This window comes from Aplidium turbinatum, chromosome 2 (genome assembly GCF_918807975.1).
Source record: "Aplidium turbinatum chromosome 2, kaAplTurb1.1, whole genome shotgun sequence".
In the NCBI taxonomy this organism is placed as follows: Eukaryota; Metazoa; Chordata; class Ascidiacea; order Aplousobranchia; family Polyclinidae; genus Aplidium; species Aplidium turbinatum.
Genome location: NC_137473.1, coordinates 49,884,320 through 49,956,408, shown reverse-complemented (window position 1 = coordinate 49,956,408; position 72,089 = coordinate 49,884,320). Strand labels below are relative to the sequence as shown.

The window sequence follows — 72,089 nt, the reverse complement described above, 5'->3', positions numbered from 1 at the left end:
ATGAATGACAGAACATATTGAACGTTTATAGGAAGGATATCCCAGTGAAAAACTCTGTAAACAATAATATTTTTTGCGAAAATAACTGTAAAGCCGCATGTCTTTTGAGAAAGTATTGGCATGTTGAGCCATACTTTACCCCACCCATAGAGCTTTCTGAGAAAGCTATGATAGTCAACAATGCCTTTTATGTTCAAACTGTATGTAATATCATTGTTGAATAGGATTTCGTTGAACAGATATTGTAATCAGATAAGGCTTTGAAATCCAACAGTTGATTCGGATGTTAGCCACGCAAAAACACAGCTTTTCTGGTTATTACTTTAACTTTATAATGACTTTATACTGTTCAGTTTCTGGCAGTTCCACTTTCAAATTTCACTTCTTCGCACTGCTTGCCTGATACGCTGAAAAGAACACATTTTTTTAATATTTTACTGACGTTTCGAGCACCATGACTAGGATTATCCTCAGAGTGAAGATAGTCCCACTCAAAACGGCGTGGATACTTTAAAACACTTTGTAGTTATCGGCGTACTTTCCGTTTGATTGTATTCAGATAGCTAGAAAATTATATATTAATATTAATAACTAAAATTCATATTATTTTAAGACCTGGTAAATTTACTCTTAGAAGAAAGCTCATTTATCTAACGACAATTCAGTGTGCTTTACCTTTAACCAGAGTAAGTTTAGTAGTGGTAGTGATTGAGTTCGCCAACTTCTTTACGACCACCACCCTCTGAAAGCGAGAGTGTTGATTAATGAACCTACAGAGCAGTTGCTTACTAACAACCCGGTGGGTTTTCGTGAGACTGATTTATCTCGTTTCGTTGGTACAACGTTTTCGCAAGTAAAAAATAAATTGTATTTTTTTCAGAGTGAGATGTCATGAACTTTAATAACTTTTGAAGAGATTGGCGGTTGCATTAGAACACATTAAAGTATTGGCTTACCCAAAGTTAACACTTTAACAGCAGTGGTGTTGACAGAACCATGTTACAGTTATATTATGATAAACATTGGTATACGTCCGCAAGGCGAAACGTTTGTATTTTTAGCTTTCATCATGAAACTACTGCCACGGTTGTCATCAGCTTTAGTTGAAGTTTTCTTGGTCTCTTGTGGATCTGACCAACACGTCAGGCCAATCTGCTTCCACAAAGCTGAAAACAAAATGCAATTTCTTTCAAAAATCAATTTGTACGTTTGAAAGCAAGAAGACGCATTGAAAAGTCTGACACTCGCCCTTTTCAACTCTTGTCCCAATGGACAATTTAAGCCCGACTTCTTCGCTGGCGGCGTTTGATCAAAGGCCGTAATGTTCAACAAGACGTCGGCATGTAGATAACTTGTACCCATTTGTCCAAGGTATAATATTATTAAATCGATTTATTTGATTGACTGCGGACGTTGCTGAAAAGGTCATGACACCAGCGCCTTGTGTAAAACAGAGGAGTTGTCATTTCGTGTTTATTTCAATGGACTTTGATGTTGTTTCAACAAATGCACAGCAGTGACTGTACTTGGTGAATCATTCAAAGGCCAAATGAAGTCGGGTAGAATTTCAACCAACCTGTGTAGAAGAAACCAACCCTACCAGTCCACAGTGTCTTTAAACCGTTGTAATATATTTCACTTAGCCGACAATTGATCTAATGTAATTTATCATTCCTCAGTGACCGAATTCGTCATTTTTTCTAAAACTGTAAAACTTTAAAAAGCATGAGAAAAAGCATGGAATGATTAGCTAATGAATGAATCAAATTCAATGACAATCAACTCGTTATCTGATTAGATTACACAAAGATCACTCATGACTAACTAACTTTCATCCGACGTTGAATTCCCCCTACAGCATGTTCCAAATTTGCAGTATTTTCAATCAATCAAGGCATAAGTTGCGTGCTTAAAAATCCCTTTCGAATCCTGTGCCAAGTATGCACTTCAGATTTAATAAAAAATGGCGGCAAGTTTAGCATAAGCGATTTATTTTGCTTTAAAAACAAATATATTTCTGAGAAATATTTGACCATTGTGTCTCCAGATAACTCAAGCGTCCATTGGATAGCTCCACACAACTGCTCATTATTTCGACACAATTATCAGACAACATTGAAAAATATCTGGGGTCAAAGATATAATCCATCGTCACACAGCCATGATTAAAAGGACAATTTTAATTGATGTGTCATACGATGCAAGGTTTTTGGTAATTAAGTGTCATAATAAAGACTTTAGATTTAAGCCTGAAAAAAATACAGCCTGCTTGACAACGTTAAGCCGTCAACAACACAAAAATTTATCTTGCCACGTTTGTAGCAGAGCCTATATATTGAAAAACTAGTTATTATTTTGAAAGCATTTGTGAACTGATCTTACATTGTAAATTATCACTTGAATGCAACATCAAACTCCTGATAATGCTCATAATTTACTTGAAAGTAGTCAATATCAAAATCAATCATACATTGGACAATATGATTTGAGTGAAATTAATGCCACAGTCAGCTCTGATTATTAAATAAGTTACTGACTTAATATCAAAATTAGGTTTAAAAGTTTAATCTTAGCAGAATGTGTTGGTGAGATTTGACTGCTGTGTTTGACTTTGCTTACGTGAACCGTAACCAGTGGAAATCGCCTTTGCCATGCGAAGCCAGCCTAGTTTGATAGACAAATTTCCAATGTGCAAGATTTAACATCATTTTTGTTGTCAAGATCAATTTTTTGAAAAAAATTTAAAAAGCAGATCATTTTTTTCTGCATAGTTAGAGCAATAAATTCAAAGTAATTAATTTATATTTTAATCATGGGAGGAAACTTGAAATGGACTTGATTAAATCGTCAAGAATATTTTAACCAAGGCGCATCGTTGCTATGCTTTCGAATGTTTCTTGTAAAATGTGTTTGAAATCTCCAGCAGCGTACTCAGATGTTCTATCCGTTATGTCGTGAAGTGATATCAGCAATACCAAATATAACAGCCATGTAAGATCTTAATTAAATTACTTAGGGAAAGCAGAAGACAATAGCCCGAAGAGAAAGCGGCTTAGGCCTTCAGCAACTGCTCAATCTTTGCGAAAATGTAAACGCTTTTCTCATTTCGTTCAAAGCAAACTGTGTATCAAGCTCACGGTAACTTGTTTCGACAACATATTAGAAAATGAATATCAATCAGGCAATTAGCTTGACACAAATGATTACTTAATTAATATGCATTACAAAAGTGCTTAACATTTTTTACCGAGGGCAATCGGAGGGCAACTGCATGATCTGCGTGAAGATTGCGACGGGTAAAGAAACGTTTGTGGGAAATTAATAACCTAGCCAGTGGCATTGAGAATTCGGTGTTTTTTTCATCGCAAACAAAAAAACTTGTATTTCATTGTTTAGTATCTCATTTATAATTGTGGTATACAATAATGCTAGGCAGGAATTTCTAAAATGCCCTAATTTTTGGCTAGAAGGTATTTATGAAAATGTAGGCTATTGGCCTCATTGAGATTTTCTTTTTAACAAAGGAAAATAACTATCTCACTTTGTCCTCGAGTTTATACACAGCTTTTGCTGTGTTGTGACAAGATTATGCAGTGTGTATGCCCAGCAGGGCTCTCACAAATGAAAACCAGAAAATCCCTAAAGCTATGTCAAAAAGTCCCTAGATGGCATGAAAAATCCCTAAACAAAAATAGCGCGTTATATTGGATTTCAAATGAAATGTAGCCCACTGCTCTTCCTTTTGTTCAATCGTTTCAACACTATTTTCAATTCGGCATGCATATGATGCACACATATGACAAATGTATCATATGATAGCTACATTTCACTGTCACAACATCAGGATAGTCTTTCTTTAACAAAGCAACTACACTGTTGCTGCCAAACATTACTTAGTCGGCTGCATAGCCGAGTGGTGAGAGCCCTGGAAAGACGTTTGAAAGAGCGCCGGTTCGACACGCTTAAGAGCATGCGGCTGTGTCTTTGGCAAGACATTTGAAGGCATGCCTGAAGGTGGACACGCATATTGGCTTCCTTGCCTTCCCGTCCACTTAATCTACGGTATATCTTCAACCACCAGGTGTAAGCCTGAATACGACAAACAAACAAATTACTTAGTAGTGTCAGATGAGTATCCGACAATGTTGCACATTGGTATGTCTTTGTGATTCAGTGACTGCTTGATTGCACTATATATGCCTTTTGCTGTGCTGTTATTAACTTCTACAAGGTCAAGGAACTGGGTTTAACACGTATCACACACATTGTTCGCCCCGTTAGCTCAGTGGTTATGCGCAAGGCTCAAGATCACCTGGTGCCTGTTCGACTTTCAGGGTGTGCGCTTGAGCAACGCATTTCGGGACTGCCCTCCATTCAGCGGCACCTAGTGAATGGAATAATTCCCTGGCAACAACACTTCAACAATCGGAAAACTTCACTCTGCCAATCTCGGTAACCGACCCTGCGTCAAGAGCCTCCACAAGTAGGCCTTCCAGTATGCGAAACTACCAGGAATAACCAATCATGGCTTTGTCAGTCCGAGGATAAAGATTCAAAACCAACATACCTTCGACATCACAAAAGACTACAACGATGCCCAGTTGTTTTGCGGATGAAACATCCGTAGTTTCATCCGGCAGGATGCTGAATTTTGTCTTTATTAATGTACATATCAGTTTCTTAGCGAAAAATAAACCAGTTTCTTGCCTCACAATATTGGTGCACTTTGTGGCATTAAGGTTCACTGGCGATAAGGCAACTTAATAAACGCCTGGTATAGTGGTGCTGCTGGTCAACCCTGGGCCACTGGTCTAAAAGCAAACCTTACCGTATCTGGTGTAGTGGCAAAAAAGGAAACAAACAGGCCACTGATCACTTGCCACAAGGAAATTACAAGTGACGATGACGTGATTTCAAAAATCAACTTCATATCACATGAAATGAAACAAACCAGAATTTACTGATTAGCAAATTATACAATACGATTTGCAAGAAATTGCGAAAAATCCCCAAAAAATCCCTAGATCATCAAAATCCCTAGATTGCCCAGTAGCGTAGCCAGGAATTTTGAAAGGGGGGACTTGACGACCCAGCGGCGGAGGGTCTGGGGGGCCTCCCCCAGAAAAATTTGAAAAGTTACTTTGAATTTGGTGCATTCTGAGAGCATTTTCAACAAAAATGTGGTTACGAATATTCCTGTAAAATGGTGCTGTCTGGTGGCATGGCAAAAGGATAAGATCATGTTTTCTTGGGCATTTTGCGGAAATAAAGCTAAGTTTCTATGTTTTCTTGTTGCCAATTCCTGGCTGAGATGTTTGGTATTGGCAAAACTTGCTGTTTTAATGCAATTTTGTTTAAAATTAGGCAATTTTTTTTTAGACTGAAAGCATCATTCTCAATATCGTGACGTCACACGCGTGCCAAAGGGGGGGGTTGTAAAGCCCCCTTGGCTACGCCACTGTGTATGCCTATTTGGAATGTGACTACAACATTGTGCAATTGTTTTATCTATTTTGTTTGAAAGTACAATAGACAAAGTGCTTGGTTTAGTTTGATATTGAATCTTTATCCTCGGACTGACAAAAGCCTTGATAGGTTATTCCTGGTAGTTTCGCATACTTATAGTTTATAGAGGCTCTTTACGTAGGGCCGGTTACCGAGATTGACAGAGTGAAGTTTTCGATTGTTGAAGTGTTGTTGTCGGGAAATTATTCCATCCATTAGGTGTCGCTGAATGGAGAGCATTCCTTGGAATGCGTTGCTCAAGCGCACACCCTGAGAGTCGAACTTAGGCCGAGTGATCTTGAAGCTTCTTCGTTCACGAAGTTACGCGCTAACCAACTGAGCTATCGGGGGGGGGGGGACTATGTGGATGAAATATGTAGCCTACTAAATCCTTCCCTGTCGTTTACCACACTGGGTAACCAGACTAGATTTTTTTACTAATATGTCCAATAGTCGTCCCTTTTAGAATGTGCTTACCTGCAGATTTAGGTAATCAGGGAGATTTATTATTCTGCAACTTTAGGTCTCGTTCTTGCCCACGTGTTCAGCCAAGCTGTTGTTGCTCGTTCGCGTCAATGCCAAAAATCTTCCAAACATAACGTTTTACTGCTACCTACCGGTGGGTGTTAAAACTTTTTAATGGAAAAAGGTAGTTGTAACAAAAATATCGGTATGCTCGCTCTAGAAATAGCTACTTCCTTGCGATCTCGGCTCGGCACAGTGTGGCGAAAAAATAGCACTCAGCAATTACTGTGATTAGCTGCGAGAAAAGCCTTTTAAAGACAAAAATCTACGAAAAACATTATAATGATATTAATTCATATTCATTATTGTTAATGTTAAGTATTGTCACAAGTGATAATTGTATATTGTCTGACGTTCGGGTAAAAGTTCGTTTGGGCAATCATGCAAGCCAAGAACCAGAACCATGTTTGAAAATACGTATGTTTCAATGGCAATGAATTAAAAAATTAACCATGGATTTCTTCAACTTCGTTTCTTCAACTTCAACTTCATTTTTCTTGTTATGCAAATACAACTCTTTGTGATCTGAATTGCCTTATTTTCAAAAAATAAAAAAAATGTTTAATTTATAGACATTCATCATCAAAGTATCAATTGTACTTTTACATGTCATCAACAGTAGATAAATTATAGCGTAGGCTAGCGTGGTCCAACTGCTTTTGACTAACGGGCCACTTTACAAAAATGTGACAACTTGCGGTTGACTTGCTTCATTCTAGAAAATGTACTCTCACACATGTATGTGCTTCCAAACATTGAGTGTATTTTTAATGCAAAATTTTTCAGTTTGGGAAATCTATCCTTGCTGACTAATTTCCAGAAGCCCTCTGAGGTTTAATTTTTTCTTGACAGCAAGAATTGGTTGCACTGAAGCTCGCAGAGTTAGAGCTGAAGTTCTGGTAGCTGTGTTTCCACATTAACATCCATAGGATTGTTATACAAATGGAGATTAGGTTTTAATCTGTCAAAATCTTTAAATCTATTCTCAAATTCACAAGATAAATCCTTAATATCTTTCACAAAACGGGAGCATTCCATATTTAGCACACAAAACGCAACAACCATATTTTTTATGTTTTATATCGTTCTCGTGTGACATAACGAGTTATAACATCACCAGGAAAAGAAAAAGAAGCCTAATTATAAAAATTTCAGTTAGACTTTTAGTCACTTGAATAAAAGAAAGATTTTTTCTGGGATGCCAAATCACCTCAGCCGAGGACCTTTTTCCTTTACACTTTTTGCTGTAGCATAACAAACGAGCTTGAGGCTTTGCTTTGACAAAAATCTATCTTTTTTCAGTTTAGTTTGAAAGTTTACTCCAAAGTAAATACACGGCCATGAAAAAATATACAAAAAAAAACATAATCTATGAGAAAAAGGGATAGCATTTTTTTCAAGATAGCCTATTTCCTCGTGCCAGTTTTAATCACCTCTTTCACGAATGGCACTGCACAGCACTATTATTTAATAACTGAGTGTATTCGGTAAGGATTGAGTGACATAGTTTTTAAAAACTACAGCAGTCTGTTATTTTTGTATCTCAAAAGTAAACAGATCGTTTCAGAATAACATCAAACACAAGTGGGCAATCATTGTTGATTTACGAAAACTATTCATTCCTGGAAAAAGAAGGGTTTTTATTTCAAGTGTCTTCACCTAATGTATATTACTTGACATCAAAAAGAAAATCTTTTTAGATTTACTATCGATATAAAGGCTAATAATGTATATAATTTTATATAATCCATGTGTTATGCTTTAACAGAGTAGGCCTATAATAACATCGATAGAATTCATGGAAATGTTTTCTTGCTGCTTTCTTGGATGTGTTGTTTCTGGATAGCTTTTTAGCGATGTTATTTTTTCATTACTTGGGCCTTCTGTAAATACAGGCTTTTGAGTGCTTTTTATGAACTAATTACATACTGCTTGCAATTAGTGCCTGACATGGTGACGAAGTTGAGTGCATAATGGCGTTCAAAAGTGGGAGTTTTGAAGTAATGGTTGTTATTTCATGTTGATTGTTGATCGTCCATTAGCTTTGTTTGATAGACATATGCAATTTTAGCACGCTGCAACTCTTTACCGTCACAATGTAATTCATCCACCCAATGCACAAAAAGTGCCTGTCGCCAATCTATTGTCTTCGTTTTATGAACATATCTAATGGAAATTAAAGAATTTGGCTTCACTGGATTAATCGGAAGGTGAAAAAAAATTAAAGCAAGCTATGTTTCTTCAGAAGGCTTTACACTTGAAAGATATAGCCTACCGTAATTTTGTAAGTTAAAGTATGATAAGCACTGACAGGTGCAAAAGATAAACTCTTTCATTACTGTAATTAATCTTTATTAATTTTTATTATAGGATATGTCATAACTCGGTCTTGTTTTGCCGCAAAATCTGAGAATACGATAATGAGTTTTTAAATATCTGTTTCTTAATCTTCAAGTATGTTTCTTTACAAGAAAAAAATCTAAACATTTCCAGCTTTTTCATCAAGTAAAATTGGATGCTATTTGTCAATGTCACTATATGACAAGTGACAAAAACTGAATAAATATTTATTCCAATAGGTTGCTTTCTATAGGCCTATTTTCTACAATAACAAATATTTTAGATAAAAAAAGTCCAAAAGTATCTGTAACTTATGAATTGGAAACAGTGTTCCACTGTTCCCTCTAAGATGCGTTACGGCACAGCTGTGCAATAGCCAGACGTTTGCGCAGTGTGATTTAACTTATGCGCACTTGCAACGCTTTAAATTTAAATCAAAGCTTTCAAGTTTTACTTCCACAGAATGTATAGGCCTACCTCTGATCTGTTGAATTATACTTAAACACAAGTAATGTGCGTATTTTAACCAAAATGCAATATCAGTCAAAAAACGACCAAAATAAGTTAAAACAAAAATTTGTCAGAATTTTTTCGGGCAAGCCCTCAGATCTTAGCCTATTTTCTTATAGCCTAGATCTATAGGCCAGGGTACTATCCATTCTTTCTGACAAGATTTTTTTTTGAGTGTTCTTGGTTGGCTGATGTATTTCAGGATTTCAGTATGTTCTTGGATGTATTTCAGGGAGCTAACGGGACGGAGCCTCCACGTGTGTGATCGATTTTCCATTACCGGCGCTTCCGCATAGAGAGGAGATCTTGCTGACGGCGTCTCCTCTTGAATTAATATTGTCTCCTGGGGAAGGATACATAGGACAATAGGACACCCACCCCAGTATTCGGCCTTGTTAACTATGATGAAATCAAATCAATATAATTATTAAAAAACTGCTTGCTTCAAAAAGTTTGACCTCATCTTTAACTTGTGATTGGATTGTGATAGTTACTAGCCTACTGTAAATTGCCAATCGCCTTATTTTAGACCTCTGCTATGTTTGACAAGCCTAGCTATATTGTTTTTCGTTGTGATGGTCAAAAATACAAGAAAACTAAACCGAACTGACTAGAACATGTTGCAGTAGCCTATGCCTATACCAGAGCCACTATCATAAATTATGTATCGTAGCCTACTATTGAACTGCTTTGCTCTGTGCGTACCAACTAGACGAAATTTACGTCCTTTATCCCAGAAATTTGTCCTGCGGTGTTAAGTTTTTTTTAGTGCGTTGTGCATACGTGTTGCGCTATCCCTTTATAACATTCCGTATAGCTGTCATGTGTCTTGAAATACAATTCGTGAAGAGGCTTCAGAGTTCAGAAGTGTGTTTCGCTCGGTGTCATCGGCATCGCATACAGAAAGGATTCCGGAATTTTATCTTACAACTTTCCCATGGAGACATTATGGTTTTCCGCTGTGACCACGTAGGCCTAGCCTACTTAAACACATTTGTAATGGTAGAGGTGAAGTTCTTTCCTAAAGGTGGTCACATTGAGGTGGTTAAGAGGCTAAGCACTTGACTCAAGAGTCAAGATCAAGCTGCGCTGGTTGGGCTCTCGGGGTGTGGCTTGAGCTACCTATTTCAGTAAGCTCTATTTAGCGGCACCTGGTGGATGGAATAGCTCACAGACAACAACATTTCAACAACCAGCTGAAACTTCACTCTGCCAACCTCGGTGACCGGTCCTACGTCAGTGGTTCAAAGCCTTTACAAATAGCCTACGCGAAATAGCCAGAAATAAGCTATGAAAGGCTTTATCACCCCAAGAACAAAGATTCAAAATCAGACAAACAATAATGATTAAAATATTGTAATTAAACAAACAATAAATTAGCCTACTCGCTTTCTTCAAACAATGTGACTTGCTTATTTTGTGGATTTTCTGGGAGGTAAGAATAAAGAAGTAAGAATAGATTTTGCTCCCATAACCCTCGTGGTTACGTCCCTAAACACGCGTCGACTGGCCGGTTTATTTCTCACGGTCACCTTCAAGAAAATGTGGCCTATTTACTCAATGTATTGCACCCTTTAGGTTGGCTACCGAATGATTTTCACAGCATGTGAGGTCATACTCATAAATACGGTATCCCAAGAAAGCTGTTTGAGAACAGGGGCGCCGCAACGGTTTTTGACTGCGGGGGGCAGCAGTGGCGTAGCTAGGGAATGTGCCGCCCGGGGCGAATTCAGATTTTGCCGCCCCTTCAAGAAAAAGCATGTGAAAATGAAATTTTTTTAATTGACTTAAAGGGGAATTATTGTAGGCTATGTTTTGAACCAGCAGCGTAGCCAGTAATTTTGAAAGGGGGGGAGGCGTCCTCGCCAAAAACGACACCCAGCGGCGGGGGGTCTGGGGGGCCTCCCCCAGAAAATTTTGAAAAATTACTTTGGATTTGGTGCATTCTGAGAGCATTTTCAACAAAAATGTGGGTATAAATCCCCTAGTATAAATATTCCTGTAAAATGGTGCTGTCCGGTGGCATAGCAAAAGGATAAGATCATGTTTTCTTGGGAATTTTTTGGTTACTTAATAAAGCTAAGTCTCTATGTTTTCTTGTTGCTAATTCCTGGCTGAGATATTTGAATGTTTGGTATTGGCAAAACTCACTCTTTTAATGGAGTTTCGTTTAAAATTAGGCAAACTTTGTTTTAGAGACATGAAGACTGAAAGCATCATTCTCAATATCGTGATGTCACATGCGTGCCAAAGAGGGGGTTGTAACCCCCAAACCCAGTGCCGGATTAAGGGGGGGGGGGGGCGGACTGGGCTGAAGCCCAGGGCCCCCACTTCAAAGAAAAAAATCTACTAATTTTTTTAGTTGCACAACTGGAGATTACTGCTTAAATGTGTATCTCAAACAAGGAAGGGCGGCTCACCCATATGTGCTGCTGTGCTGCAGCACCTCTGCCAAACCCCAGTTATACAATTTTTCTTCGTTTTTTTAACAAAAAAACATATTTATTTGATACTTTCATATCCGAAAATGGTACGGATTACGGGTCAAAGTTATGATAATGCTGCCAATATGAGTGGCAAGTATAACGGTCTTCAAGCTCTTCTGCGCGAGAAATGTAGTGTAGCTCATTATGTCCCTTGCACAGCACATTCACTTAATTTAATCGGTAGCCTAAATGTCCAGTAGAAACATGCCGTTTTGCCGCTGAGCTTTTTGAATTGTTGCAAAGCCTTCACTCATGGCTCGTCTTGTCTACTCATCGTTGGCAAGTCCATCTAAAATTCCTAGATGGTTTGCCTGTTTTGAAGACATTATCTGATACAAGATGGTCAGTTAGATATGAATAATGCTGCAGTTCTTCTTCTACCGAGTCTTCTAAAGTTCGTTGATACACCACAGATTGACACATTCTTCCGCAACGGAGTTATACACTGACAGGTCCCACCTACTGCACCGGGTGGCAAGCCGAGGGCAAACAAGAAGGTGATCCGTTGTATAGGCGTAGCCAGGAAGGCGAAAGAGGCCATGCCCCTCCCCAAATTTTCAAAGTTTGGATTCTAAAGTTGAGCACTTTGTTGAAAATATAATAAAGTTTGTAGAAATTTATATCGTTTTCCAAGACATCTGGCTATTAACACCCCCAAGGACTTGTTTTAGAGTTTAGACACACAGAAAGACACCAATAAATTTTACAAATCGTAAATCGCGCAAAATTTACGCGATTTACGTTTCTTTGAACTAATTTGTGGAAGCAATTTCAGAATGGCTTACTCTGTTGGGTTTTTGTGTAGTTATTGAGTTTTTGTGTAGCTGAGTTTTAGTGTTTTCTAATTTTAGCCGCAGTTTTTGCCCATTCGTGTGTAAGAGCTATCTTTAATAAGTTAATAGCTGTTTATCTGCTAATAAATTTCATACAAATATTACCCTAAAAGTGTTTTCAGAAAGCGCTATAATCCATTATTTGAGTGTAATTTTTCAAAAATTTTCCGGGGGAGCATGCCCCCGGACCCCCCTAGAATACGCGTGCCTTCGGCACGCTCTAACCCCCCTACCACTTTTATTGCTTCAACCCACCAGGATACGCCACTGCACATCAAGTGGCGATGGCTTTAAATCAAACACTTTGTTGTTCTTTTCAAATCATCAAATATTTGGCCCCCCCAAATTTTTTTTGGGCTGCGCTACTGGTCCGCTGTTCGGGGCTCGGTGCCACAGATACATGCAACTGGGCCCGTGTCGTAGCCCCACTCCACCATTAACTTTTAGCGAAAAATGTCACTTGATAAGGGCCCAGCCTTGACCCAGCTTGAGCAGATCGTACAAGGGCGGATCCAACAAGTAGCTTTAAGGGGAAAGGTTTTAAAAAAAAAAACATAGGCTACTGATGTGTAAATCTACATTCTACAATAATCCGACCTTGCAAATACACTGTGAAAAAAGTTACTTTTCTGTGTGTTAGAGAGGGCGATCGTCCCAATTGTTCAGACTGGATCCGCAATTGAGATCATCGCGTGACTTCTGGAACGAAGAAGCTTCAAAATCAAGCGGCGCTGGTTCGACTCTCGGGGTGTGCGCTTGAGCAACGCACGTTATGGACTGCTCTCTATTCAGCGACATCTAATGGATGGAATAGTTCCCCGGCAACAAGACTTCAACAATCGGAGACTTCACTCTGTCACCGGGCCTGCGTCAGTGATTCAAAGCCTCTACAAGTATGCGAAACTGCCAGGATTAAGCTCTGCAAGAAGGTTTCCCAGTCTGAGGATAAAAATTCAATCAATCAATCAATCAACTGTGACGAGTCAGACGAAATAATAACAATCTTGTAAAGTTGAGTTTATCCAAGAATGAAGAACAAAAATGAATTGAATGTAACTTACTAACTTATACCATCATCTGGTGGGCCAGACTAGAGTACTCAGTGCAACAATTTGGATTTGTCCGGCGTGCAGTAGTTTGTTCATTTCTAGTTTAAAGTTACTGCACCAATTCAGCTGTTTGGTTTGGATTGCAAATTATCTGGATGGCAACTCTGCTTGCAAAACTCACGTTTGTTTTCACTTTTCAACTTTAACTTTCAAAAATTCAAAGTTTTAACTTTCAATCAAAATGAACTTGTCTGGCTTGGTAGGGCACAACGTGACATTCAAATCAAAATTGAATAAGAGTAGCCTATTAGCATAGTTGTTGTGTTTAGGGTAGTTCTGAAGTACAGATATCAGGTTACAACCTTAAAAAAGTGAATTTTGACTTGATAGTATTTGTGGTTGAGTTGTTTCTCCACATTGTATAACAGGCTAGGTCTGGTTTTAAAAGCTTGTTATGATAAAACTAGACTAGGCCAAGTCTTCTGTCGAAGCAGCAACGTTAACACGGACTGACATACTTAGCTGGTCTAAAACATGGATTAAAATATATATATACGTAGGCTATCATTAACTGAGTTGTAAGAGTAAGTGTATTTAGCTGTCATCTGAATCTTATCTAGATTCTGAGTAACCCTTAGCTGTAGCCTGTAGTAAAAAATTCAATGTAATATAGCCTATAGGTATAGAACTCACCTTTTTGAACATGCATTAGCAGGTTAGCATGAATGGCATTAGGCCTACACTTTTTAAATGTATATTCTGCACTCAGTTTAAAAGCCTGACAGACAGAAAAGCTTGGTTATTGAAACCAAAACTTTGTAGTTGTTTAAAAATTGATGTAGCCAAACATAGGGTAACTAAAGTATTGACCTACAAAGCTTGCATGAAAAGAGATGTTTCAACTTTATGTATAAGTAGCCTGTAGAATGTTGTTTTTCCTCAATCTTTAAGGACTGACTACTGTGAAAGTGCTATCCAATGAGCTAGGCCAATGGTTCTCAATTTGTGTGTTACTGGAATTTCTAAAGGCATCTCATTATAATATAATAATAATAATAATAACATATGCGATGTTGCAAAGCAGAGTGCTTATTTATCTTTTAATTACATGCACTAAACAAACTAACATATTGAACTTAACAGTGGTATCAACACTCAACAGTGATACACAATTTAAGTCTAAGCCTAAACATCTATGGAATATCAGTGTGAGTAAGTAAAAGGACACAAAAAAACAATACCAAAATTTTTGTTATTTGGACTAAAGTAATATTGGTAGGCCTACTGGTCTATGCATCAATTAGGTAGTGACTGCTGGTATGCCCAATCTTAACAGTGTAATTGAGCACTAGTGTTGGAGTGTTGGTGCAGTAACAATAACAGTAGGCTACACCACAACAGCAATAAATAGTACACTCTTAGATATTAGCAATCAATAAACAGTATATATATATATATAATATATAAAAACAATGAAAACTATCAATACTACAAAAAAGTGCGGTGCTGGTTTAGGATCGGCCGCCTTGGTTAGTGACGTCACAAAAATCTGTGACGTCATGCAAAAAAACGCAACTACTTGTAGGAAGGGTGCAAAAACGCGGAATAGAAGTAAAAGCGGAAAGCCTATTGATTTTTAAATATTTGTAGGCATTATTATTGATCTAGCGCTAACTTAAACTGTTACTATTTTGTACCAATTTTTACAATAAAAATACTTGCTTTATTAACGTAACAACTTTCATCGTGGTTCAGTATAAGCCGCCCACAGTTTGCTGTGATCGATGAACACTGCCTCCACCAAATATGCTGTAGCTTTCTCATTTCTGCTTGGATTCTAACAATTTTACTATCGTTGGATGGCATTATGATTCATCTACTCGAATGGATTAATTGCCAGTCTAAAGTAGGCATTACATTTATGTAGCGCTAACTTAAACTTTACTATTTTGTACCAATTCTCAGCAATTCATTTTTTACAATAAAAATACCAAACCAACACAAATTAAAAGAGTATGTCTTGGTTTATTCATATGTTAACTTTCACATTTATATCTAATCCACAAAACGAGCAATCGTTGTTCAAACGTAACCGCTCGACGAAGCTTTTTACCAAAACAATGCAAACACAAAGCGATCAGTTTCGAGTGTTCATTACAAGCCGCCCACAGTTTGCTGTGATCGGTGAATAGTGCCTCCACCAAATATCCTGTAGCTTTCTCATTTCTGCTCGGATTTTAACAATTTTACTATCGTTGGAAAGCACGATACTGCATCTATCCGAATTAATTGGTTGCAAGTTTAAAGTAGGCATTATATTGATCTAGCGCTAACTTAAACTTTACTATTTTGTACCAATTCTAAGCAATTCAATTTTTTACAATAAAAATACCAAACCAACACAAATTAAAAGAGTATGTCTTGGTTTATTCATATGTTAACTTTCACATTTATATCTAATCAACAAAACGAGCAATCGTTGTTCAAACGTAACCGCTCGACGAAGCTTTTTTCCAATGCATTTTTCAAGGCGATTCGATCGTGGTTCAGTATAAGCCGCCACAGTTTGCTGTGATCGATGAATACTGCCTCCACCAAATATGCTGTAGCTTTCTCATTTCTGCTCGGATTCTAACAATTTTACTATCGTTGGATGGCATTATGCTTCATCTACCCGAATGGATTAATTGCCAATCTAAAGTATGCATTGTATTTATGTAGCATTAACTTAAACTTTACTATTTTGTACCAATTCTCCGCAATTTATTTTTTACAATAAAAATACCAAACCAACACAAATTAAAAGAGTATGTCTTGGTTTATTAACCTAACAACTTTCACGTTTATATTATATCTAAAAAACGAGAAATCGTTGTTCAAACGTAACCGCTCGACGAAGCTTCTTTCCAATTCATTTTTCAAGGCGATTCGATTGTGGTTCAATATAAGCCGCCCACAGTTTGCTGTGATCGATGAATACTGCCTCCACCAAATATGCTGTAGCTTTCTTATTTCTGCTCGGATTTTAATAATTTTACTATCGTTGGATGGCATTATGCTTCATCTACCCGAATGGATTAATTGCCAGTCTAAAGTAGGCATTACATTTATGTAGCGTTAACTTAAACTTTACTATTTTGTACCAATTCTTAGCAATTCATTTTTTACAATAAAAGTACCAAACCAACACAAATTAAAAGAGTATGTCTTGGTTTATTCATATGTTAACTTTCACATTTATACCTAATCCACAAAACGAGCAATCGTTTTTCAAACGTAACCGCTCGACGAAGCTTTTTTCCAATGCATTTTTCAAATCGATTCGATCGTGGTTCAGTATGAGCCGCCCACGGTTTGCTGTGATCGATGAATACTGCCTCCACCAAATATGCTGTAGCTTTCTCATTTCTGCTCGGATTCTAACAATTTTACCATCGTTGGAAAGCACGATACTGCATCTATCCGAATTAATTGGTTGCAAGTTTAAAGTAGGCATTATATTGATCTAGCGCTAACTTAAACTTTACTATTTTGTACCAATTCTAAGCAATTCAATTTTTTACAATAAAAATACCAAACCAACACAAATTAAAAGAGTATGTCTTGGTTTATTCATATGTTAACTTTCACATTTATATCTAATCAACAAAACGAGCAATCGTTGTTCAAACGTAACCGCTCGACGAAGCTTCTTTCCAATTCATTTTTCAAGGCGATTCGATTGTGGTTCAATATAAGCCGCCCACAGTTTGCTGTGATCGATGAATACTGCCTCCACCAAATATGCTGTAGCTTTCTTATTTCTGCTCGGATTTTAATAATTTTACTATCGTTGGATGGCATTATGCTTCATCTACCCGAATGGATTAATTGCCAGTCTAAAGTAGGCATTACATTTATGTAGCGTTAACTTAAACTTTACTATTTTGTACCAATTCTTAGCAATTCATTTTTTACAATAAAAGTACCAAACCAACACAAATTAAAAGAGTATGTCTTGGTTTATTCATATGTTAACTTTCACATTTATATCTAATCAACAAAACGAGCAATCGTTGTTCAAACGTAACCGCTCGACGAAGCTTTTTTCCAATGCATTTTTCAAGGCGATTCGATCGTGGTTCAGTATAAGCCGCCACAGTTTGCTGTGATCGATGAATACTGCCTCCACCAAATATGCTGTAGCTTTCTCATTTCTGCTCGGATTCTAACAATTTTACTATCGTTGGATGGCATTATGCTTCATCTACCCGAATGGATTAATTGCCAATCTAAAGTATGCATTGTATTTATGTAGCATTAACTTAAACTTTACTATTTTGTACCAATTCTCCGCAATTTATTTTTTACAATAAAAATACCAAACCAACACAAATTAAAAGAGTATGTCTTGGTTTATTAACCTAACAACTTTCACGTTTATATTATATCTAAAAAACGAGAAATCGTTGTTCAAACGTAGCCGCTCGACGAAGCTTTTTTGACAATTTTACCATCGTTGAAAAGCACGATACTGCATCTACCCGAATCAATTGGTTGCATGTCCAAGGTATACAGTAGCCTACATTTATCTAACGCTAATTTAAACTTTACTATTAAAACATCGATTACTCCAAAAGTGATAGGCCTATGACATTTGGACAACACCATGAACTCCAAACAGACTTAAGCTATGATATCCATAAGCAGACAATAGGCAAAAAGTGTTTACTAATTCCCTTTAATTGAATCTTGCTTGAACATTTTTAATTATTCCAGACTTGTTGGATGAATGTGCTTGGCCTACGCAGTTTTTGAAGTCAAGATTCAGTTGGTCAAGCAAAAATAGTAGGCTACACATTTAGCCAAACGCAGCAGCACCACTTTTCAAGATTGAACAATAGAAACCCTTTAATGATGCAGAAATCAGTAGTCTTAACAGCATCAAATTTTACGTCTTGAAGCAGTTTAACATCGCCTATCTTAATACGAGAAGTAGAATGGGGTGACTTTGGTCCAGTTATGAGACACCGCTTACTTTAATTTTACAATGGTTCTGGGAGAAAACTTTAGTTTACCCATATTGAGGGCTATCAAGAGCCCTTACATGTTACCAAGTTTGAAGTCATTTGGTCCATGCGTAGAGTTTAAAAAAAAAAAAAAACTATTAGTGGTTTTCACTCCAGTGTTTTAAAAAAACTATAAGCAGTAATCTTTTTTCAAGACATGCTCATTGCCAACCCCAAAAAGGGGTGTCACTGGCCTCTTTCAGAGTTTTTAAAATACTTTGGTTTGGTATTTTTATTGTAAAAAATGAATTGCGGAGAATTGGTACAAAATAGTAAAGTTTAAGTTAACGCTACATACATATAATGCCTACTTTGGATTGGCAATTAATCCATTCGGGTAGATGAAGCATAATACCATCCAACGATAGTAAAATTGTTAGAATCCGAGCAGAAATGAGAAAGCTACAGCATATTTGGTGGAGGCAGTATTCATCGATCACAGCAAACTGTGGGCGGCTCATACTGAACCACGATCGAATCGATTTGAAAAATGCATTGGAAAAAAGCTTCGTCGAGCGGTTACGTTTGAAAAACGATTGCTCGTTTTGTGGATTAGGTATAAATGTGAAAGTTAACATATGAATAAACCAAGACATACTCTTTTAATTTGTGTTGGTTTGGTATTTTTATTGTAAAAAATTGAATTGCTTAGAATTGGTACAAAATAGTAAAGTTTAAGTTAGCGCTAGATCAATATAATGCCTACTTTAAACTTGCAACCAATTAATTCGGATAGATGCAGTATCGTGCTTTCCAACGATGGTAAAACTGTTAAAGTCCGAGCAGAAATGAGAAAGCTACAGCATATTTGGTGGAGGCAGTATTCATCGATCACAGCAAACTGTGGGCGGCTCATACTGAACCACGATCGAATCGATTTGAAAAATGCATTGGAAAAAAGCTTCGTCGAGCGGTTACGTTTGAAAAACGATTGCTCGTTTTGTGGATTAGGTATAAATGTGAAAGTTAACATATGAATAAACCAAGACATACTCTTTTAATTTGTGTTGGTTTGGTACTTTTATTGTAAAAAATGAATTGCTAAGAATTGGTACAAAATAGTAAAGTTTAAGTTAACGCTACATAAATGTAATGCCTACTTTAGACTGGCAATTAATCCATTCGGGTAGATGAAGCATAATGCCATCCAACGATAGTAAAATTATTAAAATCCGAGCAGAAATAAGAAAGCTACAGCATATTTGGTGGAGGCAGTATTCATCGATCACAGCAAACTGTGGGCGGCTTATATTGAACCACAATCGAATCGCCTTGAAAAATGAATTGGAAAGAAGCTTCGTCGAGCGGTTACGTTTGAACAACGATTGCTCGTTTTGTTGATTAGATATAAATGTGAAAGTTAACATATGAATAAACCAAGACATACTCTTTTAATTTGTGTTGGTTTGGTATTTTTATTGTAAAAAATTGAATTGCTTAGAATTGGTACAAAATAGTAAAGTTTAAGTTAGCGCTAGATCAATATAATGCCTACTTTAAACTTGCAACCAATTAATTCGGATAGATGCAGTATCGTGCTTTCCAACGATGGTAAAACTGTTAAAGTCCGAGCAGAAATGAGAAAGCTACAGCATATTTGGTGGAGGCAGTATTCATCGATCACAGCAAACTGTGGGCGGCTCATACTGAACCACGATCGAATCGATTTGAAAAATGCATTGGAAAGAAGCTTCGTCGAGCGGTTACGTTTGAACAACGATTGCTCGTTTTGTGGATTAGATATAAATGTGAAAGTTAACATATGAATAAACCAAGACATACTCTTTTAATTTGTGTTGGTTTGGTATTTTTATTGTAAAAAATGAATTGCGGAGAGTTGGTACAAAATAGTAAAGTTTAAGTTAACGCTACATACATATAATGCCTACTTTGGATTGGCAATTAATCCATTCGGGTAGATGAAGCATAATACCATCCAACGATAGTAAAATTGTTAGAATCCGAGCAGAAATGAGAAAGCTACAGCATATTTGGTGGAGGCAGTATTCATCGATCACAGCAAACTGTGGGCGGCTCATACTGAACCACGATCGAATCGATTTGAAAAATGCATTGGAAAAAAGCTTCGTCGAGCGGTTACGTTCTAACAACGATTGCTCGTTTTGTTGATTAGATATAAATGTGAAAGTTAACATATGAATAAACCAAGACATACTCTTTTAATTTGTGTTGGTTTGGTACTTTTATTGTAAAAAATGAATTGCTAAGAATTGGTACAAAATAGTAAAGTTTAAGTTAGCGCTAGGTCAATGTAATGCCTACTTTAAACTTGCAACCAATTTAATCGGATAGATGCAGTATCGTGCTTTCCAACGATGGTAAAACTGTTAAAGTCCGAGCAGAAATGAGAAAGCTACAACACATTTGGTGGAGGCAGTATTCATCGATCACTGCAAACAGTGGGCGGCTTATAGGCTACTGAACCACGATCGAATCGCCTTGAAAAATGCATTGGAAAAAAGCTTCGTCGAGCGGTTACGTTTGAACAACGATTGCTCGTTTTGTGGATTAGATATAAATGTGAAAGTTAACATATGAATAAACCAAGACATAATCTTTTAATTTGTGTTGGTTTGGTATTTTTATTGTAAAAAATGAATTGCGGAGAATTGGTACAAAATAGTAAAGTTTAAGTTAACGCTACATAAATGTAATGCCTACTTTAGACTGGCAATTAATCCATTCGGGTAGATGAGGCATTATGCTTTCCAACGATAGGAAAATTGTTAAAGTCCGAGCAGAAATGAGAAAGCTAGGAGGCACTATTCACTACAAATATTAAAAAATCAATAGCCTTTCCGCTTTTACTTCTGTTCCGCGTTTTTGCACCCTTTTTAAAAGTAGTTGCGTTTTTTTGCATGACGTCACACATTTTAATGACGTCACTGACCAAGGCGGCCGATGCTAAACCAGCACCAAAAGTGCTCAATGCTAAGCAAAAAAGCAAAGCAGAGCAAACCTTCTGATGATCCGTTAGGTGAAACAATTTGTAAAGGCTTCAGATAGTAATAACTATATTTGATTTATATAATATATATACATAAAAATAATGTTAAAAATTATGATCTAAATTTTATTATGATATATATAATTTATTATCCAAATTGATGTATGCTTCAAAAGGTTTTATAGTTTTTTGTTCTGTGTAGTTGCTATTAGATCTTAATTTAAAGAAAAAGTGAAATTATTCTCCCATGTATGTTATGTTTTATTGTTTCAAAACAGCAGGTTGTAAAATCACTTTTAATGACACGAACGAACACCTGTTATAAAATGTGTGTTGTCATGGTAAAGCATTAAAATTATGTGTTTTATTGTATGTGAGGTGAATTACTCTTAAAAAAATCTGGTCTAAAATAATATCATGTTTTTGTTACAAAAACGTTTTTGATTGCTTATCTAATGGCTTAGGCCTAACGAAAATCAACTTGTATCTCTTTTCCTTGTTTTTCTCAAAATTCAATAAACTGCATCTTGCTGTAGTTAAGATAAAAGTCTACTTAACAAATTGTATAAAATTGCAGTGATCTCATTTGTCATTGCAAAGTTGTTTTTGTGACATAAAATTTAAAGTTTTTTTTTCTCTTTTTGACTAGTTTACTCATAAGAAAATTCACACTACTGGTAGTGGTACATGAGAATTTGCAAAGTTTGTGCATTTAGCATTTATCTAGTGTTATTTTTTGAAGCAGCTTTCTCATGAGAAAAATTTAAAGAATCCTTTTTGCGAAATTGATGACATTGGTAAGATTACATGATGCAAAACTTAATTAAGTTTATTCTTTTCTTGCTAAGCAACTTGGACTTTGAGGTAATATGTAAAAGTGATTTAATTGAAACTACTTATATTTCTGATATAATAGGAGAGATCCAATCAAGATGTACATGCAATGTTTGAAAGCAATCACAGAAACTGTTGAACAATTCAAACTGCATAAAAAACATTAATTGTGAAGTTTAGCAGCATACAAGACCCTTTATATTTTGATCTTTTGGTGGCATAATCAATCACTTACAAAGTTGTTTCTTGAGCTCTGGTCCCAGTGTGGTGTACAATGGACTCAGAAAACAATTTGCAGCTAGAGATCTCCAATGGATTTGTCACAGATGGAGAATACATGAAGGAACATAAGAATGGTCTTCCAGTTTGGTCTACAAAGAAATTGTCTTTTCATCAAGGATCTGAGACAAACCTGCAGTCTGGTAATCACAATGGGCTTTGTAGTAATGAAGTCATGAGTGGTGATGATTCGGCGACAGACATAGATGATATCAACAGTAGCAAGGGATCAACAGATGCCAGTGAAGATGTTTCTAGTGAGGAAGAATGCCATGCGATTGAAAGTGCTGTTTACAGAGATGATACTTCTTTGACAGAAGTAAATGCTTCTTTTGAAGACAACACCATACACACCACTGAAAACTTCCATAAAGAAAATAATTTTGAGAAGTTCAATGCAGTTTGTGTTGCAGTTCAGAAAGAAGATAATACTGACAATGATTTGCATTCTTCGGTGCAGGAGAATATGGCTGATGATGAAAAGAAAATAGATTTGTTTTGTCAACATGTCAATGATGGTATGTATACATATTTTTGGCTATTCCAGATTAGTTTGAACAATGTAGAATTTGTTCAGCATTATGTTGTTGTTTTTTTCAGGAAATCTGCTTCACAAAAAACTGCATCTACATGAGATCTTGGAGTGGTTTGATAATCAGCATCAGGAAGACACAATCCACAGATTGAACGTCTTCCGCAAGAGCAAACAATTTTGTGATCTTGTGCTGTTGGTGAGTTGAGCCTTTCAGTGTTACCTTAAAACGGTTCTTTTACAGCAGGCATGTCTCTGTCTCATTTGTCTTTTCCATTTAAAGTGGCTCTTAATAGATGACAAAAATACGGAAAATTTTCTTTCTCTTGCTAATTAATTAATTATTCGTTTGACCACTATGTTATTCATTACTGTACAGTTGACATTGATATTTGTGCTTTGCAAAAGCACATGCCACATTTCTTGGTAGTTTTATTTGTCAATGTAACAGAAACAGTGAGATGGGAAAGTTTTAAGTACGGTAGTTTGTGAAAGTTCTGTTTAATTGGCAAAAAATTCAAAGATTATTTCACTTTGGTCTTTTTGTTCAAATTCCGAATGCCTATTAAGCATTTTAATGAAAACTTAACCTCCATTGTCAAGTTTCTTGAATAGGGATTAGAGCACTTAAGTCTTGTACAGTATAGAAAATGTATTTTTAACTTAGTTGAAGGACACTTGATTGATTGATGACTTCTTTTGTATTGGCTGCTTTCGTTTTCAAATACAATGTCAATAGTTCAATGGCATTTTTGCGGAATGGCTTTGTCTTGATTTGAGACAACCTTTGTGCAGCGTCAGACATCTAACCCAGATTACTGGATGCTTTGATTCAAAATGTTACCTTTCTAACAATATTTATATAGAGGATCATAAGTGAATGTAATTACTATTACAACTCAATGAATTTAACTGAATTAAGTCACGTAAACGGCTTGGGGGAAAATGTGAGAAAATATCGTTTATTCTGGCTTTTGTATCAAAATCAAAGCAATAAAGATATTTCATGTCAAGTCTAATTGCAACTTTTTAACGACAAAATTTAATGTTTTTGCTTGTAATTTGTGTTCAATAAAGCTGGTGGCAGTATTGTTGCCGATACTGTTAATTGCATGCGGTAATCCTTGAAAAAAAAAAGTTTTTTAAATGGAATGCAGATTTCGTATCTCCAAGTTTACAGAACAATGTATTGCTTCAACAGGTTGGAGGCCATGAAATTTATTGCCATCGTGTTATCGTCGGTGCTGCCTCCAGGGCTGTCTTCGATGAACTATCTCGTGGCGAGCAGGAATCTGGCCCTGTCGCCCGTATACCTTGCGACGCTACCAGGCCAGGACTGCTTCCCGGTGCTGTTGAAGTCTTAATCGATTACATGTACACATCAAGGTATGGGGGGATGGCTTATATTTCACTCTTAGTCAAATGAGGGTCTCGAGTCTGCAATAAAGCAGCTTTGAAAACGCAAGACTTCACATCAGTACTTCATTCATTCATTTCTTCTCAAAGTATGCTGTTGAAGATCAATAGAGTAGTTAAATTGAGCTTCAATGTACACTTTTCCAGTTGTGAAACAGAATTGATATTTTACCAATCGAGCGAACCGTGAAAGAATTCTTCTTTTTTTTTTGCCGTATTTCACACAGGTTGGTGATACCGCCGAGTCTCTTAATCCCCGTATACCGAGCAGCCTTGCAGCTTGGCGTGGAAAGGGTGATCCCACTGTGCAGGCGATACGTGATAACAAATTCAGATTCCGAGCAGTGCATACAAATGCGACGGTAAGTAATGAAGTGCATCTTACTTCGCATGTTTTTGTTTTGTTTATCTGCGGCCACTCCCATTGGTGAGGACAAAACGGAATTTGGATGATGATGACGATTTTACCTTGACTCGGAAAAGTAGCGTATTGTGTTTTGTGTAAACACTTGTATTGAACATATGAGCAATTCTGTTTTTGATATTCAACAAAATGGCTTCATCACTCATTTTCGAACTACAAGTTATCGCAAATTTTCAACAGCAGTCGCGGTTTTAATTTTTGCATGACGCTGTAATACGAACACAATACTGATAATGAAAAAGAATGAGCGATATCTTCCATTTCGTAAGATTTCAGGGTCATGAAGTCTCTGTAGTGAAATACTGTATGTTCTTGTTCTGCATTCCACTGGTGAACCATCATCGTCTTAAATTTAAGCAAATAGTTTACACTCTTGTGTATTGCCTGCAATCTGCATAGAACGGCAAGGACCTTTTTTTGTCATACATAAATGCCAAATTACAAGACAGAAAAAACGAATTTTTTGACGGCCGGCGGCGAAGCCCGACGGCACCCAGCGTCAGGGGGTCTGGGGAGCCTTCCCCACAAAATTTTGAAAAATTACTTTGAATTTGGTGCATTCTGAGAGCATTTTCAACAAACATGTGGGTATAAATATTCCTGTAAAATGGTGCTGTCTGGTGGCATGGCAAAAGGATAAGATCATGTTTTCTTGGGCATTTTTCGGAAATAAAGCTAAGTTTCTATGTTTTCTTGTTGCTAATTCTTGGCTGAGTTATTTGAATGTTTGGTATTGGCAAAACTCGCTCTTTTAATGCAGTTTCGTTTAAAATTAGGCAAACTTTGTTTTAGAGACATAGAGACTGAAAGCATTATTCTCAATATCATGATGTCACATGCGTGCCAAGAGGGGGGGGAGGTTGTAACCCCAAAACCCCTCCTTGGCTACGCCACTGATTCAACGTCTGCAGACGTTGAATCAATGTGAAAGACAACTGATTTTCTATCTGGGATATGACATTTTGTTCTTTATTTTTTTGTTTTCGCTCTCAAGTTACATCGTTGCAGGCTTGCACAAAATTATGGCGATGGTGAGCTCAAACAGTACATGGATGGCTACATCGAGGACAACTTTGAGTGCGTTGCCGCTAGCCACGAGTTTCTCTGCCTTCCACGAATTAAGGTCGGTAATTTTGCTCACGAAATTATTTTTCTTTTGTGTTATAAAAATATACGACCCTCACACGGTTTTAAAAACAGCTGCTGTCTTATTTTATTGCTGGTACTTTTATGTACGAAGTCACCTGAACAACTAGAAACAACTTGTGCAACATAAAAAGCCTTCCGAACTAAGAACTTCTACCAATGTTGTTCGAAGAAATACATGTTTTCACAAACAGAGTTTTTCTATAGGTTGAGACATAGCTACCGCTATATATGTTAAAAGACCTTAAAATGTTATGTTGTTCATAACGAAACTCGTAGAAGCACAGACAGTAGCCTATAGGCATAAATGAACCTCTGATAAAATTTATGAGGTCGTTTAGGTTCTTTGCACACAACCTTTGGTTTGGAGAAGTGATATATGAAACTGTTGTGAACATTTGGAATGAAATAGTATCACTGAAGAAAGGTGTTTTCTTTAAAGCACCGAATCTGCCACTAATTAATTTATAAAAAAAATTTCGGTTAGCCTATGCGTCGTTACATTGTGAGTACCAATCCCCAGACAGCAAAATTCATCGTTTTTACATTGATTCAACGTCTGCAAACGTTAAAAAAGATCTTTTCAACTTTACGTTATCTTTTGGTATTCAAAATCTCTTTTCTTACTCTGGAAGCACCCGAAATGAAGCCAACAGAATAATGCACTAAATCAATCAACTTGTTATTGTCATCACTTTGATTTAACCTGCAAACAGAAACAGCTGTTTTGGCTCATTAACGTAAATCCACTCCAAAACGGGCTTACTGAACTCCAGCCATTCACCTGCAGACGTTGAATCAATGTAAAAATGACGGATTTTGCTGTCTGGGAAATGACCTTTCTTTTTTCCAAGCCTCGGTTGAAATCAAATTTTGTGCCAAATCCAAGTGCTTTTTATTGTCAACAGATGGAAATATTGATGTCTGCCAATGCCAGTGTGATAAACTTGCTTTCTGTGAGCCGAGACGTCATGGTGGGATCGACTGCGCTGGCTTGGGTGTTTGGCGTCATTCAACAACGGGGCGGAGGGCATTTGGAAGACTTGACAGAACAGGTCAGTGTCAAATAGAGAGGAAATGTTGATGTTCCCAGACAGCAAAATCCGTCAATTTTACATTGATTCAACGTCTGCAGACGTTGAATCAATATAAAAATGACGAATTGTGCAGTCTGGGTTGGAATTGGGAGTCGTTTTTTTGCGAATTGCCAGTCAGTTAAATGGTTGTTTGGGAAATGCGATTTTGGGAAATGCGATTTCACACAGACAATTGAAAAAGTTTTGTCGGTTCAACTAGATGTGTATCGATTAATTACCCGTGCAGACTGTGCACAGGCAGCATACGCTTGCAATATCCACTCGAGTGCGTAACGTCTTTCCATGTGACATGAAAGTAAACTACAAAAACATCTATAAAACGTTTTTTTATTGTTTCTCTTTGCAAGACCGCTATGTTTGGCTGCCGATCAAGCTCTTGAGTGGTACTTTTTCACACTCAAAAAAATCTAATTTTTGCTCGTTTAGTGTAGGTACTTGTTGGTTTTATTTGCTACCATTTTAAGTTTGTAACATTGCTTTGTAAGCTTGTTTCGTTTGAAAAAGATAAAAATCAGGTACATTTTTGACACAGGCTACAAAAAACTTTGTGTCGGGAACATGCTTTGACATTGTTGTTTTGGTATGCCTGTGTTGTTGTGAAGTGCCTTTGTATCCTGGCCTATGCTTCCTATACATCGCTTTGATTGATCAACAAAGCCATATTTTCGAGTCATTCTTCCTGTTCATATTGCCACTAAGTAATAGACAAACCCCTCCGCTCACGTACTACTACTGTTGTGTGGCTTGCTGTAATTTTATGTATCGATATTTTGTTATTAGTAGCCTACCTTGTACATTCGCAAATGACGATTTTTGTTCTTGTGGTGTTTATGCACGTGATTCATGTTGAGGTTGCATTACTTCCAAACATTAGGCTTGGGAAGAAAGGATCAATTCTTTTTTACTGTCACTTCTCTTCGCTTTGAAGTCGTATTTGACATACACTAGACTGCAAGTGTACATCAAAGTCAGGCAGTGTTGGATTGAAACACACACAGGCAATCTCCAAACTCAGAAAGTACATTCCAATTAAAATGTCTTGAACCTTCTCCTAAAAATTGCCGTAGCCTACCAACCAATCGCTCAGGCGAGCAATCGAATAAATAATTTTCAAATGAAAAAAACTTCGTTTTGCTTCCATGCAAAGTTTCTTCATCCAGATTTGCTTTTGAGTTGTTTTTATATAAAGAGTCTTGTTTCGTTTCATTTCGAACAAAAGAACTCCGTTTCGAAAAGCTCACCGTGGAGGTACCGGTAGCAACTTTTGAAAAGGTACCATTATAAAATCCCCTTTCAACTTGGTTTGGTAATTACAGAAGAAAAAAGAGCAACAGCTGTGGTGGGAATCAAACCCACGTCAATGTAATTACTAATTACTACCACCGCCCTAACCCAATGCGCCAAGCCAGCGGATGGGGAACGAATGACTAAACTGAGCTAGAATATTCGTTTTCCTTTGTTGCTCAGAGGGGATTTTTTTATGGTACCTTTTCAAAAGTTGCGTACCGGTAGCAAACTGTTACGTCACTGTACTACGATAGGTGTCTTCACGCAAGAAACGGCCTTTTGAGAGCATGTGATGTTTCAAAAGTCAAACGAATCACCAGAACTTTGTAGTCTTTGTGTTGTTATTACCATTGTTCGACTTTTGTTGCTTTTTTAGAGTAAAAAAAAAACTTTTTACATTGATTCAACGTTCTTTAATGTGAAACAAACGTACTTTTTGCATTCCAACGCGAAACGGTGTTTAGATGGATGTTAGAACGCCTGACGCCAAGGGCATGTCAAACTATTGATTTTTTTCACCCCATAAAAATGAATCATTAGAAATCGTCCGTGACATTGAATTTCTTTTCCAATGCAAAAGAAAAACAATCATTGAAATTTATAACGACTTTTTGCGTTGTCAAATATCTTTTTCCCAGCGAGCAAATCAGTCTGTTTTACATTGATTCATTATATCGGTCAATGTAAAAAAGAACTGATTTACAGGCAGGAGTGTCTTGTGCGTGTGGTATTGATAGTGTTGCAACCTTGAATTAGCATGTCTTTCGCCAACTGCTCAATAAACGCGTTTTAACCCAAACAGCAAAATGTGTCATTTTTACATTGGTTGAACGTCTGCGGACGTTGTTTTGCTATTAATGTAAAAATGACGGACTTTGCTGTTTGGGAATGACTTTTAAAGGGAAGGTTTTTTTTAGTAAAGCGCATAATTTGCAAGTCGTGCAAATGATAACGTTGTTTTCGGTTGTTTTGAAGCAGCATTGTTGCGATATTGATTGCCTAACTAACACATACAAAGGCTTGACCTTCTGCTATTTAGTTTTGTTTGAAGGAGATTGCTGATAAATCCACTACCACTATTGCGAAATTTTAATAAATTTTTGAGTTATTGATCTTTCTGCCTTTTATTCATGACGAACATAAAGCATTTTTTTAGTAAATATACCGTAAGTTCAGCGAATGGACTTACCAAACGACATTGTCGGCAGCATCGAGCGTACGGTGCGCTAGGGTACAGTTGCTTCATTTGCTGGGTGAATATTATGTAGCATCACCAATCACCATGCACCAACGCGGTGTGTCCACCGTAGCATCTATAGAACATTCTGGGAGCTGACGCTATATTTAGTTAAGTTCAGGCGATTAATTAGTGGTTACTGGTTTAGTGGAGCTTAAAATAGCCATCGCGCTCTTCAGTTATTAAAATTGACCCTTTCTGAATTTTTTTTAAAGCTATATTTATTTTGCCGATTAATTTCGTTGGAAATGTTCGAAACTGTTGCTTTTTATCGCGTAGAACTAACGTAAGATCGTGAACGTTTTATGAAATGATTAGAAATTTAAAGATATTGCCTCATGTTATGTTTGAAATAACATTTTCAAAGCTGATAAGATTACGTTTATTATAACGCCTTTCTCCCCCTTGTATTATGATTTATTAAAGCGGTGCGATTAGCAAGACATGAAACTTGTTTAGATTTGCTGAAATTAATTTCAGCGAAAACTATTTTTAGACCTTTTTGTGTCTTAAATTACCTTTCTGTTGACCGCCATTAATTTTGAATTTTGTAAAGTTAACATAATTAAAAAAAAATTAGCATGTTGGCGGCAAGGCAGCACAAAAGCACGTTTTCTGAAATTCGAGCTTGAATTTTTTCATCAAAGGTTAAAGCGAATGTAGCGACGATTTTATTTTATCGCAGCCAAGGAGAGTCTGGAGTGCTTGCGATTATTTCAAACCACTCAAGTGGTTTCGTGCCACGTGCAACGGTGGTTATTTATTTGTGACGAAGCAGAAATGCTACGCGCAATATTTCGTCATCATTTTCTTTACTTTTTTCACAACATTTTATCATTTATGGTTTGACCCATGTATCGCTGCAGAGTGTAATTGAGTGATTTTACCAGTGCCACGTCGCACTCGATACATCGACTTCACATGCAACCAGATATTAGGCAGAAACTGAAACAACAGGGGAAAATGCAATATAGGTTACTACTGCCGTGTAAACTTTCCAGACAGTAAATCAACCGTTTTTTACATTGATTGAACGTCTGCAGACGCTGAATCAATGTAAAAAACGGTTGATTTACTGTCTAGATTTGGCTATCTTGTTACTTTTTGTATCCTATTTGTTACTTTTAACATCGATTAATTATTTATTAAAACTACCATTCAACGTTTTATAGGCAGAGAAAACTTTTTTCTCTCTACATTGAGAAATTCCAAGTCTGACTACTTAGATTTCTCTGCCTATAAAACGTTGAATGGTAGTTCTATTAAATATTTTTGGAAACTTCCTTGGTTTCATATTATCTAATTATTTATTGGTAACGAATGCCATGATGCTCTGTTGTTTATATTTTTGCCGGCAAACCCTTGTTGATATTCAAGTTCTCCAGCCATCTGAGTTGCTGTTAATATCTGAAACATCCCCCTTGCTGCGTACGCAGGTCTTTCAAAAACCGGGAGGTCATACTCCGCAAGCGTAAATGTTTTTATCAAAGGCGAGACTGTAATTTCTATTTTTTGTAAACCTGAGTGACAAACCACCCCCTGTGATGGAAACTCCACATTCGGAAACTCCACATTCGGAAACTCCGTTCCATGACGTTACCCTGACGAGTTTGTGATACGTAATTTGTGGTTGGGTTGGTTTCGAATGAAAAATTGCGAAAGGCATTGTGCTGGGAAGGTTGTTGATGAGAAAGTTATGATTTGTGGCACGTAGCAACCAAACAGCAAATCAGTCGATTGTTACATTGATTTAACGTATGCAGACGTTGAATCAATGTAAAAAATGACTGATTTGCTGTCTGGGAAGTGTCTTGATCTTATTTTTACTTGTCACTGTGCCTGCTATTACGTCATCTTGCTTGATGTTGTTCTACTTGATTTCGTTTCAAACAATGCCTGCTTTGTTTTGCCAGTTATTTTTTCATCATTATACGCTGAATTAACGTAAAAAATGCCGTAAAGTTTCACCACACCAAAGTAGCATTGTGCGAAACAGTGGATTTGTGATTGCTGACTTGAAATTGTGCCCGATATACGCCTAACCTGTGTTAGCTGACATAATTACAATGTACAAAATGCGCCCTGGCGAATAGGATCGTATTTCTAGTAATTCTAGACACCTGCACTGAACCTGTTTTTTCAGGTAAGGTATTACAATACCATGGAACCATATTTTTCTATTTTTGGCCCACACACTTAGTCATCATGATTTATTCTGTTTCTTGGTATTTTTCTTTTTTTGATTAGTTGTACTGTATGGGAAAAGAAACTGCAAAATTGTGAATGTCTTTTCTAGTGCTCTGCTACAGCCGGTTTTCAAAACTCGCAGGATAATATTTTGTTTTGCATTCCAACCACTGTTGTTGTATGTCAATGTGTAGTGTTAGGTTACGGTTTAAATGGCGTCTTCACCACTGACAACAACAATGGACCACTTGCTCGAACAATTAAATAATTCCATAACAAGCGTTTCGTCAATTCATAACAACTATCTTTAATTTCGATGAAAAGACGTTCCACGACTTTAGTTGAACGTAAAATACGTTTGATTTTATCTTATGTTATTAAACTGCGTTTCTTATTTTTTGTCTCAAATCCACTGCAAGGGAAAAATATTTTTTCACAATACTAAACCTTGTCACAATTTGACGCTAATAAAACGTTGAATAATGCTAATTGATCAAAAGGTTGGCACTTTTAAACCGGACAACTCAATTATCTGGTCATCAGTGTAAGGCGTCCCTTGGGAGTAGTTCAACCGTTTTGATTCAGTGAAACGTTTTACAACATTAATTAAATGCAATTGTCCAAACGTCAATGATTGTCAAGTGTGTCTTTGGAGAATTGTAAGTGAATGAGTTGAAATTGTCGTTTAGATTCAAAGAGTGCCATTGGAAGATCTCAACAACGCTGTCTCGTCCTTTGCTCCCGCCCACTGCAATGGCCACAACAGACGACTTTCCCAGGACAAGGAGAGAAGAAAATCTATTGAAAGTAAAAATTTTGTGGCGGCAATAACTTGGCGAATGTCACGTGGTTGTCACGCAATTTGCTCTCATTCCAGTGGCGAGCAGATTTTGAACAGCTACGGTTAGATCTCTTTAAAACGTTTTCATTTAACTTAACTCCGATTATATGAACCCCAATATAAATCGACTTATCGCATACAGTGACTGCTCTCATATGCCACGGTAAACTTACGTACTACTACTGCGTATCTATCATCAGCTGTTGCTTTGTCAACATCATAAAATCGCTTCCAATTCACGGTTAGAAAGTTGTTAAAATTATTAAGTTCCTTCACACTCTCTCAATATTCTAAATTTGTGAATTTACGATAATAAAGCGACTAGTTCGGACAAAAAGGTCGGTTTCTTTTTTCGGTATTGACAACTTTTCAGCTTGCAAAAGTTGGCTTGTTTGCACCTTTTCAATCGTGTGGTCGTTCCAACATTGTTTGAGGTAGAAAAGCTGATCTCGCAACATTTGCTAGCCACCGTCCAATGGCTGCCGCTTCTGAATAGAATAAGGTGACTGCTGTCACTTGCAAGGAGAATAACTTATCACATGTTAAAACGACATAAAAAACAGAATTGTTTGCTAACTGGGAGCTATTTCCATAGTGATCCCAAGTTTAACTCAAAACTTCTCGCGACAGGTCATCATCAGCAGAAACGACTGACACGCTCCTCATCAATGGATTCGCTCAAATCAAGCGACTCCGGTGACAGTTCAAGCCACATCTCTTGCTCTCCAAGAGGCGAATGGAAGGTGATTGCCTCTACACAAGCTTCGGGTACAGGTGCGGACAAATTCAGACAGCAAAATCTGTCATTTTTACATTGATTCAAGGTCTGTAGACGTTGAATCGTTGTAAAAATGACGGATTTTGTAGTCTGGATCAGGCTTTGATATTCATGTCGAATGAATAAAGTTCGTCGATACTTTGGGCTTCATCATAAGCCAACTTGTAGAATTGTTTCTCGGCAGCCGATTTGTAGCAAGAATTGACAGCGATAGACACGTGTTTCGCCCATGAGGCTGGGCTCATCAGTATCGCACCGTATTCTAGCCACAAATTTATTCGACCGCCGCTTTACCAGTCAGCCTTGTGCTGATAGCCCTTTCTTCACAATTGCTTCTTGTTTACGTTTTTTTACAACGTCTGCAGACGTTGAGTCAATGCAAACATGGCGGATATTACTGTTTGAGGAAAAAAACTCTTAGCTTTTATGCAAATCTCCTTCTTTCATATGCAAATAGGGGTTAGATCAACGCCACCTAGAGGAAGAAGGCCATTTCATGAGAAAAAGGCAAACTATGTGACTTCATCTGTTCATCACAAGTAGTTCAGATTGTCAGCGAAACGCGTATTGTGAATAGAGTTCTGCAAGACTGCAACGGCTTTTAAGCTTGCTTCATTATGTTCTTGTGTTTTGTTTTAGTAGACCAGCAATCTGCGTCCTAAGGTCACACGAATGTAAGAAATCATTGTAACCCCTGTGTTTGTAAGCAACTGTACCACAAATCAACAATTTTTTTATTTTAAACATTTATCAAAACCAATATCAAAAACAAATCAATCTTCTATCACGTTCGTCCACAATCTGCCATGAAGAATTTAATTGAACTCTTTCTTCACATCTTCAATTGAAGTCAAGCTGTCTTTTTCCAGAGCAATGGCAAACTCTTCTTTGTTGTTTGCAATTTCTTGAGAGAGCTGAGCGTTTTCTATTGTCTCAAGTTTGCCATCATGGCTCTTTTGGATGTCGAAGGTTTGCTCAAATGTGATGCACAATTTGGTAATTGAGATGGTATGGTGCCACTGCCAGGTGCTAATTTCGAAAGTTTCAAATCGTAGGACAGCTGTTTTCCTGTTCTCTCATCAAATGCAGAAACAGTCTTGTTGATGTCATGTTTGCGAAAGTGAAGTTCACATACCTAAAAATTACAAATATTTTTAAACAAAACCGACATTGCATTCACACTCATTAATTTGCATTTACTTGCTTTGTACATAATATTCCTCATTTTGCAGTTTAGGCATTTGTGAAAGCTGTAATCCAGTAGTCTGCTAAGAGTAAACAGCTAACAAGCATCTGACAATGTAAAAAGGAAACATTTGCTGACTCAAAAAGGCATCGCACTATTTCGAACAATTAATCTATATCTAAACAAGCAAAACAACTCTATTCAAACGTAAACTTAAAAGCGGTTGTTTTCTTCTGCCAAGTCGCCCGTTTGAAAAGATATTTCTGTGCTGGCCTACAGGGAACATACAAATACATCGAAAACACGTTAGAGTCTAGAGAATTCGTTCTAGTTTGATTAGTTTGTTTGACTAGTTTGATTAGTTAGTCTTTCCAGTTTGAGTACTAGAATATTTCGACCAATCAGAGCAGAAAAAAACAGTGCCTTTATTTATCAATAGGATTTATTTGAAACAGTCAAACTAAACGCTTCAGCAGTCAGACATTACTTCCCAGATAGCAAATCGATCATTTTTTCACATTAATTCAACGTCTGCAGACATTTCAAAAGAGGACTGATTTTTTGTTAGGATTGAAACAAGTTGACAAAATATGTTGAGAGTACATACTCTACTGGACTTTGTTGGAACAAAATATTTTCGTTTGATAGCATGGAACCACTTCTTTTTTAATTCCTCGTCTTTTGGAAAGCTGAAAACTTGCACTTTTAATCCACCATGATAATTTCCATTGTAGTTGAGAACGCAGCACATATGAGGCATTGCAAACTTTTTGTTGTTTTCTCACCAGAGTTACAGAATTTATTTAAAATTCTAGCAACTATCAACTAACCAACACACCAAAAAGCCAGAGCAAAAAAATAGTTAATCAGCCAAATGTAGCAAATTTCTACAAATTTTAATTTTTCGACACAAAGATAGTTTGGTCATCTATCGCTGCTTTTCCTTTCAGTTTGCATCTATATAATAACTAAGTTATTCAGCATTCACAACACCTTGCAATAAGGTAACAAAAAGAGCTTGAATAAATGTGTGAAATAATCTAATTATTTAGTTTTCAGAATTATTAACCTGCTAAATAAATACTGCTATAATTTCTTCTAGATATTAACTTCTACCTCACATCATTTGCTGGCGTCAATCTTGATTGGCTGCTTTGGTTTTGCATTGACAGCAAAGTTGATCAATCAGTCCTTTATACTTTGATTTGACGTATGTAGTTGTTGGGCGTAGGCGTTAAATCACTGCAATAAGGGACTGGTTTGCTGTCAGGGCTACCAAAGTGGTTTAAAAGTGGTTGCATTTTTTGTGTTTGAATTGCAGTTTAGCGATTTTCGTAAACGCACAGTGTGGGGGAGCTTCTGGTTTCAATTGAATTTTTAAATTTAATACACACAACGCTTAAATAATTTACAACTTTTGATATTGATTTATGTTTTCACAAAATAATTTCTTTTTTCGATTTTGTTTTCATATTTACACATTCGGTGTATTTCAGTGTGCGCAAAAAAAAAATCAAGGTCAAAAGTACATGAATTTCCATTGCATTCTACTTACCTTAATCCAACACTTGATTACTCAGAGCACATCATTACGCTTTGCTGTCTTGGTGACGTTCTGTGTACCCTCTCCATACGCCTGCCACCGTTGGGAGAATTAACGAAGTAAGTTTTTCAGTCTTTTAACGTTGTTTCGATGCGTAAAGTTGGATGGAGAGCAAACGTTGTCAGGCTTACAAACCAAGCTTTCTGACCAAGAACATTCCTTCTTTTTACATTGTTTCAACGTCTGTAAAGATTGAATCAATGTAACAAGAACGACAGTTACTAGTTGAGATCTAGTTAAATTATTAATGGTCTTGTTGATCAAATCACTGTACTAGTGGTTTCCATAGCAACCGATGGGTTAACATTTTGTGCTACCTCGCTTGAGTACGAAATGTCGAAAAAGAACGAAAACCGTGTTTTGTCCGCTAAGTTGCAGGTTAAGTGGAACTTTGTTGAAGGAAAAAAAAAAATTTCACTGTACAAACACCTTTACTGGAAATCGTATTGCAGTTTTCTCAGAATGTTTTTGTAGTCCGTGAAAGGTTTTACGTCACTAAAACATTAATGATACGATCTTGTGATGTATCATTAATGATACAATCTTATGATGTATCGTTAACGATGTCAGTATCATAATTGTATCGTCTAGATGTTTCAAACTAACATTTTCGTATACTAAACCTAAGCTTTCTTTTTTTAAGTAAAAAGATTGTAAAATAGTATATCGACAGACTGTAGAAACAGTGAATCACTGATTTCCTACTATAAGCATTTTTCTCTTAAAAAAAAAAAAACAGAAAGAAATGACTCATTCATGCCAGAATTTCATTTTCGATGCTTCTTAGAGTGTTTTTTGTGCATTTAGGTAATCTTTGGTTGATTTTATCTCGCAAGTCGCAAGTTTGTTGTGAAATAAATTGCGAATAGAAAGAAACAACCAACGTTTTGCAAATCTTCAGTGGCCAGGAGATGAACGGTTTCCATAGCAACCACGTGTCCTCCCGGAGCTCAACATCCACCTCCTGCTCCTCATCGGTTGGATCAGTCAGCCAACTGAGCCCATTGTCATTCGCTCGCTGCGCTGCCGGGGTGGCTCAGATTGGCGGAAAAATCATAGTGGCAGGTACCACCCAAAAGAATATAAATTTGTAATAAGCGACTTACTCTCTGACAAAAAGGCAATTTCTTATTTTTACTAGTAGTTTCGTATGGTACATTCGCACACGAGGCTCGTTGTCCCTAAGCCTGTTCCTAACAGTGTTTCCTCACGGGTGAACTGTGTTGTAACCACCGGGTAGAGTCCATGGACAGTATAAAATCAAGCGATCAGCAGTCTGCTTGCTTTTTTCGCAATATTTTTGCAGCTTATACAATTCCGGTTTGTAAAAAATTGCCGTTTTTCTAACGTCACCAGAAATCGCCACTTTTGCTGAACGGATATTATGAAACAAATGTGTTTGATTGAAATTATTCCAATCGTTTACGCTTTCGCATGATTCTACTGTAGACAGATAAAACCAAGCAACCACACGGCGTTTAACATAATACATTAATGTGTTGTTGAAGTCAGTGTGAAACGTAATTTTTTTTCTATTTTTTGTTTGATAACACTTTTAATAATGTTGTATGATAAAGAAGTCAGAACTTATTAAAAGTGTTATCGAATAAAAAATAGGAAAAAATACGTTTCACACTGACTTCAACTCTCAGCAATAAATGTCAAGTTACATATAGTTTACGTCTACCACTCGCTTGAGTGGTAGACGTAAACTATTGTTTTTCTCTCATGTTTTTCTCATGTCTGTTTCTCATTTGTTTTTCTCATGTCGTGTTTCTCATTTCTCATGTTGTCACTCATGTTTTTCTCTGCTTGAAGGTGGCTTCAACCAAGCCGAGTGTCTTGATACCGTTGAAGCCTTCGACCCAGCAAACAACAAATGGACCATGGCGTCACGCATGAGTGAGAAACGAGCTCGCTTCTCAGTGGCTGTTCTCAACGGCAAGCTTTACGCGATTGGTGGATCGACCGGCTCAAACGATCTCCTATTGGTCGAGCGCTATGACCCTGAAAAGGACACGTGGAGCCACGTGCAGTCTCTGCTTATCCGCTGCTCTGAGTCAGGGGTGAGTCTCGAGAAGTGTTTTTCTTCCGTTTTTCGACGTTCCATCCACGTTATTTATTCCCAGTTATGCTATCGCATTTTCATTAGTTCTGCTCTGCTTTTGGCACAAACAACCTGAAGTGGTGATTTGTATTCCATCTGGCAAAATCAAGGCTGTCACATCGTTTTAACGTCGCATGACGACAGTAAACCAATAGAAAAACGACGATTTTCCTGTCTGGTATGGGTTTGCCCAGCGATGACTCTGAGTGTAAATGGGTTTGTCTGTTGAAAACAACCGCAGTACGCTCACCACGTGTTCACGAGTTTCTTGTATTTGCACTGGTGTAGCATTGCCTATCAATTACACAAGTGATTGCTTACAAGGACTCATGTTGTTATTTACGTGGCTTAGCGTTGAACTGTTGTATATCATACTTTCTGTCCAGTAGTTTGATGACAATAAATAATCAGAAACTTATGTTAGCCGTGATATAAAACAACGTTGCTGAACGTTAGGTTGCCGCACTCAACAACTTGCTCTATTGTGTCGGGGGAGTCCAACAGAGCACGGGGGTGGCCGGGATGAAAGCCTGCCAGATCTACGACCCCACTTTGGACGAATGGCGGCTAACGGCACCCTTGCAGACAGGTACGATTAAAGGCAATTTCCAATTAGAAAATCAGTCTTCTCTACATTGATTCAATGTCAAAAAACGACTATTTTTTCTGATAATGTTTGCCTTTTACATCTGATACGGTGCAATTTATTATCAATTATTTATGTCAGGTAATGTTCAACGCGTGAGCGTCAAATTACAGTAAATTGATAGCTTTCTCTGGGTAGGATCTGCAGTGGCAATGGCCGCTTGTTTGAAGCCTATTTAAAATTTATCACTGCCTTTCGTAATCTGCTCGTCAGAATTGACAGAAGCGCTTTATTTCCAGCAGTAGAGTGAGCATGCTGAATCATGCATGTTGACAAAGAATTCAGGAAATTCACCGGTTTGAACTTGTTCTCTTTATAAAATCCGCACTGTTACTTCAAAGCAACGTATTTTTACCTAAAATTGCTGTTGATTAATAGGCCTATACTGTAGTTTACGAACACAACAGTTTCGAAAGTGTGGGCATGTTGAAAGTGAAACGACATTGAATGTTTATGGAAACTAACTAACGTTGTTTTAATGTTGCCAGACAATGCAACGACACAAATCACAGCTTTTCAGCTGCAGATATCTATCACAGCTATCACTTTTTATTGTCAGAAAAGAAGCAAATGCTGATTCCCAGTCTGCAAATGAGTCGTTTTTTACATTGATATGTTGATTTGCTGTCTGGGCTATATTTTAAATCTCCCACTCCACCTTCAGGTCGCAGCTCCTTAGGCGTGGCTGCGTTGGGCGGCTGCTTATATGCGGTTGGTGGTAGCGATGGTTGGAAGTGTCTGGGTTCTGCTGAGAAGTACGATCCGACCACGGAGCACTGGACGTACACTGCCGCTTTGAACGTCCACAGAAGAGGGCTTGGCTTGGCAGAACATAACGGTAACGCGAAAAAAAATGGATTGTACATTTATATGCGTTTCACTTCTCAAGGTGTATTTTTTTATCATAAATATGTCTTATGTGGTTGCAATTTTTTATTCATCATTGCTCTACTATGGTCTTTAACCTTTTTGAAGTCACTGACCACTTTCCAACAATTAGCGTGTATGTGGATTGTGGACGCTTACAATGCCAAGACACATGCAAGAGTAACATTGAACGATTTTGCCAAATTACTTTTAAGTGTGTCAATTTTAGTATTTTATTGCTATAACCAATGAACTTACGGGAACCCTCATAACTTCCCTCGGACGCCGAAGAGAATCCATGGCGTCCGGGCTAAGAACCACTACAATAGACACATTGGGAAATGTTGTGTGGTTCATATAAAAAAGAGATTAAAAAAATCCTACAAGTAGGGCTGTCTCTGCACCCCCCACTTCTTAACCAATGCAATCACATCTTTGCGTCTCACAATACAATTTTATTCATTTCTATCTGTCATTTTTAGATGCTCTCTACTGCGTCGGTGGTTTCGACGGCCAGTCATTTCTTTCCTCCGTAGAGCGTTACTCCCCTGCCGAGGGAGACGTGTGGACCCTCACCAATTCCCCATTGAATGTCCCTAGGAACAACGTGGGCTTAGTTTCGGTAAGGAAGATCGCCTCTCAAACTTGAGAGGAAAAAGATAATTTTAAGACTCATCAAGTCACATGACAAAAGAACTGTGTTCCAAAATCTCGCGATAAACTGCTATTACCACAGCGAACCCGCAGCATTAGGTTGAAACAGATCGTTTGTATCTACAGCTGTGATATAATTTTAAGTTTTTGAATAAATTTTCTTCTCATGTACCAGAAATAGTCTCCATTTTGAATTGCACTCCTTTTTTAATACAAACCACGTTATTTTACGTAGTTTTTCTGACGTCAGATATTTTTTACCTTTTACGACAAGATGGTTTTATGACACAAAGAAGCCCAGGTTTACCTGTACTTGTGTTTCCTTTTATTTTCCATAAAGCCCAACAACGCTTACAAGAACAATTTTAGTTGTAAATGGGTAGGCCGTTACTTTATTGATGAAATGACTGTTGGTAACAAGCGTTGAAACACACGAAGCACGGCTTTTCTCGAGGGATATGGTTCGCTAATCATTGTTACGTTCCAGCGTGTTGGTTACGCATTCGGAAATCACTGACGCACACGCAAGCGTAGCCGCATGAACGTAGCACGTTGTCCAAATTTGGCGCTCGTAAGCAGCTCATCCACTTGTGTAAAGGCATTAACTGCAACTAGGGAATGGTTGCTAATGATGACGCGTGGGCTAGTGTTCCTTTTCTATTCCACGGGTGTTTTACTGTTTTCAGTCCATGTATTTTTAACACATCTTCAACTGCGCTGAAAACATCTCTTATTAAACGTAGAACATTTCAAATGAAGCTTATTACAGTGATCTACTCAAAAATTTGTTCATTTTACTCTGTTTCGCGTTGTAAGGGTTTCCAAGTCTGCAAAACGAATTTGTTATTCCTTGATGTATTTTGTCATGGATGACTGCAAATTCTTAATTTGAAAATATTTGTTTTCTGTTGAATGCTTTCACTTGTAAAGTGCCAAGCCTCTTTTTTATTTAAAGTTTCGTTCTTATATTGTTTCTAGACTAATGGAAACATTTTTGCTGTTGGTGGGTTTTCTGGCCGACATTTTCTCTCTTCCCTTGAAGTTGTAGATGACAACGCCCACGATTGGACCAACCACGAGAGCCAAGCGCAGAAGAGCGTTTCGAACGATACTGCCACTGAAACCAGCTGAGCGGGGTGCACAAACAGTTACTTTCTTGAGTTATTCCAAACGTACATTATTTGCATCAGTTTTTTGATGCACTCCTGTATCATGTCACCTGCTTTTTCATTATGTTTTCTTTCTGTATCTGTCTTGCCGATGTAAAATCGCAGCTTCTGCGGTTTAACCAATCAGCAAACTAGTGCTTTTTACGTTGATTCACTGGTTGCAGACGTTGGGCCAATGTAAAAAAGGGCTGGTTTGCCGCCTGGTTGGTTGTCCTTTTGTAGTAGGTGCATTTTTTTGAAATTACGATATCCTTAAGAAATTTTTGTGTTAAAGACATCAGCCAATGTCGTATCAGCGTGATTAATGTCGTCAGGCGATGGTGTCTTCCGAGCGCGCTTTAGTTTGCGCGGGACGTTAAGTCACTCAGAGCCCTTGTTGAGACGTTTTCAAGAGCCCTGCTTTCGATCAGCGGTTGGCGACGTGACCTCGACATGGAAAGCGCTGGTTTACAAGCGGCTTGACTTTCATTGAAAGCAGTAAAACTAGATCGCCATTTGTGCGGCTTTTTCGTTCTGCAAATGTCATGAAGACAAAGTTTATTTACAGACGTATAATAACTTCCGGAATCAACTTCTAAAATTGACTTGTTACTTAAAACATCGATAATTCTTTGTTTTTGTAAGCCATCCTTCTGTCAACTCGCAGATATTTTGAATGCCCCACAGACGCAAACATCAGCCTAACACCAGGTTGTTCTGCATCATGTCTCTCACAAGTACACCTGTGTTTTCATCTTTGAAAGCTTAGCTTGGTAGACGTGATTATCATGCAGGATGTTTACATCCGTACAACGTTTTCTGAGGTTAAACTGTGTGAAATTGTTACATTTTATACTTCGTTAAGATTTTGTTGGTGCTTTTTCAGTGCTAGGGAGATGGGATAAGATTTCATGAATAGTGTTGTAGGTTGCTATACCATATTGTGTTCGCTTTTTCTCACTTATTTTCGGTTGTTTTGCATCAGTAGCGTATTTCTTCCAACGTGTGGCAGTCAACCCCGACAGCAAACTTCGTGATTTTTACATAGAACGTCTGCAGACGATGAATCAATTTAAAAATGGCGGATTTGCTGTCTGGAAAGTTCAAGCCTTTTATATTTCTGTTGTTCAGTACCTTGCTCCATTTAATTTTCATTAACAAGATACGCTTAAAACAAAATTGCTTTAAAGTACGAGATATTCTGTTGTTACTTACGTCATTATAAAAAAAAAACGTTTCTGTTCCTTTGAATAATGCGAGTTTGATGTAGTTTTACCGTGTGGCGAGATTTCTGATGACTAGCGATTTTTCCTGTGCCAAGTCTAGTTTTTTTTGCAACTTCTGAAACATCCACCCGGCCAACAAAGTCAGTTTTTTGTCCATCGATTCATTGTCAACAAACTCCTCTTTAAAAAATTCTTAATTAGCAATGCAGCCAAAAACGTGTCCTTTTTTTACATTGATCTAACATCTGCGGGTGTTGAAGCAATGTACATGGGCTGAATTTCTGACTGGGCAGCCGTGTGTTTCTATCATCTCTACGTCATCTTCTCATGAATTAAGATCAGTAATAAATTAAAGCTTTCACTGTGAACTGTCGTGACTCAAGTTTAAAATCGCTCAAGTACTCATCCGTTTGGTAGATCATTCTGTATGTCACTGTTCAATTTGTTTCGTCTCAAGATGAAATCTTGGCATTAATTAACTCACAAGTACACATATCCCCCCGTTATAAAATAACATAACTGTTTTTAATTATCAGCAGTGCTATTATTTGTTTTTGGCAAAAATCGTAAATCAAAATCTATCAAATTTTTTTTCAGTGTGATTTCAACATCGAATGTTTGATGGTGTAGTGCTATCGAAAATTTTTACATGTATTGATTGGAAAGCAGATATGTAACTTCTGCACCGCTTCTATTGCCACCTTATCAAAGTATTACATTTAGCTAGACAGTTAGTGTGGATGTTAATACCGAAATTTTTGTACCTGCTTGCCCGCGAATTGCCACATACTTTGCCTGCATTCAAATTCACGGCAGAATGAACAATAACTGCCTGAATACATCTTCCATATTGCAAATGTATGTAACGTGTACTGCTACAGGGGTTGGTCCCAATTTCTGAAAACGTGTTCTAACTTTTGCATTGATTTGGTAGTGTTTAACGTCCGATTAAAGTAAAACTGAAGATGTGTGATCCGTTACCTTTTTGTTTCTTGACAAGTTTTCCCCATTTTCAACCGGATTCACCCAAAAAAGTTGAGTTACTGCAAAAAGTGACTATCTTTTTTATCTAAGTTCTTGAAACCCCAACTGTTATTTCAACTCTAGTGCTTTGTAGTGTTGTTTTTCCGAAACGCTTAGTTAGATTTCATCCATTTTTCGTGGGTGTTAGACCAAAAGATCCATTGGTTCTTGTCTTATTTATATGAAATTTTGGACTGAATTATAAAATCTTGTAGACCGACGAGTCTTATTTTTCACGTACAACGTCCGGAGACGTTCAATCAATGTAAAAACTGATTTGTTGGCAGATAAACAGTAGTTTCTTGTCCCACGTTTTTCGCTACAGCATGAAAGACTTTTGTACTACATTTTTCCACAAAGTCATTGGATATTATTACTTAGAATCCAGATTTTTACAAAAACGCTTTGATATTGCAAGGCATAATACTCGATTATATGTTACACAGCTCAATCTGTATCGTTTGGAAGCTCTTTCGGCGCCTTGTGTTCTAAGCAAAGCCGAATTGACCAAACAAGCTACAGTCTTGCCGCTTTCACAACAAAATCAGTCTTTCAACATGGATTGTGCGTCTCCAGAAGACAAATTGATGTAAAAACTACTGAATTTGTTGCCTCCATTGAGGTTGCCACTGCGCGGAAGTTTAAATTGATTGCGTTATCTTGCCACTTCCAAAAACAGCTTTCGGCAACTTTCACTAGTTCTGGAGCAAAATCATGTTCTGACACACACGATGCTTTTCTGCATTACGTTTCTTAATGCTAATTTCGTTTGGTGACGTTGTATGGATTTGAAACCACTGGTTTCTTTTTGGCAACGAGGTTGTCTCCCATTTTGTATCTGCGTCAGGATTGGTTTTCTATTATGACGTCACACCTTGTCATCCTGCGTTGATTTTTTTGCGTAATTGAATAAAATGCTAGTGTGACAAAAAGTGTCAGCTGAACTGGATTTGCAATCTACAAATTGTCTGTACTTTCAGTGTTTGATGCAACTACGACGGTTATTTTAGTGGGCTGCTATCACTATACCGCCGAGAGGCAAAGTGCCTGGTACGACGCTCGAAAAGGCGCCGGTTCGACACCGCTGAAGAGTATGCAGCTGTGTCTTTGACAGAACACTGACATGAGCACTTAATGACATGCCTATTGGTGGACACGAAGATTGGCTTCTACGCCTTACTGTTTACTTAATCAAATCATCGCCACAGGGTGGAAACCTGGATACGACAAAACAGCCTCGCATTGGTCAGCTATTGAGCATATCTGCATATGGTACCAATCTTGTTTGCCACAACAGCTTTGTTGGGCACCTATCCGAAGTTGTATACTCTTTAACAACGCATTTGAGAACGTTCAAATATTATGTAACGCTTTTTTTTCGAATTTTTGACCCCCCCTCCCCATGTAACGCCAACGTAACGTTTTTTTTCTAACCCTCGAAGGAGTTACGTAATATTTGAACGTTCCCTTTTGAGAATAGCTCACCATTCAGCGGCTCCCAGCGCATAGGATTCACTGTCATCCGAGTCGGTGATGCAAAGCTTCAAAGTATGCGGAACTGCCAGGGCTGTAAACTTTCGAAAAAGACTGTCTAATTCCGAAAGTAAAGATTACCACAAAGTTTAAACTATTGTATACTCATGCCTCTTCCAGTGTACTTTCAGGACATGAAAGGGTAGGGTTGCAAAATTCCCGGGAATTTTCAGAGCCGAAACTTTCCATGGAAATTTTGGGAATTTTCGGAAACTTTCAAAACAATCTTAATTTGATGTTGAAACGGGAAAATAATGGCTTTATACTGTTTAGAATAAAAGTAATATGTATAACCTAACTAAAATACTTAAGAACATACAAACACATGGTTTAGTTTAATAACTCCAAAAATGAATCATCACCAATCTGTTTTTTACAAAGAAAAACAATACTGAGTCAGCTACAAAGTCGTTGTTCTAGCTGCAGGTTAGCATCTCCTCCTGCTCGGCTTCTTCAGATGATGTACTAATGACTGTTCTGGCAGCGTCATCGACTTCAAAGTCAACTTCAATTTGAGTTCACAGGGCTCAAACAATGCCAAGTTTGACCTGACTGATACTAGTTTTTCCACCCTTTCATTTGCGGACCTTGGTGTGAGTGTTCCCAAATACAATCATTATTTTTTTAAATATTGAAAAAGTGTGTGCATAAGCCTCATTCTTAATAACACCAAATTAGTGTTTATAATAATTAAAGAAAATAAGAAATGCTTTAGATAGGTTTTTAATATTTTTTCTAATTGATGAAATATTTAACAAATGTTTTAAACATAATAAATGCCAAATGAAAATTCCCAATATTCCCGGAAACTTTCCACCCCTTTACAACCCTATGAAAGGGGCTGTTCACATATCACACGATGCAGCAGAATCGGGTGTTAAATCCATATGAGACTGCTTGCAAACTCAAAACATTCTAAAAATAAATGCTCACCCGCAGGGGCGTAGCCAACAAAATTTTAAGAAATGGGGGGGCAAAGAAGTATTATTGCACATGGCAGTGGGCCCGGCAATTAATTGGTGAAAGCGAAGCACCTGTGTGGGTCCCCCAGAAAGTTTTGAAAACAATACCTGAAAATTGTGCATTCTAAAAGTACCTTCAGCCTAAATACATAGTAGAACTCCGTCAAATGATGCTTAACGGAAGGCGAAATGTTTGTTCAAAATATTTTTTGTCACCAACGTGCATGATGTATTAATAAAAACATTTCCACAGAGACTAAGTGAATAAAAGTTGACCTTTTGACATTGTATCAGGATCTGGCAACACTGAAGCAATGTAAAAAGAGCAGCAGTTATTTGCTCCATAAACACGATTTTTTTTTCTAGAGAAGTGATGCGAAAAAACAGCAATACATTACATATTAGTACTCCCTGCTCTCAATCGAGTGTGCAAGAATCGCAATTTTTCGCACTTACGTAAAATTGCGTAAACTTAACGTGGATTTTTGGTAACAGTATTCGACATTGAAAAGGATACAACACTGAATTCGATTCAAGATTCATCGCAAAGAAAACAGAGACGTAAAAAGACGATGATTTTAAGGTAAAAGAACAATTCATCAATACATGAAAAGTTAAAATATAAGTGCGATTCAGTGTCCTACTAACTGTGTTTTATTATCCAACATGAATATGGTAGAAATATCTCCTTCAAAGTTGCAAATACATCAGTCGAGATTCTAAGACGCTAAAACAACCACCAAAGAAATCACCAAACACTGAGAGTTATCAAAGATATTTGCAGTGGTGGGATTACGGCACTTCATGCGAACCCGCTCTTGGAGTTTTGAGAACCGGTTGTTAACAAACCTATGCATATGCCTTTGTGTCTTTGTATCGGGCCAATATGCAATGCTGCTAGAGAAGAACCTGTTGTTATAGGTAACTTTATCCCACTACTGGTTATTTATACAACAATGATAGCATGACAATACCTAGGTGAGTTATCTATCTTCACTGTGGCACTGACTACATACGTTACAGAGCACGTAGACACTTTAAGATAGAAAATTTGTTAGTTTTACCTGTTGGCATGGTCAACAGCAGATTCAACCCATCAGGGTAAATTCTGGCTAATGGTGAAATGCAATTCTGAATGTGAACGAAAAAATTCATCGGAACATAACTTTTGCTGCTCCGATACCTCGCAATTTTTCAAAAAGGAGGTATCACTCAAACCGTGAAACCATTGCAATGGTCTGATGTATGGTAACGAAGCCAATCCAGAAGCGCCCAAGAAAAAAAAACTCAAATTTTCAGCAATTTAAAAAAAAAGTATAGTACGACCAACACAAAATATTTAGCGTTACAATTTGTTGTAAATTTGCAACATTGAACCATCGAGGGTCAATTGAAAGTATTTTTTGTTTCATTTTCTTCACAAATATTCAATTTACTCTGTCAAAATCATGTACTTCCCAAACATTTTTGTTGCACATATGCAACATAGGGCGCTACGGGGTTTACAAAACACTGAACACAAGACAATAGGCCACTCCTTGCAAGTGGAACCCACTCGTTGAGAGCAACACAAATATATGTGATATACTTCCTTGGCATCAGATGTAGCACGAGCATCATTATTGAAACATTCAGTTTGATGAGATGTGACGATTGACTAACACGATATTGTTGGATCCTTTTTTACAACGATTCAACGTTATGAAAATGACAACTTTTGCTGGTTGGGCGACTATGAGTCATTGTTTCATCTTGTCGCTCTTGACAACAACGGAAAAACAGCGATGGAAACTCTGGAAAAACGGCTCAGATTTGTCATGCGTCGACGGCAGGGCTTAGCCTACATAGCCCAGGCAGCAAACCCGCCCTTTTTACATAGATCCAACCACGGCCTAGATCCAACATTTGCAGACGTTAAATCAATGTAAAACAGACCAATTTTTCTGGTTGGGAGCCTGATTTTGAATTTTTTCAAATACCCAGACAGCAAAATCCGTCATTTTTACATTGATTCCACGTCTGTAGAAATGACGGATTTTGGTGTCTGGGCATTGTGAGTGTAGAATACTAATGACAAGCACTTAGATGATATGAACGTGTTATTTAACGCATAAAGAATGATATTCAGGCAAATCCATTAAAATTCGAAAAATAAATGCCCTAGACATGTATCGATGCAAGCTGTCTGCGTAAGTTTTTAACTTTAAATTTTTCGAACACGACAGGCAAAAATGCCACGATAGAGAGTTGGAAGACAGAAAACACATGTCAAATTTTGAGAAGCAATGAATAGGCCAGTCATACAGCCAACAACAAATCAGTCCCTTTTTATGTTGATTCAAAGTATTTACTGCAGACAAACATATATTTTGAAATATCCCGATAAAGCAATTCTATTGTGTAATGCAAGAACTTGAAAGAACAATGCATAATTGGCACAGCATACGAAGATGTTAGGTTTTGGTACAAGCAGGTTTGTTATGTATCAAAGTCGAGTTGTTGCTTTTTCAGACTTTCAAGTATGAATTTATGCAAAAGCTTGAGGTGCTTGACGTCGTCTGCAAACGTTGAATTAATGAAAAAGTAGATGGAATTTGAGTCGCTGGGTATACATTGCACCTGTCAAGCAAGAAAGAAGCCAGACAGTTCAAGTTTCCAGGGCTGAGAGTAAAATGGGATGAGAAATATGCAATCATGACGTCATTCGTACGTCAAACGACGAAAATTGGTGGATTTTCAAAGGCACCTCTACCTGAACATTGAGTGTCCGGACGAAGAGGGCAGGTTTTGGGATGACGACGTCTTTGTGAAATTGAGGCCCACACCTCCCCAAGACCTTGTCCTATTGTGTTTTTGGAACTGGGCCCTCGTCACTTCGCCTGCGAAAGCAAAAGGGTCTTTCTTTTCCTCTTCTTCTGTGGGAAGCCGAAGACACTGGCCACGCTGCAAAGACGCGCTTTTGGGCACGCCAAGAATCGAGTTAAGCCAGGCTGTGATGGCAACGTTAGTTCTCTCAAAGCGCTTGATGAATTCGTGCGGAAGCAGGTCTTTGTACTTGGGCCGGTTCTTGTAGTCTTTAGTGCAGCTGAGAGAGAGGACAGTTTTTTATTCCGTCAATTGTGTGAAGTGAATAAGTACAATATGAAAAAAATAAAAATCACCATCGAGTTGAAACTAATAAAACTTCACAATCAATAAAAAGCAGAGACTGTGGCAGTTGAATCAATGTAAAAATGACGGATTTTGATGTTTGGGTATCCGCCATTTGGCAGCTCAATGCAAGGACTTTGAATACAATTACGCTGTGATCTGAAGGAAGCGCGACTGAGAAAAATTGCGGCGGTGAATGTGATAATTAAATTTACAACAACAATGGTTGTTCATAGCACAAATCAAAACTGTTAGCTTTTCTCAAATTTAATTTCGATATCATCTTACTAAGAACTTGGCAATAAGGCGCTCTTTCTGGTCAAGATATTGACAGATGTATTGTAATTACAGTACATACAGTATAAACAAATTTAGTTCCGTCACTGTTCCGTCACTAAGGTTTCCTTTGAGAAAAGAAGCGTAATAACCACTTTGTAATGACGTACGGAAGAGGCGGCAAGATTTAATTAAACTCAAGGACAGCACGTTACAACTTTACATTGATTCAACGCAAAAAGCGAGTAATTAAATCAGAAAATCAAACCTCCCGAGCTGTTAACAACTTAATTGTTGCCATGACTACACTCATGAAAATACAAAAACAAACTTCATCTTGCAAGAAAAAATGGATTTTTTCACCTAGATTCAACGTCTGCAAAGGTTGGATCTATGTGAAAAGTACTAATTTAGCTCTTTGGGAAAGCACATAAATGACAGTAGATTTGTTTTCAACAATCCAAGCAATTGTATGAAATAACAGACTGTTCAATTAGTGGCTGTAGCTTTTCAAAACAACAATAAACATAGATAATTAGCGCTGGAAGATTAGACTTACGACTTCAACCTATGGAAATTATACAAATAAATAGTTTCCTAATGTCGTTTCCTACCATCCCAGACAGCAAATCAATCGTTTTTTTTTACATTGATTCAACGTCTGCAGATGTTACTCTTGCTTCGTTAAGCCGTTACCTATGCAAAATTTCTTAAAATACAACCACTTACCAGCAGTTAACAAAGCGACGAAAATCAATTGAAAAATTTTGATCCTGCGGCAGCGATGGCGGTTCCTCTTCAAGGATCTTTGTCAGCATTTCAAAATCGGTCTTGCAGTTGCTGTAGGGGAAGACCCCAGTGGCGAGTTCAACTAAGGATATTCCAAGACTCCAAACGTCAGCACGGATGTCGTAGTTAGGATGGGAGGGGTCCGGACTGATGCGTTCAGGCTGGAAAAGTTCGTTCGGTTACGGTAGAAAGACGCTATCTCACCGCAAAGATGCGCAAATTGAGCAGGAATTCGTGCTTCCTTTGCTGAAGTCAACACGCAGAAATCTTGCCTTTCTTTGTGTCAAAAACAGATTCATCGATTGAAACCTACGGGCGGACTTAAAGACGTAAATTTTGTCACAAGAGTTCAATGTGCTATATCTGTAGCTAAATATTCGGTATAAAGCACTATAAACTAAAAAAACTAAAGCGTGGTCGGCTACATGGCCGAGTGGTGAGAACGTCTGCGCGACGTTCGAAAGGACGTGGGTTCGACACCGCTCCAAAGCACGAGGCTGTGTCTCGCCAAAGACACTTAATGGCAAGCCAAAATAAGGGGAGCAGCTGACTCGAAGACTATATGTCACTTCGCTGCTTCCTGACGTATGTTGTATCGCATCTGTGATCGCAGTGCACTGTATGTTATCGCAATGGGGCAAATAAAAGCATGATTGTTATTTTTATTCGTTAACGAGTAGAAATATTGCGTTTAAATACCGCCATGTACGCCGCACATCCTGCTTGTCTGGTTTTCGCCTGTGAGTCCACGAGGCGACCACTGATGCCGAAGTCACACAGTTTGATGTTTCCTTGCTTGCTGACAAGAATATTGGATGGTTTCACGTCTCTGTGAATAACCCCGTGCTTCTCTTTCAGATAATCTAAGGCTTTTACCACCTGAAGAAAATATTTAATGGATACGTTTAAAAAAAAGTACAAACGAACTTGATTTCGCAAGAGTCAGTTCAAATTTGAATAATTAAAAAATCGATTTCCTTCCGTTAGATTATCTTCAGTTAGGCTTGTTCAAGTAGGATCTAATGCCTAACTGAAGATGATCTAGCAGACCGAAATGGGTTTTTTGGTAACTAAGACTGAACCGACTCGGGTGAACATATTGTGTTCGAGGCAAGTCGCGGAGTCGTTTATATCAAGCATAGGTTTAACAAGAACAAGATACTTCTTTCCTTTTCCTGATTTTTCTTTAATGAAGTTTCTACCGGTACGTTGTATACGTGACCGAGAAGTAAGAACATCCAGCCAATGATCATGAGGTCGCGGGATTGATCCCCGCTAAACACAAGAGTCTGTTTCTTCAAAAGACAGCTGTTCGGAAGCTTAAGTTTTAGCAAACGTTTTCAAAAAAGCATAACCAAAGCTTACCGATACTGTAAGTTTTCCTATGATGTTCTCAGGAATGGGACCGCCAACATGTTTCTTCAACTTGTCAAAGCACGTTTCCATCAATTCCATACAAATCCAAACGCTACTCTGAAGTTTACGAAAAAAAAGCATCACCTTCTCTACCCAAAAGTAAAGCAACTCTGCAAAAGGACTTGGGCTTCTTACAATTTTAACGGAATGCTGAGGGAAATTCATATTTCTTTCAGTGGTTGTTTTATTAAGCATTTGACATTTAATTTTAATTGGTCAAAATGTTTCAGTTTTTAACAAACTTGCTAACTAGCAGTTTCAAAGCTTTTGCCGACTGGTTTATATAAAAAAACACAAAGTAACCTTTCTATTTAAGACTGTAACACCCTGCAGTTTATAAAGGTAAGTGTGCTGTAAAAAACACTCTTAACTAAGAAAGACCTGAGCATAACAGCTACATTTTTAAGATACGAAAATATATGTTAGAAAAAATTGCAGAATGAAAGTCATTTTTCCATACATCTGTGATGAAGGTTCCATAGCATTGCACAATGTAATGGCAATCATGGCTCTTCTGCACTATGTCAAGATCCATCATTATTCTTTTGTTTTCTTCACGATTCCCCGATCGATGCATTTGCTGAAGAAATACGTCAGTTTAACAGTAACACAAATTATATAGAATTTCTTGTTTTTAGAAGTGCAACCCAGACAGCAAATCAGGCATTTTTGAGCAGAGGCTGATTCTTTGTGAAAGATGACCGATTTACTGTATGGGAATCAACTCATTCTATGGCTACTGGCTAGAATGGGTCTGCTACTATTCGGTGAGTCCGATTCGGTGAGTCTGATTCAGTGAGTTCCTAACTTCTAACCCCTAACCTTAACTCCTAACCCCTAACCCTAAAACAGCAATGATAATTAGGCTACGGTACCCGATAATTTAAAAAAAAAATTGAAAAAATCCACCGTTAAGGGATCGGACTCACCGAATCGGACTCACCGAAACGAGCCATTCCGGGCTAGAATGGCTTTGTGCATACAATCATGAAACTGAAAGCACACAATTCAGCCAATGTTAACTCTGTGAAACTTCACCTCATGGCTCATTCAGCTTTCTGTGCTCAAAACCAGGGGTGTGCAACCTTTATTACAGGAGGACCAGATATAAATAACTGGGTGAAACCGCGGGCCGCACGTTTATTTAACATATGATTTCTAGTAGTTGCAGGCACAAAAAAGTAGTTTTTTTGTTATTCATGTTATTCTTACGGCATTATTAGAGGACCTTATCTCCTTGCAGATATAATAAGTGAAGACGCATAAATTTCTGAAGAAAACTGCTAATCAAATTTATTGTCACACCCACTTTAAACTAGTTCAGCGAGAAGTTTGCAGCTGGTTTCTTTTCCTGGTGGCTTTTTCCCAATTTACTTTAATGGAAGTGCTCGCAATTCGAAGTCTATTTTCCAAGTGTTTGTCTGTCGGAACTGATCGATAGGGAGATTTCATGACGCCCATTTTAGAAAAAAAATGTTCGCACAAATACGTTGAGCTAAAAAAGAGACACTTTTGAAGCAATGGATTTTTTCAAATGTGGAAAGTCATCCTGGTTGAGATGTTTTCGGTAAAAATCGCCAAGATTCATTTCTAAATACTTTGCTTTCAAATCCGTTTTCTCTTGAAAATCAATCAGTTCAAGTTGGATATCAGCTGGTGCTTTGTCAATGTCTGTGTCGAATGGCGAAGAAAATATACCAAACAAATATTCATGAGATTTAAAGTCCTTGAAACGAGCCAAAAATTCATACAACAATTTTTCAAATTTACTTTTCTTCTCAGGATGCATTCCATAGTCTCTCAAAGTTGGAAAGTGGAAAAGATTTCCCATCTGTATGTGAGCTTTCTAAAGTCGTAATTTGTTCATAAAGCCTTTTATGTGACCATACATTTTTACGTTCCAAATAATTAAACAAAATGGGTTAGCGGTGGCCGGTGGAAGATTTCTAAAATGGTTAACAGAAGGTGCGAATCTATAATAATCCACTCCACAATGAATTGTTTACACGTACCAGACTAAACTAAATTATAAACACGTTTCGCAGGCGGCACACAATTCAAAATTGGCACATCTTTGCGGGCCACACAATTTTTCTTCGCGGGCCGCACGTTGCACACCCCTGCTCAAAACAATCAAAATTGCGTCTATGTGCCAAATTGTGGACGACTGGATGGTGTGTTGATCAATGGCGTTTAGTCCACTTTTTGGAGTGGTACTCAACAAATAGCTTTAAATTTTTAGATAATGCAGATATCAAATAAGCCTTTGCAAAAGTAGCAAAGGCCTGAAATCAGTGAAGTCGTGTGATGATCCAACAAACTTAGCTAAAAAATCATAAATAAAATATAGACAATAGACATCAAATGTAAACATTGCACACAAAAAAACATAGTAAACTTTTTCCCTGCTTACTTTTATGGCCATAACATGGCCGTTGGGTCTATATCTCATTTTGTAAACTTGTCCACAAGTTCCACTCCCTATTTGACCTAAATTGTCAAATTCGTTGACGTCTGCGGCGATCACAAAACCATTAATCCGCAACTTGCCATTTTGACGAATAACTTCTTGCAGTCTTTGATTAACTTTTTCGCTGTAAACATAAATTTACATATTTCATTTTCACGATCATAACATTCAGTAATATTAAAAAGTATCACACTGAAACTAAGAAATAAGTGATTTAAAGACTGAACGTTTATCATAACAAAACGTTGCAGTAAATGATACGAGTAATAAAATGGTTATCAGTAACTAAAACATTTAAAAATCTATTGTTGCATCAGCGATCAAAATAGGTAAAATTGTTTTAAACATTGCGAATGTGCCATGCAAAGATAGTGGTTCTCAACAAGACCTATCAATCACCTGAAAACCGTGACAGGTTTGGAGATGGAGATGCACAGTTCCACAGACCATGCTGACCTTACAAGTAATCACTAATCAGCTTATAGGCAAAAATGTTATTTCAAACTAATAGAAATCAAAATCTTTTCCATTTTCTGATCCAACTATCCAATATCCATTCACGTGTATATACAGTAATACTCTTAGTTCACTACACCACCAAGAGATTTTCCAAACAAAATCCAGTGCAATTGACAGGATAATGTAATTTATCTCACCTTTCAGCACTTTTTACTGGAGGTGGAATATTGGTTGGCAAAGCAAAAGTAATCTGCTTCTTTTTCTGTGGAATTCCTAATGAAGTTGGTTTCATTGCTGATGTAGGACATGATGCAGAAAAGTTTAAAGACACTAAAAAGAATATTCCATGTGAACTACTGCTATTTTGCATTTATCAAATGCTGGCATTTGCACAGCAATCTAACCTCTTAGTGTAATCTATTAAGAAAATAAATCAATAGCTTTTTTTCCTTGGTCTGAACCTTAAAACATTTGACCAGGCTAACACACACAATAGTATTTCAATAAGATAAATTTATGTTATGGAACCGGTTTTCTTCCATTAGGAATCGTCAGCATAACTGAGTCGAAATAAAAACTAGCCTACATCATCAATTGTGCTGACATCTATTGATGTAGGCTAGTTTTTATTTCGACTCAGTTATGCTGACGATTCCTAATGGAAGAAAACCGGTTCCATAACATAAATTTATCTTATTGAAATACTATTGTGTGTGTTAGCCTGGTCAAATGTTTTAAGGTTCAGACCAAGGAAAAAAAGCTATTGATTTATTTTCTTAGTGATATTGCTTTCTGTATTAGGTAGATCGCCCATTTGAGGAAGTGTCATAGTACCAGATCACCTTTTTCAGTTGGTTTTTCCCACTTTTGTAATCTATTAAGAATCGATTTCTCTATAGAAATAGCATCTTTTCTTCACCTAGCACTAGCACATGTAAAGTGAATAGCTAGCACATCCATGGGAACTATTATGTATTTAGACAACCTTTTGATGACAGTAAAGTTACACAAGCACTGCCTGATTTTCTTGATGAGTGCATGCAAGTAAATTTTAAAGCAAAGTGATTTTGTCAATGCCATGAGCTTTAAGAGACATTCTGTTTTAAAATATTAAAAAGTCCCACATTTGCATCAACTAGTAACTGTACGTTATCATAATAAGCATAACAGAGAATGACTAGGCCTATGAATTAATATTACCATAATATGATATGGCATATAACATTAAAATTCAAACTAAAACTTGGTATAGCAAATTTCTTACTGTGAGGTCTTGGAGATGGCATATCAGACGAGATTTTATTCGGTAAAGTAAGATTTTTTGGCGGCATGGCCAACGTCTTTTGCTGAAAATTAAATTCTAGTTTCTTTCTTCGTTCTTCAATTTCACTCAATTTGATTGAGCCTGAAGCGACATTTCCAGACATTGTAATAAAGATCAGCAATGCTGTACACTACAATAACATGAGTTCAAAAATAATCACCAATGCAATACTATAGATAAAGTTATAATGTCAAAAAACCTGAAAATGTGTGAAGTGAATTACCAATTTTGTATAGTTTGAACAAGATGGAGAAAAAAACTAATGGCATCAAAATACTTTGAAAATGAAATATAATATTTAAGGTAGTATTAATAAGCCACACAAATACGAATTTTTATATAAATATAATACAAGACAAAATCGGTTAATTGCATACTGCTTTGATAAATTGATTGTTTTATTGCATCAAAACCCTATCTAATGTGAAGTAAAACCATCAATAAATCATATACCACTTAAAGGAATAACTTAAACATATAATGGTAGAAAGATTTACTTCTCATTCATATACATACTTTATTCATCAAATCTGATAATTTTCTTTGGCCAGAGGTTTGCAAGCAAAGGAAATGAGTTGTGAGACAAATGCTTACCAGTACCGTAACCGAAAGAATATGCATGTTTTTTCTTTTGCATATTTGTCTGTGACGTTCAAAAGCAAAGTAATGGAAATAAGGTCAAAAGAAAAGCAGGTAACTGTAATCATGACTTCTAATCTCATGAGCAAGACATTGTGCCGCAAAGCTGCAATCTTTACACAGCTAAACTTTGTTAAGGTGAAAGAACGAAGAAAAAGAATAATCATACTGGCTATCAGAGTTTGTATTATGAAATAACAGATACCATTAAAAATAACTCCAATGGCCCCAGTTTATAGAAAATTCATTTATATAGTTGTACAACAGTCTAACAAAAATAGTTGACTAACAGTTAAAAAAAAATAGTGATACCAAACAGAAAATTACAGCCTTAAATAAGATTTCGTATCTTTTATCCTTTGATTGCAACTAACTACCGTACTCAGCTATCGAAAATTTCCTATAAAAAGCTCAGCTTAGAAAAAAGCGTATTAATAAAATATCATTCTAAAAATATTAAGCTAAAAAGTTTCTAACGTTGCAAGCAAACATTTTGATACAACTTTTCCTCTTAGATTCTTGGATGTCTTAAAAAATAAAAGGAGTGGCGTCACAACAATCACAATACGGACAATCTGACATGGAATAAATATTGATTTTGTACTTTTGGTTCACGATGATAAAAAAATTAATTATCATTAATATACGATATTTTATTTGTTCCTAATTAATTAATAGATTTTTCTTGACGGTTTTTCTTGTTAAACAGTTACTTTTAGCTTTTTTGTTGTCATGCAGCACTTTTTATTTTGTGGGAGTACCCCACAGGAGTTTTTCTATAATTTTTTTGGTATTTTTGAAATCATTTACAGCACACAGTCGCAATACTTATGAAAAGTTTTGGTTGTCGGGAGTTATCAACAGATAACAAGATTGCCTACTTTGTTGTAACGTTTTTGCGTAATTTGTTGAAAGAGGTGGAAATAATCTTTTATTTTTTCAGGCCTACCAATACCAATTTGTTATTTTTTTTTATTATATTTGTTTCCATGTTTTTAAAAATTTTCGAGAGTTTGTTGTGACCGTGCCGAAAATCTTATATCTACCTTTTCTAGACCTATGCTATGTTCGTTGTTGTAATACAAAATACGAAAATAAAACCAACAAAAAGGTGGCAAAATCAGACTATTTAGGCTTTAAGAGGTGCATATGAAGGTAAACCTATGATATGTGGATGAAAGCAATTTTCCACGGCCACCAAAGCCTATAGTTCAATCAGGGGCTCTGGTTCAATGGTGTAGTTAAATGATTAACTTTTGATACTTGCTTTTGATCCAAAACTGTCCGGCAGCCAAAGGCGTTGGGCGATAATTTCAAATTTTTTACCAAAATGGGGCGACGTTGCAGAAGGAAAATTAAACAAGCATATACCAAAATGCCAATGTTAGGTAAGGATTTATCCAGCTTTCTTTAAAAATTGATGTCACTAAAATAAATAGTTTAAAAAATTCGAGCATTTGTAAACTTGAATTTTCAGGTTAGAATTTGGATTGGAGCTGCAGCTATCAATGACGATTTCATTGAAGCAAAGTTTCAATTATTTTGTTTTTTCTCTTGTAAGCTTATTTTAAATGGCAAAATCGTAATTTCCGCAGGGTGGCAATTGACTAGTAGACCGTATGGTCGTCTCGTTGTCTCCCTGTCGGTATGGGAACTTGTGTAACTTTTGTATTGTGTATATTGCATATTTCAAACGTGTACCTATGTTCCTGTTACTGACAAATAAAACATTGATTGATTGATTGAAAATTAATGCAGCAGTCTACGCTTACACCGCTTACACCTTGCAGATCGTCCAAATTTCATGTAAGTGATAAGCACTATTCCAACAGTGCCTGCTGTGGTCATAGTTTCAACTCAGCAAAAGGTTGATCATGTTTTGGCGCAATATTAAAAATTGCGTTTAAATTCTTTTTTTTATTCTCTATTTCAACATAGTGATGCCAACCATCATCTTCAAGTTTTAAAATTTGTTGGGGAAACACCGTTTGGTTGTGCAATTTTTTTTATTTCTTTTGTGTTACTGTCTGTGTCCATGATTTCGCTTATTTGTGTAGTTGAGGTCTTGATCACAACACGCTGGCATCAGGATCAGTACTCAACCGCTCTCCCTATTTTTCAGTTCAATCACGTTGATTTTTAAGTGCTGTTGGTGTTACGGTTTTCGTTGGTAAAATCGAAATATCATCAATAGTAGGAAATTCCTTGTGATTGGGTAGGCTACTGCACTACACACCAGTGTCTACCACAGCCATGGAAAGTCGGTAAGTCGTTTTTCATCATTTTAAAAACTCCAGTACCCAAAAAGAAGGCTTAGGAAAATAATTTTTAGAAGCACTTTGACACCAAAAACACAAGGGATTTGCTGCTATAGCCAATCTATACATATGTTTTTGATTAACACGTACGGTATACAGGATAAGGCTATTGATGTGCTCTTTGTAGTCTTTTTGCTGTCTTCTTTTCATTCAGTATCTATCATTTGTTATTAATTCCTTCATGGTTAGTAACTTTGCTATATCAACAGGATGGAAAAATATTCTTGATTAATCACAATTTTAATAATTTTCTCTCAATTTTTGTAGAAAATTGTAAACTATTGAACTATTGTAAACTATACTCCTGAGTCCTGACTATACTCTATTAAAATTTTTAGGAGTCATCTTCATCAAGTGCATTGCCCACAACATCCTGATGCTCCTTTGGTAGAAGATTATAGAGCAGGTGACATGATTTGCCCTGAATGTGGACTTGTAGTTGGAGATCGGACGATTGATGTGGGATCTGAATGGCGAACATTTTCAAATGACAAAGATTCAAAGGTTTCGGATCAGTTAATATGTCATATCGCATTTGACAAAATGTATTGTCATGTTTTTATTTTACCACAGTTTTGTGTGTGCAATGGCTTTTCTTAGATTATATAGCCTAGCCTATATCATTGACATAACGTCTGAGCTGATCTTGGTCTATGGTATTTTTATTACCGTACTTACTACTTAGTTAGTATATATATAATGTTATTTTTTTTCTTACCCCCTTTTTCTACAAAAAAGAAGCTGGCTCTAATAACCTCAACTCGCCATTTTGCATCAAACTAAGATAGCTCATCTATAAATAGGATGAATTTTTAATATTCTATAAGGCCTTGGTTCGACACAGTTTGAAAATGTTTTGTTTTTGACAAACTTGATTCTAATTCAAAGCAATCAATTTAAAGTTTTTCAATTGCTTTGGAATTTCAAAATTTTTGAGTGAATTTTTCGTTTACCAAAATGAAGTGCTGCCACATTTACCGAACAAAATCGCATACACTTTTTACATCATGCATGCTCACTTGAGTTTATTCGGTCAAATTTTATTTCAGTGTTATTATTCAGGGCTGTGGAGTCTGACAAATAATATACGACTCCTGGGTTTATAATTGGCCAACTCCAAACATGCCAAAATTCCTCCGACTCCACAGCCCTGTTGTTATTCACTGGCCTAGTTTGGGAAATGGCTTGAATGCTTTACATTTTTCCTGTTTACAAAAAGTTTGGTGGCTGTATAAATTAACAATATATTGATTTTTACAAAAAGTAGTATCATTATATACTTAAGTATAGCGTTTTGGTATTACAATTTATTTTTGGGGTCAAGTGTATGTATGATGCATGTGCATTCTGCAACCTTGCTTTTTCAAAAAGATATGTTTGGGTCCAATGACCATGCGGCTATGTTAACTACAGCCTCTGTTTTTGTGGGAATTGTTTGTATTCTACCTAACTATTTCGATTTTCTCTACCTTACAATGTAGTACAAGCTTGTGTTGCTTTTTGTTTTGAGCTATTTTATTTTTAGGATATGTCTCGTGTTGGAGATTCACAAAATCCTCTGTTATCTGGCAGTGATCTTTCTACTATCATTGAAAGACCAGTTGGTCCAGCAGGAGTGGGTGACAGTGGTAAACTCAATAAAGATCTTTGTCATGTTAGAAATATTATGTGACATAACTTTGCATGGGCATTTGAGTCGATTGATATTTTTCGAAGTCTTTAACAGATTTCTAATCAAAATCAATGCAGCTTTCTGCTATTTTTATGACTTCACTTAGATCTTGTTTTTATCCAACATTTACAAATTTTATCTAACTTTTTTTATTAATCGTTTTTATTCACAATTTCTTTTGACATAAATGTTGATTGTTAAGATAGATCAGCTTATGGTACAAAAAGTTTCATGAAAATGTTGAGATGTGATGTACAGGGCTCCCACTCGGCATAAAATCATAAAATAGCATAAAATTTCACCCCCATCATAAAAAGTCATAAAATTGTCATAAAATTTAACCATTGGCATAAAAAAAAATTTTAAATCCAAATTACCTTGATTGGAGTGAGTGATCTTTTTAGGCAGTGTTTATTTTGCCTAAAAAGTAAAATCAACTTTTGCTATTAGACCCAATTATTTCAAAATCAGACCAAACAAATTTCAGAAATGGGTGCATGAATTTCTACAAAAAATGTATCAAATATCTGATTGATCATTTGCTTTTGAATCGACCAATACTGAAATATGCTCAGTATCTTCACCCAGAGAAACGAAGTGCTCATGGTGCTACCAATGCCATCTCGAATTTGACCATTAGAGTGGCTAGTGTGATGAAGGGATGTCTTTCATCTGTGTTTGACATTCCTAACTCAACAACAGTAGAAGAGCTTTGCGACAAGGTTAGGGATAGGGACCAGTGGCTGAGGTACCAGTATGAAGATGTTGAAGAGGAATGGTATAAAAAAAGCACAAGTGATACCACTAATGAGTCTACAACTTCCAAAAGTCAACATAAATATTCCTATTGGCAAGATGCCTTAGAAAGATGTGGGCAGCTGCCGGCTGATGAGTATGAAAACCGTCAATCAAGCTACAAACGAATTGACCACATTGGCTGAAAATAGTACAATTGCTTGACGAAATGGTACTAAAAAATACACCCAACTTACCAATCTTGCTCTAACTGTTTGTGCATTAAGTCACGGAAATGCTGCTCCTGAACGCGGCTTTTCAATTAATAAGGCTCTACTTGCCAGCCATGGCTACACAATACAAGAAGATACCATTGTATCTTTGCGAATTGTTAAAGAATGGATAAATAAGTTTGGAGGCACTTTAAAATTGCCTATCACACAAGAACTTCGGCAACAAGTAAAAGGAGCAAGAAGTAAATATATGGCTTTTTTGGAAGAAACAAAGATTTTGAAAAAGCGGGAGAGGCAGAATTGCCAAGAGCAAGAAGATGCTACAGGACTTGAAACACAAAAGCTGTCTCGTAAGGCCTTGCTGAATGATGACATTGAGAGATGCGAGATTGGGTTGAAGACTGCAGAGGAAATTATTGAGCAAGGGAATGCTAAGCTGCAAGAGGCTCTTTCTAGTAAAACACTTCATAAAAACGAACTATTGTCTGCGCAGGCGAAAATTAGTATTGGCCTTGAGAGAAAGCGTCGGTGCGATAAAGAACTGGCTGCCCTTAAATTGAAAAAAGTGAAGTTGGGTTGAAACGTAAGGGTTATTGCTGCTCACCATACTTTGCATATTTGTGAAGTGGAATAGTGGCTTTTCAAAAGTTTTTGAAACGTTGTAGACTGTAAGGGCAGCCTTTGTGTTACACTTTCTGTACCTTTGTTTGCTCTGTTTTTTAATTTTATTGCATTTCTTTCTGTGGCCAATTGTGGTGTTTCAGTATAATTTTTGGAAAGTTGTAGAATGTAGGGCAGGTTTTGAGTATGAACATGTGACCAAATGTTCATAATCAACCACTTTGTATTGTGAATCGAAGCAATGTTATTCATTTTTAAAGTCTAATACTGAAAATTTTACAAAGGAACCATATATACAGCTGGTAGTTTTCACATTTAAGTATTTTACATTGTAAGAATGTGGTGTGGTTGTTCTGAATGCAGTATAATAAGCACTGCTGCTGTAAAAAGTGTTGGTTTAAAATAGTTTTGCCAATTTTTAGACCAAAACAGTTTTTAACGATTGTATTTTTACCATTCCAAGTCGTGAAATTGTTGTGTACATAATCTTAAAAATTTGCCCAAAACATAAAAAAAGCCATAAAATTGTACTGAATATCATAAAAAAAGCATAAAAAATAGCCTGTTTTGAGCATAAAATCATAATAAAATTGGACAACTCTAGCGTGGGACCCCTGGATGTAAAGTTGCATCAGATTAAAGAAAAAAAATTGCTGCCATGTAAAGACAAACCATCTGAATGATTTATTTCACTTACTTTTTCAACCAGTGGAAAATGTGATTTGAAATAGCTGTATCAAAACATGTATTATATAGTGCAATTCAACCAAAGATTTGTGATTTGCTCAATCCTGTAATGGGGATGTCTTTAACAAACATATTAACCTAAGTTTTTATTGTGTTTAGCTTATGCCCAGTTCTCCAATCGAAAGACAATGTCAAACAGTGATAGAGTGTTAATTCATGCCTTCAGAGAAATTTCGTCCATGGCTGACCGCATTAATTTACCAAAAAACTTAGTGGTAAGAATGACTTGTTAGTTTCTTTCGTGACAACCATTTTTCTGGTGCGTAACTTTAGAATATTTGCTAAAGTTTTGAATCAATTGCACTAGCTCCTGGGATATGGACTGGTAGTTGGAACCTAAATCTAAGAATTTTGTTTAATGAAATATCTTTCAACCAGAGTATAGTTTAATTGTCACGTCATGTATAACCTACTTAATGTTTAACTTAATAAATATTGCAAGAAGCTGCGGTATCATACATTACCTGCATATGATTAATTTTATTGTTTGAATATTAGGGGCTTTGAATATTTTTTGTCCATTAGTAACTGGACACAAGAAACACTTTGATACTTTTTTTATGTCTGCTGAAAATTTTTTTTTTTAATTATTAGTCGTGACCTAAATGCAATTATTGTTTTAAATTCATTTCTGATGTCCATGTTCCAATAGGGGGATGATGGCTGACTAATACTTTTTATTTTTCCAGGACAGATCGAATAAACTGTTCAAGCAAGTATACGAGTCGAAAAGTTTGAGAGGGCGATCCAATGATGCAATATCCGCTGCATGTCTCTACATTGCTTGTCGTCAGGAAGGTGTTCCCAGGACTTTCAAGGAGGTTTGAATATACTGTATGAGTGTATGTGTAGGCTAGTGTATAGTATAGCAGAGGTTAAGTGGATTATTATACATATTGGTAGAGTATTCCGAAAACTTCAATTACTGTCTTTAAAAGTAAAACTATCTGTAAGGTCTAAGATTTATTTCCAGTTACATAATTTTTATTATGCTTGGTCGTGGCCCACTGCTATTGATCCTTGTAGCCTATTTGGCATCCAAGGCAAAACCTTTGCGTTTTGACAAATCAACCTTGGACTTAAAGTTTCTGCTGTTTCATACAAGCATCCCCGTTGACTGAAATCAAGATACCTATTCGTGTCAACAGTTAGTTTGTATAACATACACATAAAATAAAAGCAACTAAATTGGGGGTTCCTTATTATACGGGAGTGCTCGGCCATAAACCTCCATGCTGGTCCAATGCAGGTTGATTGTTTATTGAGAAGTCATCTTTGCCAATTTTACCCATAGTTGGGATATTATATGGAATATCACAAGCACTGTTATTTCATATACATCCACTTGCTTGATGAAAGATCAGATTGTAGCTAATTATATCTGTTGTCTGCTTTATTAGATTTGCGCTATTTCAAGAATCTCGAAGAAAGAAATCGGTCGCTCTTTCAAGCTGATTGTCAAAAACTTAGAAACCAATGTTGATGTAATTACATCTGGAGATTTTATGGTGAGTTATTTTAAGATGTAACTGGCGCATTTTATCTCAAGTTTTTAGTTTTATATAACATTCGAATATCTACTATGCTGTAGCAGCCAAATTTTCACATATCTTACACAGTAGCGTTCGTCTTATTCGTCATATTTTTTGGTCCTGGTAGAAGTCGTTACAGTTTTGACCTGTTTGCATAATTCATCACTTTTTTCTAATGAGGTGACGAATTAGACAAATTCTAACGTAAGTCGTCCGAATTTGAGGTGAGATATTTCAAAAACACTATTGTTTTTGTAGATATAATATATTATCCCTATTGTTGATTAGACATTTATCTGATTTGTTTAGACAAATCTATCAGTATTTCTAAATTGCAAACGATCATGTAAATATTGTTCTGACTACATACTTATTTGAACGTTTAGTTTCTTGCTTGATAGATCATTTCATGGGCAGCAGTCCATTTTTATTCCAGTGTTTCCTCATCACCGAGAGTAGCATTTAACAAAACTTCATACGTTTTCAGTCGCGTTTTTGCTCGAATCTAACCCTGCCGAATTACGTGCAACGTGCCGCCACTTACATTGCCCGCAAAGCGGTGGATGCTGACTTGGTGTCCGGGAGGAGCCCCATCTCTGTCGCCGCTGCTGCTATTTACATGGCTTCACAAGCGTCGAAAGAAAAGCGATCTCAAAAAGGTAAGCCTCTATGATTATGTGGAAACGATTATTTCAGCGTAAAAGGACAAATGTGTGATTTTTGTTGTATTCAAGCTAATTTCCAGTGGTAAAAGTTTAGTTTAAGAGGACGGGAAGGCAAGGAGGGAATCTTTACATCCACCTTTAAGCGCGCCAATTTTAGTGACTTGCCAATAACGCTGTTACAGTGTCACATGCTTTCGATAAATATCGAACTTTTTGCCTACTTGGTCGTTGAACTGTTTCCAATTGCTATATTTTTGGTGAACAGCCTCATTCAATCTGTTTTGTTTTTTTTCTATATTTCTGTTACAGAAATCAGTGAAATTGCTGGCGTAGCAGAAGCGACTATTCGCCAGTCTTATAAGCTGATGTATCCTCAAGCTAAAACCCTTTTCCCCGACGATTTCGATTTCTACATTCCGGTGGTACACTTGCCCACATTTTAAAGTTTATTGTGAGCTAGTCTGTGCTAGGATGCAACTGCTTTGTGTGAACTTATTGGAAATTTAAACCTCCGCGAACTGTTTGTTGACAAGCCTATGCAATAGGCCTGTGTATAACTAATAACTATATTTTCGACATAGGCTGCCGTTCGTGAAAGAACGTATGGATGTATTTGAATCTTATCATACGTTGTAATTGAATCAGCATTCGTTGATTGAATGCAAACTAACTGTTCTTTTTTTTTTTGAGTACTGTAATTCAACTAGGAAATTTAAACAAGTGTTGCAGTATACTCTGTTTTTTTACGTTCATTATTATTGAATATATCATTCTTTGGACATTTGGTGTGTGCCAGTTTTAATTCGGTGGTATTCCGTTGTCGAGGTGGTCGTAGTTAAGCGTACCGGAACCGCTTTCATCGCCATGCCGACCTGATCAGAGAGTCCCTCCTTTGCCCTTCTGGTGTTGGACAGTAATTGGAAACGGACAGATTACTTGCCTAGAAAGGTTCAAAAAGTAGTGCGTTGAAATATTATATATATTTAGCCTGTGAAATAGTGCCTTGCCCTTTATGGGCCGGCCACAGAGGTTTTGTTCCCCGGTGTACTTCTTACAATCAAAATTTCGGTCATTGTTTCAAAATACTCATTCAATACTACTGAGCTGTAGTGGTAAATGAAGACGAATCATTATTGGCTACTTCACAATGTAGATATTAACGATCTGTTTTAGCCTGATGTTGCGAGTTTGGTGTGCTAATAGCGATATGCACTAGCTTTCGGAACACAATTCCCCAGTCGTGTGCTATGACGAATGATGTTGAAGTCAGTGTGTTTTTGTTTTATGCGATTCTTTTGTTTGGCTTGAGGCTGTTGACTGTCAAATACAGCTGCCCTTGTAACATGTACCATGTTTTCAACTTAACTAATTTAAATTATTACAACATTTGGCAGAAATCATGAGAACTAAATTTGAAAATGCAATTCAACTATGGAAATTCAAAACCTAAATTCTGTTCTTACGGAATCTAGGTCACGCTTTCCCACAAATGCCACTCTCACGGAAGTTATTTCACATAACTTTGTAGGTAACTGTTTTGTTTTAATAATTCTCACAACAGTGCCGGTCTTTGGGGTGTGCAAACCGTGCGATCGCACAGGGCCCGCAATTTACTCAGAAAATGCAGTAATTTTGTCATTTTCAGTAGAAAAATTCAAAAAGTGAATTCAACAAAAGAATTAGCTACAAGAAAACATAAAGACTCAACGGGTGAAACCTATTTCGTCCCCTGAGCATTTCGTACCTTGCAAAGATTGAGAAAAAAAAACAACAGAGCCGAAGTCGCTGATCGGAGTTGCCGCAAACATTTCAAAATTTTTCTCCATCTTTTCAGGGGACAAAATAGGTCGAAATTTGATTTTGTTAGACGATTTTAGAGTACGGTACTAAATCGGGGTACAAAGTTTTCAGGGGACGACATAAGTTGCATCCAGACTCAACATAGAAACATAGCTTTATTTCCGAAAAATGCCAAAGAAAGCATGATCTTATCCTTTTGCTATGCCACCGGACAGCACCATTTTACAGTAATATTCATACCCAAATTTTTGTTGAACATGCCCTCAGAATGCCCCAAATTTAAAGAAATTTTTAAAAAATTTCTGGGGGATGCCCCCCACACCCCCGTCGCTGGGTGTCGCCCGCTGACCGTCAAACCACCCCCTCCCCTTTCAAAATACCTAGCTACGCTACTAAATTGGATCATTGTCATTGGGGCCCGCAAGGCATATTCCGCACAGGGCCCGAAATACCCTAAGACCGACACTGCTCACAATAGGCACTATACAGTAGAATTCGCCTATAACGGCTTCGTTTATAAGGTCAATTCGCCTATTACGTCACATTTCGCTCGGTCCCGGCAGAATTCCTATCTTTATGTACATTGTAGTTCGGCTACAACAGCATCGCCTACAGTGGTTCCCAACTCGTTTTTAAAGCGACCCATTTAAAAAAAAAATTCAGTTCGCTAAAATCTTGCGACCCAAGCAAATTGTCGTAATATTTTAAAAGCCATACAAGATTGTGTTGCAAACAAACAGCACTACAAAAGCAGTAACTTTTTCCGAAAATAATATGTTTATCAAATCACTAATGAGATAGCTGTGCTGGCTTGCTGTCAGTGAGTTTTTGAAATCGAGGCGTTATTTTGCTTAGGCATAGCCAAATGTCGGCTTTAACTTCCAGTCGGTTTCGCTGTTCAGTTTTCAATACACACATGGCGCTAAATCCAATCTTACAAAGCCAAGTTGTTGAAAATGGAATCTGATTTTGAATCCCTAATTGTGAAACTGTGGGATACACTTTGTACATGGAAGCCCAAAAGTGGATGTTTGCAGAATCTTTGGGGTATTTGTCTTTGAAAGACGCAAAAGAAATACGGTTTGCTACTTCTGTCGTTATGTCCATAAACTGTTCTGCAACACCGTAAAACCATTGCCTTGCATAGATAAATTTAAAGAATTCAGAGAGTCAAATATATCGGCAAGGTAAGCAACTTTTGCGTTGAAATCTTCTTGCAAAAACTTCTCTGCTAATCTCACAAGTTCTGTCGCCTCAGGAAGGTAGCAATCTCCTCTCGCAAACTACAAACTCGCTTCAGGACACGACCTCGTGACAACTATCGCACTTCTGTGTGCAAGAGCAATGCTTGATAATAATCAGAATCCACAAAGACGAAAACAAATGCCGATTTAGTGGACTTGTTTTGATGAAGTTTACACACTTCACATCATTCAACCAGTGACGATCGGTGAGGGAAAGCAAGGAAAGCAGTGCTTACCTGAGCGAAAACTATGCAAAATATAATGACTGAATTCTAGGTTTAACTTCTTATTATTTTTATCAAGTCTATTTTAACTTGAAAATTACTGTGTTCGTGACTAGAATTACTCGTAACTCTTGTGAGTATCTAAGTCCTCACCAAACCGCATTTCTTGCCTATAAATGCCAATTAACGCAAACGCTTTTGTCAGAAACCATCACTGAAGCTCCAGGGAAATCAACTTTCAAAAGTGCTTACCTTACATTGAAAAACGCCTTCATTTTATCCAATCCTCAATCGTTTTGCAAAACGACACCAGCTGCTTAGCCAATCAGATGTGTTATCTGGTGTTATGGTTAAACTTGCTTTCCCAGTGACGTCAATGCGTATCTCAACAGGCGAAAGGAATACAGCCTCTACGCATGAGTGATTTTCGGGCTTGTAACTATAGGCTACTGAGTACGCTGAAAATAAAGCTGGTTCTCTTACCAAAAAAACATAGATTCTACAATAAGACATGCAATTCCAAAGGGTACATTAACCAACCAGTACTGAAACAGCACAAGTGTTTTTTAAATTCTTTGGGTCAATAGACTGACATCACAAGTTCAGAGCAAACATACTTGTGTTCTTCAAGAATGGACTAGCTTAATTTATAGGCTAATTATTTGCTCTTTACTAGTGCACCAGTCCAATGCATGTTGTAAATGCTTACAGATGACATTGACAATAAGTTTTTGTGCTCAGTCTAAAAAAGCAGCCAACATTCTAGACTAGTCCCAGTTTGATTGATTGATTGAATCTTTATCCTCGGGCTGGGAAAGTCCGAAGATTTTGTTTTGGAAATGCTCTCAGAGCGCACCAAATTGGAAGTGTTTTTCAAAATTTTCTGGGGGAGGCCCCCCAGACCCCCCGCTGGAAGTGTTGCCTTCGGCAACACGCCTTCGGGCTTCGCCCGACGGTTACGCCCCTCGTGCCTACTACCTTGCTGCAACATATTTCCAAGTTGCTTTCCCAATGGTTTAAGCCACCGAACGTCACTGCATTCAACACTTCGTGCCGCTCTTGAGACAGCTTTTTTGCAGCAAGGCCTCTCTGTGGAGAAAGCAATAAGTCCATACAGCACTTGGGGCTTTGTCTTTGATGCGTTTTACCACACCAGACTATGCGTGGTCCAACGTGTGGAAAACTTTGTCATAGTTTGTCCGACATAGCGTTCGTGACATATAGTGCACGATAGCCTACAATATATATCCCGTAACTTTGTCAAGTTAATTTATGTTTGAGACTGAAATTTTTGTTGGGTTTACATTTAATAATAATAATAACAATAATAAAAGCGAAAATTGTTAAAACTTCTTGCACTACGATCATGCTACGAAGCTTTCCGATGTCTCGACATGAAACGCTTCATGACTTGTGTTTATATTTTCTAGTTTTGTGATCGATCTCATCACGTTTTAAATTTTTTTTATTGTTAATTTTTTCGCCCAAGATACAATATGCCTGAAAAACAAGCGACCCAAAAAAATTATCAGACTACCCAACTTTGGGTCGCGACCCATGAGTTGGGAACCACTGGCCTATAACGTCAATTCGCATGTAACAGCACCCTTTATTGGCTCCCAGACGTCTTTTGTTCGTTTATAACGTCACTTTAAGCCATCACCTTCACCACGAACGGTCAGTCTTTTAATCCAGTTAGCGCTGCTGCTTGCAAAATGTCTTCCCTTTCGACTGAAGTCAAGACAACCATTCGTGCCAGCCGCTCAACTTCTGATCAACGCAGCAGATGAACTTCATCTCTGCGGCTACTTGGGCGGACTATAAATGGAATTCTGAAAGGAAGTCAAGTACCACCGGACTTCATTCGTTCATCCCCAACGCCGACACATGCCCCATCCGCCTGACACTACAAAGACAAGCATGGGTGCGCCTCAACCGTCTTCGTACGTGCGTCGGGCTTTTCCGGTCAACCATGCGCCATTGGGGAATTAGCCTCTTCCTCCTCCTGTGAATGTGGTGCCGAGGAACAGACTGCAGACCACATCATCAATAACTGTACCATCTTCAAGCCACCTAACGGAGTGGAAGGTCTGCGTGTCATGGGTGATGAAACTAAATACTGGCTGCTTTCTAATAGCCTTCCAGTGTAGTCCGGGAACATCTTGAATCTGCTGGGCTGGTAAAAGGATAGAGTAGACCCTCGGCCCCAGAGGCTTGCACGACGACGAAGCGCAAGGTTAATAGGTCTACCCGCTCATTAAGCCCAATTTGGTCCATTCCGGAATTACTGAAGGTATAGGAGTGGTAGAAAATTGTCTCCCGCAGCCAAAATCGTCCGGTCCCGATGTGGCCTTAATAAGTGGGGACGACCGTATTGGAATTAATATTAATTTGCAAAGTGTTTTGCGCAAAATTATATGCTTCCGAAACGTTTGGGTCGCGAAGACTTCGAACGATAGCTTTTTGGGTCGCACCAAAAAGTTTTTGCGGACCCCTGCCCTAATGTAGGGGAAGGTGAGGTAAGTTGTGCCAGTGGGTAAGTTGAGCCACCCCCCGTAACTCGAAAAATAAAAATCGCATCAACTTTCTACTGCCACCTACCTGACCGTTTATCTTATGTGGAGCTGTTCTGTAAAGATTATAGGTCTTTGTCTTGTAGAAAGATAGAAAAACTGTTTTTAGTGATTTTGGGAAGTTTTTTGAACTTTTTGAAAAAAAAGATTTTTTTAGTTGTACAAAATGTTTGTGGCATTCACCAGTATTGATATGTCTAACAGTAATCACTAATGTTAGCTTATTCAGAAACTATTAAAGTGACGTTGCTAGCTCATATATGACTGGAGAAATTCACGTTTAACTTTTAATGGCGGCCTTGTGGTAAGTTGAGCCAGTGATGTACAGGTAAGTTGAGCCGGTGGCTCAACTTACCTCACTTCAGCTTCCAGTGTTAAGTGATGATATATGTAGTCATTAAATAGATAACAAAGTGTATTTTACTCTTTAAAAGTCTAAATCTCTAGAAAAAATAGTTTGTCCATTGGTCTATTTAAATTTATTTGTAGTCAGGCCCGGATTTTAAGGGGAGGGGGGCAGGTGCCTCGGGCTCCCTGACTTTTGAAGGGCCCCCCTACGTGGAAAAAATGTGAGTTTGTGTTATTATTATTTTATTTTATTTCATCCTTTGAAGTTTCTGCAAAATGCTATGCAGTGCAGTGCTGGATTAATGCTACTGTGTAGACGTAGAGGTGGTTTTTCGCACCATAAGCGCGAAAAAATTTTTGCACGGGGGCCCCCCGATCTAAAGGTGCTCCGGGCCCCCTATCAGCTAAATCCGGCCCTGTTTTTGTGTAACCTGCAGCCTACTAGCAACATGCAAGGGAAAACCCGACCTGTGCATTACATTGGTAAAATCGAATGCTTTTATGAAGATGGAGAAATTGAGGCCAACTTTTTAAGAAAATTGCCTGGAAAGTCCGAGGAAAAGTTGTCCTTTGTCTT

General features: G+C 37.3%; 3 protein-coding genes across 3 annotated transcripts; 2 read left to right on the top strand and 1 right to left on the bottom strand.

Annotated features, from left to right (window-relative positions):
- Window positions 1-22,167: 22,167 nt before the first annotated feature.
- Window positions 22,168-44,707, top strand: LOC145765288 (uncharacterized). Its single transcript, XM_082577090.1, has 15 exons — window positions 22,168-22,895; window positions 22,978-23,108; window positions 24,111-24,295; window positions 24,553-24,687; window positions 25,758-25,872; window positions 26,804-26,950; window positions 32,393-32,510; window positions 33,175-33,318; window positions 36,089-36,170; window positions 37,013-37,176; window positions 37,930-38,177; window positions 38,675-38,807; window positions 39,529-39,702; window positions 40,214-40,353; window positions 41,364-44,707. Exons 1-15 carry the CDS (start codon window positions 22,373-22,375, stop codon window positions 41,514-41,516), a joined length of 2,592 nt encoding a protein of 863 aa, XP_082433216.1. The 5' UTR covers window positions 22,168-22,372; the 3' UTR covers window positions 41,517-44,707.
- Window positions 44,708-46,152: 1,445 nt separating this feature from the next.
- Window positions 46,153-56,264, bottom strand: LOC145764645 (dual specificity mitogen-activated protein kinase kinase 7-like). The gene is made up of 8 exons (XM_082576283.1): window positions 56,102-56,264; window positions 55,035-55,167; window positions 54,322-54,502; window positions 52,369-52,488; window positions 51,858-51,965; window positions 51,192-51,371; window positions 50,433-50,653; window positions 46,153-49,362 (listed from the first exon to the last, which is right to left on the bottom strand). The coding sequence occupies exons 1-8, from the start codon at window positions 56,262-56,264 to the stop codon at window positions 49,026-49,028; spliced, it is 1,443 nt and encodes a 480-aa protein (XP_082432409.1). The 3' UTR covers window positions 46,153-49,025.
- A 2,577-nt stretch (window positions 56,265-58,841) lies between these two features.
- On the top strand, window positions 58,842-66,104 carry LOC145765490 (transcription initiation factor IIB-like). The gene is made up of 8 exons (XM_082577319.1): window positions 58,842-59,064; window positions 59,457-59,622; window positions 60,644-60,746; window positions 63,226-63,341; window positions 63,816-63,947; window positions 64,527-64,634; window positions 65,146-65,317; window positions 65,633-66,104. The coding sequence occupies exons 1-8, from the start codon at window positions 59,054-59,056 to the stop codon at window positions 65,764-65,766; spliced, it is 942 nt and encodes a 313-aa protein (XP_082433445.1). The 5' UTR covers window positions 58,842-59,053; the 3' UTR covers window positions 65,767-66,104.
- The last annotated feature ends 5,985 nt before the right edge of the window (window positions 66,105-72,089 follow it).

Excerpts from the sequence above, each read along its gene's own strand:
- LOC145765288 (XM_082577090.1), top strand. The coding sequence starts at position 22,373 with ATGGACTCAGAAAACAATTTGCAGCTAGAGATCTCCAATGGATTTGTC. Across the intron at positions 22,896-22,977 it reads TTGTCAACATGTCAATGATG|GAAATCTGCTTCACAAAAAA; the intron begins GTATGTATACAT and ends TGTTTTTTTCAG. Across the intron at positions 36,171-37,012 it reads CCGTTGGGAGAATTAACGAA|TGGCCAGGAGATGAACGGTT; the intron begins GTAAGTTTTTCA and ends GCAAATCTTCAG.
- LOC145764645 (XM_082576283.1), bottom strand. The coding sequence starts at position 56,264 with ATGTCTGGAAATGTCGCTTCAGGCTCAATCAAATTGAGTGAAATTGAA. Across the intron at positions 54,503-55,034 it reads CCAGTAAAAAGTGCTGAAAG|CGAAAAAGTTAATCAAAGAC; the intron begins GTGAGATAAATT and ends TTATGTTTACAG. Across the intron at positions 49,363-50,432 it reads CGTCGCTTTGTTAACTGCTG|CTGCACTAAAGACTACAAGA; the intron begins GTAAGTGGTTGT and ends CCTCTCTCTCAG.
- LOC145765490 (XM_082577319.1), top strand. Across the intron at positions 63,342-63,815 it reads ATTTACCAAAAAACTTAGTG|GACAGATCGAATAAACTGTT; the intron begins GTAAGAATGACT and ends TTATTTTTCCAG. Across the intron at positions 63,948-64,526 it reads TTCCCAGGACTTTCAAGGAG|ATTTGCGCTATTTCAAGAAT; the intron begins GTTTGAATATAC and ends CTGCTTTATTAG.